This window comes from Bufo gargarizans, chromosome 3 (assembly GCF_014858855.1).
Source record: "Bufo gargarizans isolate SCDJY-AF-19 chromosome 3, ASM1485885v1, whole genome shotgun sequence".
Classification (NCBI taxonomy): Eukaryota; Metazoa; Chordata; class Amphibia; order Anura; family Bufonidae; genus Bufo; species Bufo gargarizans.
The window spans coordinates 120,443,530-120,497,196 of NC_058082.1; the positions used below are offsets into that span (position 1 = coordinate 120,443,530).

The window sequence follows — 53,667 nt, forward strand, 5'->3', positions numbered from 1 at the left end:
GGGTTATATAATGGAAAGTACAGCTTGTCCTGCATAAATCAAGCTCTCATATGTCTCTGTGTAATAATGGCTCTGGCTCTGGGACGGCAGAGTAAAAAAAAAAAAAAAAAAAAATGGAAAATTGCTGCGGCAGGAAGAGGTTAAACAAAGTTGCTGACGCTGCTCATGCCGCAGGAGGACTGAATGGCAGGTTCACACCCGCTGTCCGCATGCGTCTCTAATCATGGAGATATGGAGGTTATATATAGCACACAGCACTGCCGCGTGTGACGGGCACCAGCAGCTGCCGCTTGCAGCCATTACACATTCCCACATGTCTCCTGGCAGCAGGTGCCGCCCCGGAAGTACAACCCCTCCTCGCCCGCGATATCCCGGAAGCAGTTCGCTCTGGGCGTTCTTTCTTCCGCCATCTTGGAACTGAACTCCTCACACAGTAAGTGTTTCTTTTGCATCCAGTTCCATCCTAAACGTTCTCGTGAGTAAATCCTCGTCCAGAAACTGTCCAGGGTAAGGGGAGGGTGCCGTGTGACTGATACGGGGTGTATGGCGGCGGAGGGGGCTCGGCCTGACCTTAAGAACTGTCGAGGAAGGCGCCGGTACCGGGGAAGTAACATGGAGAGCGAGGGGGCAGACGTGCTGCTCCGCGGAGAGACGTCTCCGTGAGGATTCGCTGTGTCCTCGTCCTATTGGGGCTCTCCGTGCTGGGCCCGACCTGGTCTCACGTGTCCTGTAAGCCATGGCTGCCTGACGTGACCCAGGCCTCTGGTGTGGACTGTCTGAGGGTCCCTCTAAACTGGCCCTCAACCAAGAGGAAAGCGGCCCTAAGAACCAGAACTCGTGGGTCAGCACCCCTGGCCGAAACTTCAACTGTTAGGGTGCGCCCCTGCAGGGCTCCTCTCACAGCTCCCATAGAAGTGAGTAGCACATGTTAGTAGTTGCACAACAGCTGGACTGCTGCAGGTTGTAAGCCCCTGCCCTAGCTGTGTAAGGCGGTGTCTGGAGAGGGGCGCTCTGGTTCCCGGCGCTGCTCGTCTCTAGGAGCAACAGGTGGGGCAATTTCTACTTTGTAAGTGGGTTGTTAGGGGCCCGCTGAGCTGTGGGATCCGCCAGGATCTAATGGGTCTAAGAGATCTCCTCACAAGATCTGCAAAGGCCAGCTTGGGGCAGTGTGCTACAGTCGCCTATCGCAGGCAGGGTCAGTGCCCTATATCACTCTGGTTCTGATAAACTGAACGTAGAAGGCAATTGTTAAAGTAGTTCTCTAAACTGCAGTGGTCTTTATGTTCCCTGTGAGGTCTCATTCACATTTGCCTTGAGGCTGCGTCACAATGAAGGCCAAAATGGCATAGAGTGCAGGGCGATCTGGTCCTGAAAATCCCGGGCCAGGTGACTGTAATGCTTCATGATCCCCGTTATGTTCTTTGGGGGTCTGTCATGCGATGGGTCAGACCCCATTTTTTTTTTTTCCAATTCTGCTCCTTGAATGGAGATTAAGAAAAGCATTGATGCGAACTTGGCCGAAGTATTTCAGAAGCTGATCGGTGAGGGTTTCAGAACTAGACCCAATGTGGTCTGGACAGCTGACCCTTTGACTGTCCTACCCAGAAGTATCTCCTTGACATGGGAGTTTAGTCTAGTGCAGGGATTGACAACCTCCAGCTGTTCCAAAACTACAACTCCTTTCACTTTTATAAGAACAGCCAATTACGTGTGCATGCTGGGTGTTGTAGTTTCACTACAACTGGAGTGCCGAAGGTTGCGGATCCCTGGTCTAATGTGTTGATGGTTGGATCGTGCATTTGAATCATTTGGTCTAGTTCCAGCCAGTGCTTGTTAGAAGAGAAGTCTTCAAGACACTGGATAGTTATTGTGGTGGAATATTTAGGCCTGTGGTCAGCTACAGGGAAAGGATACTTTCACACTAGCTTTTTGGGTGGATCCATCATGGATCTGCAAAAAAAAGGATCCGTTACAATAATACAACCACGTGCACCCGTCATGAACGGATCTGTTTGTATTAGGCTATTTTCACACTAGCATTATTCTTTTCCAGCATAGAGTTCAGTCGCGGGGGCTCTATACTGGAAAATAACTGATCAGGCATATCCCCGTGCATTCTGAATGGAGAGTAATCCGTTCAGGATGTCTTCAGTTCGGTCTCTTTGCCTTTTCATGACAGAGATAATACCGCAGCATGCTAAGGTTTTCTCTCCGTCCAAACATCCGGAATGCGGGATCCATCGTTTTCCCCCATTGACATGCATTAATGCTGGATCCGGCATTGCTGTCTGCACATGCTCGGACCGCAAAAATGCCGGATCACACCGGAGAGACGGATCCGGCATTTCAATGACAAATGCCATCAGTTTGCATGCGTTTTGACTGATCTGGCGCCGATGCCTGCCGGAATCCTCTGCCGCAAGTGTGAAAGTACCCTTATCTGTAACATAGCCAAGACGGATCCGTCATGAACTCCATTGAAAGTCTATGGGGACAGAACCGTTTTCTATTGTGCCAGAGAAAATGGATCTGTCCCCATTGACTTACAATTTGTGCCGGGACGGATCCGTTTGGTTCAGTTTTGTCAGACGGACACCAAAATGCTGCAGGCAGCTTTTTGGTGTCCGCCTCCAGAGCGGAATGGTGACTGATCGGAGGCAAACCGATGCATTCTGAGCAGATCCTTTTCTATTCAGAATGCATTAGGGCAAAACTGATCTGCTTTGGACCGCTTGTGAGAGCCCTAAGTTCAAGAATTTTGCCTGTGGAATCAGTGGCAGAACGCAGAGCCTTGGGTTTCTGCCATGGATCTGCATGCGGATTAGCCCCATTCAGTGGGGTTTCACAGGTTACTGCTCCTCGGGTGTACGTTCACGGCCATATAGGATATCCAGCAGAGAAACAGCCTGCCTGAGGTCGGATCACCATTGACCATAATAGGGTCTGGTGGTTTTCCGACATAAATGCTGGGTTGTGGCCGGGCAGATACCACTGCGTGCAGCTGTTTTTTGTCCAGCTGGAACAGGCCACCGGCACGCCATGTGAACCAGCCTTTTATAGTGAGGTTACACCTTCAGGATTTTTTTATGTAGTCTTTGAAGCCAAACCAGAAAAGGAATTTGAAAAAAAATGACTTGGCTTCAAACACTGCATCAAAATCCTGAAGCTGTAAACCCAGCCCCCGGTGTCCTCATTATCTCCAGTGGATGTTAAGAAATGAATTCTAGAGGAGCACCACAACATAATAACCAACGCTAGACTGAAGGGTTTCCATCTTGTTGATTTCAGAAATGCCTGGTGAAGCCACAGAAACCGTCCCTGTTGCGGAGCAAGAACTCCACCAGCCTCAAGCTGAGACGGGTAAGTGTATGACCACTAAACCTGCTGCTCATCCATCAGGCGCTCCCACAGCGTTCTTGCGTATTAGTCAGTGTGTCATGTTCATTTAATTTGAGATGGAGCGCTCATGGTGGATGAGTAGAGGCCTCAGGTGTGACTTGCTCCTGTACTCCTACTAATACTGCTTGCGTTTCACTCGCACTAGTCTGGTTATGCTGCACATCGGCCCTGGGCACATTTGATGTGTATCATATATTTTTCTCTACACGTCTTCTCAAGTATTTTGAGACGAGGCTAAAATTCACCTTGCTTTTATATAGTCTTGTAGTTTGTTACCTGATTTGAAATGGAAAAGATTGAGGTCTAGCCATGCTTCTTAGTTCTGCGTGCTTGGATCCGATTGCAGTACATTTCATACAGGAGTGAAAGATTCTGCTTTACAGCTCAAGGGGCTTTAGGACTTGATGTCACTACTTAAAAGGGCTCTGCCATGTCCTCGGGTAAGTCATCAATATCGGATTGGTGGTGCTCCTACTCGTGTCGAGCACTGAGAGTCAGACACCTGCCATTCTGATATTGGTGACCTATCCCCAGCATAGTCATCAATTTATTAAACCACTACACAACCCCTTTGAACTTGCGTTGTGGTTTTTATCTCTAACTGCATGTGGCTGTGTGGTCACTAGATGTAGAATCCTTGTTTGTTCACCCGCTGCTGATATTGCAGTACCTTCTCCCTCATCCACTGGCGAGGCTGCTGTGCCCCCAGAACTGGCTGTAGTAGCGGAGGAGAAAAAGCCCGTCTCTCAGAACCCCGAGGTGACTGGTGAGGCTTCTCGGACGGCACAAGCTGAAGCCGCTCCAAAGCCGTCAGGTAGGTATCTCTCGATGAGTATCGCGTGTTTGCTCAAATGTCCACTTACGTAACGTTTCCTGTAAATGGTAACAAAGAAGACAGGCCTCTATCACATACATAGAAATCTGGTCTCTTCACATAAGGCCTGATTCACACTGCCGTATTACAAACCTTTAACATGCAGTGGGAGCTGGATGTCTGCGTAGGACACAAACCTAGTGCCAGAGGCCTACTCAGTAGTAGACCCTCGGTCTGTGTATGAATTGCACTATTTACTTCTGTGGGTCTGAGTGCAATCTTTGTGCAGTTTGTTGCACACTTGGACCAGATATTATGGCTGTCTGAATCGGGCCTAAGGGTCCTTTTAGACAAGCCAGTGCTCTGTCAGATTATCTGAGATGAGTATTAGTGTAAATGCTCATTCCCAATAATTGGTCTATGTAAAAGGTGCCGACAATCACTTGTTCATCGGGTGATAGTGTCGCTCTGCCGTCACTGAAAATGACTGTTCATGTGCAGCAGGGGCTGCGAAACAAGGTCTGCTGCGCAGGAACAATGATTTCTATGAAAACGAGCAATTGGTGACATGTCCCCCATACAGCAGAGGTGATTACCGCATGGAAACGCAGCCTTCACTGCCACTGACCAGTAACCTGCCAAATCATATGTCCCTGGATCCCACCAGCGGTACTAATCTATAAAATGGCATGCAGACCAATTTTATGCATCTGGCCTCAAAACATTCATCTCGGGAGACCATAGTTGTGGCGTTAACCTCAATAAATTTTACTTTTAATGAGTTTACCCCATCCAGTGTAGTCCACTCCACCCTTCTCTACATTGTGGGAATGTGCTGACTGAGTACATCAATTCAAGCATTTCCTTCAGCATACGGTCTGCTGCCCTCTTGTAGTTTTTGGCATAACACTGTGTTCGCCGTTTTCCCTTTCAGGCCTGGGTGCTATGAATTTCCATGGGGTGCTGATGGTTTTTGCAGTGCTTTGTTGTATTGCAGTGAATGTTTTAGTTGATAGTGGGCATTTGCTATTTTGCGACATATCTATTAAATTAAAACCTTTTTAAATCCCAAAGAAAGTTTGATAGGTTTGTGTATTTTTAGCTGTGATCGCAGAAATCCCAGTTGCAACCTTCAGTGTCTGTAATCTTCCTTGGTTGTCCTGGGATTGATTGTTCCCGTACAGGACTGTTCTAGGATAGTCAGGCATCCTCTCTGCCACCAAGTTAGACTGCGTTCACATCTCCATTTAACTTAGGCCGTGTGCAAGAGGCTTTATCCACGGTATTGGTCCGACCCAAACCCGGTATTTATTCTGGAAATCATCCGGACCTCATTGCAGTCGGAGATTCTGTGAATTAGAGGATCCAGACGGATGCTCTGTGCTAGACAGCCTGCCGGATCTCCTAAGATATGAATGCAGCTTTAGTTGCTTCTTAATGTTCATGGGTTTTCCCATGTCAGGCTTTCACGGCAGCGATCGGAATTGCCCTTGTCAGCAGCTGCCAGGGCTGTGTATTTCTGTAACTCTCATAGAAGTGAATGGGAGCTATAAATGCAACCATGAAAGGCTGAGATGGGAACGGTGCGGTGGCATCTTTCTGCATCATGGTGAGGTACTGTAGGTACGCTTTTAGAGCTGTAAGGCTACTTGCACACATTGCGGATCATGTGCAGTTTTTCCTTGCAAATTCTTGTGTGTAAAAACTGCAGTGTAATCCAGCACAATCAGTGTGTGAGACTTTGCAAAGCTCATGTACAGTCTGCTTTTTTTATTTTTATTTGGTGCAGGTTTTAAATTGGCATGCCAATTTGTTGTGCGCTTCTTTTGTGTGGATCCCACCCTCTTTCTTGCAAGGCAAGAAGTACATTACCGAAAAGCTTGGAAATCTGTGGTTTCTCTGTTTGTAAACCTGCCGCCATGTGCAGGTAGCCTAAGGATAGTTTTGCATTATCTTTTGTCAATCTGTTCAGTCGCAGATGGCGTCTCCCCTCCCTCTGGGACTCCTACACCCACCAAAACTCCAGGTATGACGGTAGTGCTGCTGATCTGTTCACTAACCGTGTGCCGTGTACAGCCAGGAACTAACATTGCAAAATACCTGTTCTAGTGGAGCTGGACAGCACTGAATGTTGTAATGTGTATGTCGTCATAGGGCGCGCCTCCTGTTCCTGCAATTTCAGGCTTTACTTGTTCTCTAGGACTGGATACTAATAATCTGTATATATAAATAGTGCCACCATATTGGGCTCCATTCACACGTTCGTAGTGTATTGCGGATACGCAATACACCCGGCCGGCACCCATAGAAATGCCTATTCTTGTTCGCAATAGGACATGTTCTATTTTTTTATTTTTTATTTTTTGGAGCCGAGGCCCGAGAGATCGTGGGCGCGCTCAGGAGATGCGGAGAGCACATAGTGTGCTCTCCACATCCATTCCGTTCCCATAGAGAATGAATGGGTCCGCACCCGTTTTGCAATTTGCTAAACGGATGCGGACCCATTATTATGGACGTGTGAATGGAGCCTAAAGCAACACTTGACAGTTCAGAGGGTTTATGTACAAAACAAGAGATCACAAAGTTACCAGCCAATGCTGCTCGCAAGAGCTTACAATCTATGAGGAAGTGGGGGCGACACAAAAGGCAGTTGCTTGTTATGAGGTATCCCAGCCATCTTTGTGCTAGTGCTTTGGGTGTGGAGATTACTGTCAGGATGATCAGGTTCAGGCTGGTTTGTCCTTGACTAGATCTCTCAACATAAAATGATTCCCCAGCTTTTGGCCTTCATGCACACTGCTGTCTGTATTTCAACCCACAAGCAATGTATCCATACAATACAGATCCCTTCTGTGTACGTCACTTATTTTTCTCTCCCCAATCAATAAAAAGTTATTCTCGTTTACAATATGGACCAGAACAAGGGAAGTCACGCAGATACATGTAAATAGATATGTGCATGGCCCCATAGAAATGAATCTAGTTTAGCACCATACAATTTCATTGTCTATCAGCAGCACATAATCGCCCAACAAGCAAACCTTTGTCGGGAGGTCCGCAGCACAATCTGCCCATGTTACTGGCCCTTACACCATTGATATTCATGAGCTTTTCCTGTTTGTTTCCAAAAACAGTGCTGGCTCCTGTACGGCCCCCTGCTGATACTAAGGCTCCAGGTATATTTGCTCGTCTAAGCCTGAGTGACTTTGTAACTGTTTGCGGTGTTGCTAACATTTTTTAGTAGATTTGTAAGGCTACTTTCACACTTGCGGCAGTCACCCAGCAAGCAGTTCCGTCGCTGGATCCGGCAATCTGCATGCAAACGGACAGCGTTTGTAGACGGATGCGGATCAGTCTACAAATGCATTGCAAGAACGGATCGGTCTCTTTGTCATGGACAAACTGATCCCCCTTCTATATATTTTTTTCACATCTTTTCCGGTCTGCACATGCACATTCTGGTATTTTTAATGCCGGATCCGGAACTAATACATTTCAATATAAATTAATGCCGGATCCGGCAACTGATCCGGAATTTTGGACGGAGAGCTGTATTTCCTCAGTCCAAAACGCTGTTCAGTGACTGAACTGAAGACATCCTGAACGGATTTCTCTTTATTTAGAATGCATGGGAATAAAACTGATCAGTCCTTTTCCCGTATAGAGCCCCTAGGACGGAACTCTATGCCGGAAAAGAAAAACGCTAGTGTGAAAGTACCCTAAGAGATTTATGAAATAAGTAGATCTGGATATTCTGTTTTCCTGAAACTTTTCCCACCAAACTATATATATCAATCGGTTCTTGAACATGGTGCCTGCAGATTGCACTGGATTAACTTTCTCTATGTGATAAATGCTATTTGCTGAGGTGAGACAACCCCTTTAATTAGTTGTACATGCGCTCTTTTCCCCAGTCAGGGGCTCAGTCCTGACAAAACCACAGATTCGGCTGCAGCAGTCACATGCTGTACAGCTGCATGTAGCAGGAGGGTCGGGCCATTTTTATTTTGGACCGTTGGCAGGTCTGAGGGTTTTCTTTAGTGCTGGTTGCTATGGATGACGCTGCCAGCGTCTTATACCACAGACCGCGCCACTTCTGGTGTGTCCCTAAATCTCCAGATATTATGCTTGCATGTTGTTTGAAGTCACTTCCATGTCGCAGTTCTTGGAGAGAGAAGACGTGCATTCCAGTAATCAGTCGGCATGTGTGTTTGATTTAGCCTTAAAAACCAAGCCTCAGACCCCTGCAGGTCCTGCTGCTGACTCCAGAGCTCACAGTACTGAGTAACCAAATATTTAGTGACTGATTCTTGAGAAATTGCTCCTGTAAAAACATATTTATTTGTTTTAGCACGAAAGAAAAAATCTAAGTCTGGTGCCTCTAAAGCTCCTGTTGCTGAATCTAAAGCACCAGGTATCTTGGCTGCATGACTGCATGTCCCTCGTACAGGGGTCTAAATAAGTAATGATCCCAAATCTAAGGAATGGTGCGCTGTATTGTAGGCCGTGCTGCATGTGAAGTTGGCATGTCTCTGTAATGGAAGAATGGCTTTATGTTGTATCCGCAGGTTCCCTGTGGCATTTTAGTGGGTGGGTAGACTATTTGGAGCCTCATTGACCTACTTGTTGGGTGCATTAAGACTTCCGGTTGCAGGACTGCTTCAGTAGCCTCCTCCTAATGTCAGTGTCGTCATATCTTTGTCTCGCAGTAAGGCTCCATTCACACGTCCGTAATAATGGGTCCGCATCCGTTCTGCAAATTGCGGAACGGGTGCAGACCCATTCATTCTCTAGGTGGAAGGAATGGATGCGGAGAGCACACTATGTGCTCTCTGCATCCGCATTTCCCGAGCGTGCCGCTGATCTTATGGTCCGGGGCTTGGGGAAAAAAATAGAACATGTCCTATTCTTGTCCAAAATTGCAGACAAGAATAAGCATTTCCGTGGGGGTGCTGGCTGGGTGTATTGCGGATCCGCAATGCACTACGGAAGTATGAATGGACCCTTACAGTTACGTTTTTGCGTAGTCCTCGGCCTTTATTCTGACTTTTGTGCTGTTTGCCGTCCCAAGCTAATCGTGTGAGGGGAAAGGTGGTTCTTGGATTTCTTCCTCTGCTCTTCGTTCTGACGTTGTCCTTAGCATGCACCCAGGGTTATTTTGTGTACGTTTATGGGGTTGTTCAGATGAATGGCAGTCTGAATCTTACTTTGAACATACTTGTTTCTTTAGCCCCAAAATTACAGACCCCTCCTGCTGTGGTCCCTGCAGACTCCACTGTGAAAACCAAAGCCCCAGGTACATATGGGTGTACGTGTTTATGTTGAGATGGCAGCCTGAGCCCCCAGGAATTGTCTTGTCTGGACACCGCACGCCTATTTGTCAGTAGTTTTTCTTCGTATCTTCTGCACTCTAAATATGTTGGTTTCTTTAGCTCCTAAATTAGAGACTCCCCCTACCGCACTCCCTGCTGACACCATTGCTGAATCGAAAGCACCAGGTACATATGGGTGTACATGTTTATTTAGCCATGGCAGTCTGAGCCTCCAGGAATTGTCTTGTGTGTCTGGACAACGGAACACCTATTTGTCAGTAGTTTAGCTTCATGTATTCTGCACTCTAAACTTGTTTGTTTAACTCCTAAAGTAGAGACCCCTCCTACTGTGGTCCCTGCGGAGTCCATTGCTGTATCGAAAGCCCCAGGTACTCAACAGTGTGGATCTCTTCCATAGATGTCACATTTGTTAACAGACTAAGCCTACGTTCGCACCTCCATTTTGGAGATGGGAGGAAGGCACTGCAGGCAGCGTTTTTTGTCTGGCTTAAAAACCCAGCATTTATGTTGGAAATCGTCCGGATCACTGCTGGACCTTATTGCAGTCAGTAGGGATACGGCGGTGAAGTAGAGGATATGGCAGGTTTCGCTGTGCCAGAACAGCCTGCTGGATCTCTTAACGGAGATGTGAACTTAGTTACACAGCGGTTCCTTATGCACACGGCCATTGTTTTGGGCCGCATCCAAACCGCAGTTTTGGCGGCTCGGATGCGGACCCATTCACTTCAATGGGGCCGCAAAAGATGCGAACAGCACTCCATGTGCTGTCTACATCCGCTGCTCTGTTCCGTGGTCCGCAAAAAAGACATGTCGTATTCTTGTCCGCGCTTTGCGGACAAGAATAGGCAGTTATATTAAAGGCTGTCCGTGCCGTTCCGCAAAATGGCAGAACGCCCACGGACGCCATCTGCGGTTTGCAGACCGCAAAACACACACCAGTTGTGTGCATGAGGCCTAATACTGATATATATTGCTTTAGCTCCAGAAAACACGTCTGCCTCAGAAAGACCTGCAGTGTCTATTGTGGATGTCAAAACCCCAGGTATAGTGTGGGGAGAATAACCGGACAAGATTTTTTTTTTTTTTACATTGTCAGAATAATGTCGCACATATGACTTGTGCACGAGAGCAACACAATTCAAGGTGGTCATACATGTTAGTATCCCAACATATTACTTTTTTCTAGGCACTATAACGGGGCTTCTCCGTTTTTGTAAGAGATCTCCGCTATATATATACTGTGTATGTGAGGCCTCGTGGCGGCTAGACTCCACACACGAGCTCAGGGGAAAATGACCACTCGGGGAATGCTAGTGAGCAATGTCATATATAATGGAGCCACCAGTGTGTAATGTACTGGGCCAAAATCTTCATCACTAGCATTAGTAATTTTGCCAATTCTTATATGCAGTATTATTTTAGATACTTTTACACGGTTGGTAATCGTAACTTTCTTGTTTAGCTACAAAATCAGAGCTGCCTGCCCCTGTGGCTCCTGTAGAGCCCTCTGCTGATACTAAGGCTCCAGGTATTATTGCTTGTCTACACGGTTTGCAGTGCTGACTAACATTATCCCCAGTGTATTGTAATAAAAGGTGTTTTCCAGTAGCCGGGCAACCCCAATCCACAGAGACTCCCACCAATCCTGAGAATGGAGGTCCTATTCCTCTGTTTTGGTGGGGTGGCAGGTATTCTTAAAGAGGTTGTCACCAGTGAGTAGTGTACTGGGTCCGTACAAATGTCTGAGATTACTGGAGACCCAAAACGTTGCCTGCTGGAATTACATATCTTGTTTCCCAAAGTCAATCTACTTGTTATATTCAGTATTATACTTTTACAGTCTATAATCATGAATCTTTCTTGTTTAGTTCCAAAATCAGAGCTGCCCGCCCCTGTGGCTCCTGTAGAGCCCCCTGCTGACACTAAGGCTCCAGGTATTGATTGTCTACACGGTTTGCAGTGCTGAGGACTAACCTTATTCCCAATGTATTGTAATAAAGCCTGGTATCTGTTACCCAATCCTAATTAAATTGGACCCCTCCGCTTTCTGGGACATTTCGTGGGGAGTAAAAGAATTTGCTAAAGCAGAAATAAGTTGGAGCGTCTTTACTTGGAGGACCCATCACCTCTCTTGACTTGAGTGTTCTCTAGCAGTAATTCTGAGGCATCTGTTCTTATCTTCTACTATTCCCATTAGAAGTTTGATTGCATTGTTGGCATTAAAGGTCCATTTGGGTGTTTCCAGCCAAATCTTATTTTCACTGAATGAGGACATTTATTTTTGCTTTAGCTCCAGAAAACAAATCTGCCTCTGTACGTCCTGCAGAGCCTGCTGCGGATGCCGAAGCTCCAGGTACTGTGTGGGCCAAGTAAAAGGGACATGCATGACTTAACATTGGATCTGACACGTTTTCTCTGCGACTTGTGCATGAAAGTCGCATAACTCACGGTAGCCATGCACAATGATGGAACTTAACAATTTTGACCGTTCTAGCCAACGATGTATATAGTGGTGTCCTGACTGTCCTGCTGATGGCATAATTTGGGGGAAGGTGGATTGAGCATCTTAAATTTTAACGTGCTCGAACCTCTTCACAGGAGATGAGCCTCGGCCACTGGTGTCTGGCAGGGAGGTGTTCTCTAGTCTCCATGCTGACCGGTCAGGAGGAATGCCTCTGAGCCAGCAAGCTTTCTGCTGCAGCTGGCCAAGGTGTATGGTCATGTCAGTGTAATCCTATGGACACGGACTGCTAGTCACAGCTTGCGTGTAGCACCAGCCTTACAGTGACCCCCCCCCCCCTCGCTTCCCAGTAGTCACAGCAGCTTTTTTTTAAAAAATTATTTTTTTTGCTTCAAAGACTCAGCCTACCCATGACCTTCTCTGTGCCTGTGGCGGGTGACCGAGAATCCGGTATTTGTATTAAGCCTACTAGAACCGCCTTTATTGTGTATTAAACTGGTCACAGATCCCATTTTACAGAGGATAGGTCACCAGGGAGTAATATACTAGGTCTGTACAAATGTCTGGGCTTACAGATTTTTGCCGACTGGAGCCCCAAATCTTCGCTGCTGGAATTACTAATTTTGCATGTCGGTCAATCTACTTGTTGTTTTTGATATTATAGTTTTACACTTGAAAATCATGAACTTTTCCTGTTTAGCTACAAAAACAGAGCTGCCCGCCCCTGTGGCTCCTGTAGAGCCCCCTGCTGACCCTAAGGCTCCAGGTATTATTGCTTGTCTACACGGTTTGCAGTGCTGACTAACATCATCCCCAGTGTATTGTAATAAGCTGTTTTCCAGTAGCCGGGCAAACCCAATTCAGAGACCCCCCACACCAATCCTCAGAATGGAGGCCCCGCTCTTCCATTTTGGTGGTGTGGCAGGTCTTCTTAAAATGTCTGAGATTACAAATTGCTGGAGACCCAAAACCTTCCCTGTTGGAATTGAAAATCTAGCTTCCCAAAGCCAATCTACTTGTTATATGCAGTATTTATTTTTAGAGTTTTACAATCTATAATCATGAATTTTTCCTATTCAGTTCCAAAAACAGAGCTGCCCGCCCCTGTGGCTCCTGTAGAGCCCCCTGCTGATACTAAGGCTCCAGGTATTGCTTGTCTACATGGTTTGCAGTGCTGACTAACATTATCCCCTTTGTTTAGTAATAATCCGTTTTCTGGTAGCCGGGCAAACCCAATCCACAGAGACCCCCACCAGTCCTGAGAACAGAGGCCCCATTCCCCTGTTTTGGTGGGGTGGCAGGTAGTCTTAAAATGTCTGAGATTACAAATAGCTGGAGACCCAAAACCTTCCCTGCTAGAATTACAAATCTTACTTCCCAAAGTAAATCTAGTTATATCTATGCAGTATTTTTTAAATAGAATTACAGTCTATATTCATGAATCTTTCTTGTTTAGTTCCCAAATCAGAGCTGCCCGCCCCTGTGGCTCCAGTAGAGCCCCCTGCTGATACTAAGGCTCCAGGTATTATTGCTTGTCTACCTTATCCCCAGTGTATTGTAATAAGTGGTTTTCCTCCTCTGCCAGAACCTTTAGCAGAGATGTGAACCCACCCTAGGCCTACGTCATCTTTAGGATTAGTAAATTGTTAGACTGACGGAGATTGGAGCCTTTCCTGCCGTCATTACTAATTTTGCTTGTCTATCTATTTGTATGCAGTGTTTTATAGTTTTACCATCTATAGTCATGAATCTTTCCTGTTTAGTTCCAAAAACAGAGCTGCCCGCCCCTGTGGCTCCAGTAGAGCCCCCTGCTGATACTAAGGCTCCAGGTATTCATTTTTTGGACTAGTTTGCAGTGCTGACTAACAGTCGAGCCTAGCTTGTATGTGTCTGAGCAAGTCGGGAGATTCGGGTGTCCATAACCTGGGATTGATCGGCCTTTGTTTCACTGTGAGGACTTACATTTTTGCTTCTGCGCTAGAAAACGCATCTGCCCCTGAAAGTTCTGCAATGACTGCTTGCCCCTGAATGTCCTGCAGTGACTGCTCTGGATGCCGGACACCCCTGTATTGTGTGCAGTGTGGGGAAAATCACTATGACCTTTTACACCCCACATTTATTTGTATATGTAAAATGCATATATTATAGTTTCACTCGATAATCATGAATATTTCCTGTTTAGTTCCAAAAACAGAGCTGCCCGCCCCTGTGGCTCCTGTAGAGCCCCCTGCTGATACTAAGGCTCCAGGTATTATTGCTTGTCTACACGGTTTGCAGTGCTGACTAACATTATCCCCAGTGTATTGTAATAAAAGGTGTTTTCCAGTAGCCGGGCAACCCCAATCCACAGAGACTCCCACCAATCCTGAGAATGGAGGTCCCATTCCTCTGTTTTCTGGGGTGACTGGTCTTCTGAAAGACTGTCACCAGTGAGTAGTGTACTGGGCCCGTACAAATGTCTGAGATTACTGGAATTACATATCTTGTTTTCCAAAGTCTATCTACTTGTTATGTTCAAAATTTATAATTTTACACTCTATAATCATGAACTTTTCCTGTTCGGTTCCAAAAACAGAGCTGCCCGCCCCTGTGGCTCCTGCAGAGCCCCCTGCTGTTACTAAGACTCCAGGTATTCATTTTTTGGAACAGTTTGCAGTGCTGACTAACCATAGTGTAGAAATCATGCATGTCCAGTCGAGCCTAGCTTGTATGTGTCTGAGCAAGTCAGGAGATTCGGGAGTCCATAACCTGGGATTGATCGGCCCTTGTTGCATTGTGAGGATTTTTGCTCTAGCGCCAGTAAAACTATCTTCCCCTGAAAGTCCTGCGATGACTGCTCCGGATGCTGGAGCCTGGACGCCTTCCTTCCTAGAGTTACTAGTTTTGCTTGCTAGAGTTAACTCTTGTTTTTATTTAGTTAGTTTACACTTGATGATCATGATTTTTTTTTTTTCCTGTTTAGTTCCAAAAACGGAGCTGCCCGCCCCTGTGGCTCCAGTAGAGCCCCCTGCGGCTCCAGTAGAGCCCCCTGCTGACACTAAGGCTCCAGGTATTATTGCTTGTAGACGTGTAGACATTATCCCCAGTGTATAGTAATAAGCTGTTTCCCTGTAGCTGGGCAAACCCAATCGACAGACTCCCACCAATCCTGAGAATGGAGGTCCTATTCCTCCGTTTTGTGGGGTGACTGGTCTTCTGAAAGAGGATGTCACCAGTGAGTAGTGTACTGGGTCCGTACAAATGTCTGAGATTACAGATTACTGGAGGCCAAAAACATTCCCTACTGGAATTACATATCTTGTTTCTCAAAGTCAATCTACTTATGTTCAGAATTATAGTTTTACACTCGATAATCATGAACTTTTCCTGTTTAGTTCCAAAAACAGAGCTGCCCGCCCCTGTGGCTCCAGTAGAGCCCCCTGCTGATACTAAGGCTCCAGGTATTATTGCTTGTCTACACATCTACATTGTCCCCAGTGTATTGTAATAAAGCTGGACAACCCAATACTAGTTAAAGGGGTTTTATGGGAGTTCAATATTGATACCACATTGGACAGGTCATAAATATTGGATTAGTGGGGTTCCAACCATCGCATGACTGAGCACAGTGCCGGACGTTGTATAGTGGCTGTGCTTGGTATTGCAGCTCAGGACTCGCTACAGAAAGACAATGTGACCTATAGACATGTCACATGCCTAGGAAAAGGAATTCCTCTGAGCCCCACTGATTAGGTATTGATGACCATATGCAATTTTTAACTCCCAGAAAACCTCTTTAAAAGGACATTTCATGGGGAATCCAGTAATTTATTACAGCAGATGATGCTGAGGCATCTTCTCTTACAATTCTTCATTATGTTGTTCCTCTTGGACTTGTTTGAATACATTACCAACTAGGCATTGGCCATATGGCCAGAGGATGGCCATGCAGTGTTCAATTAACTCTGCAATATGATTGTGCATGGTCATTGGCTGTGCAGTAAGGGTGCTGCCACACAGCGCTGATGAGATCCAGTTACTGCAACTAGAAACCTGCATTCGCAACCCAGTTAAAGAACTTGGCCAGCTACAATTACATCATGTACAGGATTTCTGCTGTGCAGAACGCCGGTGGTTAATTAGGCCACTAAATGAGGTAAGTTCTGTAACTGCGCTGGGTAGCAGCACCCTTACTGCGCAGCCAATGACAATTAAATGAGTTAATTGAATACTGCTGCTGCTTCTTCCATGGTTGTCATCCCATGGCCACGCTGTGTGCCCATAAACAATAGGGTGCATATCTGCAGACTGTTGGCTGTATACACCGGGGTGGAGGCAGCAGCCACCCATCAAATGCCTGAAGGTCAGATCTGATCTCTTGTGTCCTGAGCATATGAGCGCTGCTTCACTGAATGAGGACATTTATTTTTGCTTTAGCTCCAGAAAAAAAATCTGCTTCTGAAAGTCCTGCTGTGGATGCCAAAACCCCAGGTATAGTGTGGGTGGAATAACATGCACATGCATGGCATGTTTTACACCGTATGTCGTAATAGATTTGACCCATGACTTGTGCATGAAAGTCTCACAATGTAATGTGGCACCATCCTTCTAGTGACACCCGCCTCACTTCCCAGCAGTCACCACTGCATTTATTTTATTGGTTTAGCTTCAAAGAATCAGACTGTCACCCCTCCAGTGCCTGTGGCTGGTGACCAAGAATCAGGTATTGGTATTGTGCCTACATTAGGTAATTGTGTATGGTAGCATGTCTGCAGAAATTAGGAGCTGAGATCTGGACGTAGCTGACCTATGAAGTGTCCCTCAGGTTAAACTGCTTAAGGCTACTTTCACACTTGCGTTCGTCGGTCCGCTCGTGAGCTCCGTTTGAAGGAGCTCACGAGCGGACCCGAACGCCTCCGTCCAGCCCTGATGCAGTCTGAATGGAGTGGATCCGCTCAGACTGCATGAGTCTGGCGGCGTTCAGCCTCCGCATGGACAGCTGAACGCTGCTTGCAGCGTTCCGCTGTCCGCCTGGCCGTGCAGAGGCGAGCGGATCTGTTCAGACTTACAATGTAAGTCAATGGGAACGGATCCGCTTGAAGATGACACCATATGGCTCAATCTTCAAGCGGATCCGTCCCCCATTGACTTTACATTGAAAGTCTGAACGGATCCGCTCAGGCATCTTGCGCACTTAGAAATTTTTCTAAGTTATTAATGCAGACGGATCCGTACTGAACGGAGCCTCCGTCTGCATTAATATGAACGGGTCCGTTCAGAACGGATCCGATCAAGCGCAAGTGTGAAAGTAGGGGTGCACCGAAATTTCGGCGGCCGAAAATGCACCTAATCTGTTTCTGCCGATATTTGTACATATTGGCCGGAAATAGCGGGGAGGGGCTGGGGGCCGGTGCGTTCACTGTTCTCCGGCCCCCAGCTCCAGTAGTTATAAAATGTGTGCAATTAATAAGCATTCTATTCATGAGGCCCCCTCTGTAGTAGAACATTCAATACAGCCACATCCTACTCACAGGGCTGTCATCTTAATGCTGGCCGGCCGGGCAGACGAGCGGCAGCGTCACGACTGACGTCACATGCCTGCGCCGCCTCCTTCATTCAGAAAGTAGGCCGGGCACATGATGTCAGTTGTGACGCTGCCGCTCGTCTGCCGGCCGGCCAGCATTAAGATAACAGCCCTGTGAGTAGGATGTGGCTATATTGAATGTTCTACTACAGAGGGGGCCTCATGAATAGAATCCTTATTAATTGTACAACATTTTATAACTACTGGAGCTGGGGGCCGGAGAACAGTGAACGCACCGGCCCCCAGCTCCTCCTCCCAGTCCCTCCCCGCTATTTTCTATTAATTGTACAATAGGGGTGTCTGTGGATGGCACTGTTATGGGGTGGGTGGGGGTCTGTGGATGGCACTGTTATGAGGTGGGGGGGTCTGTGGATGGCACTGTTATGGGGTGGGGGGTCTTTTAAAAGTATTTGGGCAAAAAGGCAGTTTCGGTCAAGGTGAATTTTCGGTTTCGGACCAGAATTTTCATTTCGGTGCACCCCTATGTGAAAGTAGCCTTAATCTAACATATGCCCAGCCGTTCCATTAATTCTGTATGTGATGCTTTAGGTAGCAGAGTACAGTGCTTGGCTATCTCTTGGCACGACCCCTTTTACTCTGGACCCTTCAATGTTTTTATCATCTTTTGCATGGACTGATGGTCAGTTGACCATTCGTAGGAGTGTTGTTTCCGAACGTTGCCTTCTGTAATAGGTCCTCCGGTCATTATCGGCTGACCGCGTTTTTGTTGCAGCTGCAAAAGCTATAGTTTATTAGCAGCATATGGGAGCATGTTATCTCCGTCTGACAGCGATGGAAATGAACAGCCGCACTAGCTGTACGTAGTAGGCGATCGGTCAGGCAGCCGCTCGTTCGGGCCATTATCTACCTTTTTTTTTCCATTGCTCCATTGACTTGGCTGAAGGATAGAGAGCCTTGTCAGCCCCGTTGAAGTGATGCAGCTGTGGACCTACATACTGCCGCTCCATTCAGAAGGGGAACTCGGGGTCCCAGCAGTCAGTTCCCAATATGTTACCTATCCTGGGGATAGGTGAACATTTTCATAGGATAACCCCACAAAATAAACAAACAAGCACCAGTCAAGATGCTGTATTGTCAGTCTGTGTGATCATTACCTGACGGACATCTAAAGCATCTATATGTTTTATAGGTTACTGTCAATAATCATGAACTTTTTTTTTGCTTGGTTCCAAAAACAGTGGCTCCAGCAAAGCCCCCTGCTGATACTAAGGCTCCAGGTATTATTGCTTGTCTACATTATCCCCGGTGTGTTGTAATGATCTGTTACCTCCTAATTAAAGAGGACCTGTCCTCTGTCTCTCATGACATTTCATGGGGAATACAAAAGTTTACTAGAATGAAACTTGACGAAGCCTCTTTACTTAGACTGGACATACATCAGTTGTATTCAGCCATTTGTCTTCAGCACCACAACAGAGGGAAACGGAGCCGCGTTGACATGGTCGTTCCTCTGTTCTGGGATATGTAGAAAGAAGTTAACTGGGTATTACCTTTACCAATCCTGTGTGTCCCTGGAGACTTTAAGACCCCAAATTAATGTAGGACAAATCTGAAGAGAAGTGCCGATAGTACCAGAGATGCAGCACACCCCCTCTCCATGCCAGAAAGCGTGCATGTTTGGCCAATCCAAGCTTAAATGTTTATAGGGCAGTCAGGAGACTTTAGTCGTATTAGGCTCCATTCAGAGGTCCGTAGTGCATTGTGGATCCGCAATACATCTGGCCGGCACCCCAATAGAAATGCCTATTCTTGTCCGCAATTGCAGACAAGAATTGGACCTGCTCTGTTTGTTTTTTTTTTTCCGGAGCTGCGGACCGAAAGATCAGGGGTGCGCTCCAGAAATGCGGATGCGGACAGCACAATGTGTGCTGTCCGCATCTCTCCTGGCCCTATAGAGAATAAATGGGCCTGCACCCATTTGGCAAAATTACAGAACGGATGCGGACCCATTCTTCGGACGTGTGAATGGAGCCTGAATCATGTTTAGCTCTGCGGTTGCTAGAAGGTTCCATAACTGTGGATTGATCAGTCTTGTGTACACTGAGTAAAGACATTATTTTTCCTTTAGCTACCAAAAAAAAAATAATCTGCCCCTGTACGCCCTGCAATTATTGGAGGTTGGAGCCCCAAAACCTTCCCTGCTGGCATTACTAATTTTCCTCGTTAGATGCTTATTATATGCTGTGTTTTTTTTTTTTTGTTTTAATAGTTTTACACTGTTGATAATCGTGAACTTTTCCCGTTTAGTTCCAAAAACAGAGCTGCCCACCCCAGCGGCTCCTGTAGAGCCCCCTGCTGATACTAAGGCTCCAGGTATTATTGCTTGTCTACACGGTTTGCAGTGCTGACTAACGCTTAGGGCTCATTCGCAAAACATGGATAGTGACCCATGTGCAATTGCAAACAAGAATAGGACATGCTCTATCTTATGGCCCGGCCGTGGAACGGAACTACACATGCAGACATGTTCTGTCCTCATCTTTTGCAGCCCTATTAAAAAGAATGGGTTTGCATCTGAAGGCTAATTTCAGATGAGCGTGTTCAGTGGATGAAAACTGCTCCATGTGGGAGCGTTATTTCCCCTAGTGAACTCTTCATGTGACAAAACTGTACAGCATTCTAATGATTTAGAATGCACACGTTCAGGTTTTATGTGCAACAATCCGCACTGAAATCTGCAGATGTTCGCAGGGAAATCTGCGCTTCCAATCCGCATCAATTGGTTTGGATTTTCCGCATGGGGATTTTACTGTGCACATTGAAGTGAATGAATAAAATCCTGGAAAAATACCGGAAAAATAAAATTGATATGCTGCAGATTTTAAAATCCGCATCGTGTTCATGAGAATTTCAAATTCTCATAGAATACAATGTACATGACCTACGGTGCGGATTTTCTGCACTCAAATAATCACCTCAGATATATGGTCAGCGTCAGTCAGCATTGCCTATTAACACATGCATGCTCTAGCAAACGCTAAGGTGTACGGTCACTTTCAGTGTAATCCTGCAGCTGCTTGTCACAGATTGTGTTACACCAGCCTTAGGTTTTGTTCACACATGACTGAAAATGCTGTGTTTTTTGTATTGCATGTCTATTTTACCTCCATTGCGGAGGTTAAAATATACTATAAATGTATTCTGTGGTTTTCTTATGCATCGTAGGGATGAGATTTCTTAAAATCTCATTCACTTTGCTGGTACTGTACAACACTGCTGTTCTCCCGCACAAGAATCCTCCACCCGCAGATCACGTTTGTTACACGTGAACATAGCTTTGTGGTGACTCCCATCTCACATCCCAGCAGTCACAGCATTTATTTTTATTGGTTTAGCTTCAAAGACTCAGCCTCCTCAGACTGCCCCCCCTTCTGTGGCCGGTGACAAAGAATCAGGTATTGGTGTTGTGCCTACTAGAACCGCCAGCGTTGGGTGCATGTATATGGAGTATCCTACATGCAAGAATTGGTCTTCAGATTAAGGCCCCATGCACACGGCCGTGTGCGGGCCGTGGAACCGCGGCCTGGATCCCTCCTGAGAGCAGGAGCGCACGGCGTCACTGGTTGCTATGACGCCATGCGCTCCCTGCTGCCGGCACAGTACAGTAATACACTGGTATGATCTATACCAGTGTATTACTGTATTGCGGCGGCAGCAGGGAGCGCACGGCGTCATAGCAACCCATGACGCCGTGCGCTCCTGCTCTCAGGAGGGATCCAGGCCGCGGTTCCACGGCCCGCACACGGCCGTGTGCATGGGGCCTAAACTGCATCAAAGTGGATTCATAATTTTGGCAAAGGATGAGTCCTCAATAAAAACGAATGCATTCTCATTATATCCAATCTAATGATTGAGGTCCAGAATCTAACAGCTTGTGGCCACAATTATCCTGGAGAACACGATATATCAAGTACTATAATATCACTTTAAAGAGTATTATTGTCACTGTGGGGGGAAACCCCCCCACCATACAATGTGAAAGGTATAGGGGTAGCAACTAGACCAGACTGCCAAGAAAAGGGAGCTGGTCACCTCCTATAGCATCCCCAAATCTGGTCCTGTTCTCCTAACTGTATGAGCCGACCCTTAAAGGGAGTGTGTCGTCTGCATAACATGTTTTAAATTGATGATATAGCTCTGTGGGAGGCAGATCCATAACACTGATGGTACCCATGTTTAGTTTTTCAGAGCCTCCAAAGTACCTAAAATGAAGTTTTAAAAATATGCAAATTACCTATCGCAAGTGCCCAGGGGCGGAGAGTGCTGAAAGTGCCCAGTGCCCCCTGCCTTACTTGCTTCTGACTCCTCCCCTCTGTATCGTCCGGCCGGCCCTGTATCCTTGCAGCGTCATGTTCATCTCCATTCTCCTAGTGCCTGTTCGCTTCACCACCGGGTCCGGGCATGCGCAGTACATTGCCCACTGTGGGCAGAGGCATTCTGATATGCTGAGCGCATGCGCCAGTTACGTACACAGGCAGTAAAGCGCACAGGCTCTGGATTATGAATGGAGATGAAAATGACGCTGCAAGGATACAGGGCTGGCTAGACGATACAGAGGGGAGGAGTCAGGAGCAAGTAAGGCGGGGAGCACTGGGCACTTGCGATAGGTAATTTGCATATTTTTATACTTTATTTTAGGTACTTTGGAGGCTCAGAAAAACTAAACAGTAACCTTTAAGGTAGGAGAGGCCCATACATTGGAACCTCAGAACCCTGAATATCCCTGAGGTTAGGAGACGGGGACAAGAGACAACCAGGTTCATCCAAAACATGGATGAACCAGAGTCTCCACAGGCCTAGCTGCAGGGAAAAGTGGATGACTAAATACAGCAACAGAGTAGTCAGGTAAGTACACCAGAAATACTTACCTGCCGCAGCCACCACGACTGGAACCAGTGCATAGTACAGGTGCCCACAGACAAAATAGGACACCGTACAAACAGCGCACACCGGAATCCAGCACACCTGATACTGCCTGGGCCCCTATACAGAAAGGTGCACGGCAGCCCCAGGCAGCACTGCATCCAGACTTGTAGTTCACCTCTCCGGGAAACCAGCCCCCTTCTGGAGGTATCAACATACCGGGTGACGAATGACCAACAGCAGCCCAGACATGTAACAATCAACAAAACGCTACACACACCCAGAACATAAACCTATACAACAAGTGAGGGTAAAGGTACATAGGGAGGACAATTTATGTTCCATAAGGGACTGGGCAGAAATACCCAGGCAAGGCGCAAAGCTCCAACACAAAGTAAGGGCTCATGCACACGACAGTATTTTGCGTTCAGTATACTGGACGTTTTTTTAGTTCAGTATGCGGAACATATATACTGAACCATTCATTTCAATGGTTCAGCAAAAAATACTGAAGTGTCTCCGTGTGAATTGTTTCAGTATTTCAGTGCTGTCAAAAGATAAAACATGTCCTCTTCTTGTCCGCAGATCACAGTGCTTGGCTCCATTCAAGTCAATAGGTCCGCAAAAAAAAAGGAACACATACGGAAATGCATCTGTGTGTCTTCCGTATCTGTTCCATTTTTGCTTAACAATCTATTGAAAATGTTATGCCCAGCCCAATTTTTTCTATGTAATTACTGTATACTGTATATGGCATACGGAAAAACGGAAACACAACAGAAACAAAAAAACGGAACACCGTTAAAAAACGGACCGAAAAACACTGAAAAAGCAATACTGTCGTGTGCATGAGCCCTTAGGCTGTAGTAAAACGGCACCCAGCCAGCAAGCCACAGGTATATATCAAGCCCATGGCCACACCCAGAAAACACCTTAATCCCCACTAGCAAGAAGATTAACCCCTTGTTCACCAAACAGCAGGGAGGCAAACCTTAAAGGGGAAGTGCACATGCAAACTGCCAACACGTTGCCACCGGCAACCAGTCTGCATGGCAACTGTCAGTCAAACAACAATATGACCGTGACAATTAGGCACTAGGGAGTAGTGTACTGGGTCTGTATGTGGCATAAGATTGGAGCCCCAAAACCTTCCCTTCTGACTTTACTGATTTTGCTTCCCAGAGGGAATCTATTGTTATATGCAGAGTTTTTATAGTTTTAACCAGTCTAATCGTGAATCTTTTTTGTTTAGTTCCAAAAACAGAGCTGCCCGCCCCTGTGGCTCCAGTCGAGCCCCCTGCTGATACTAAGGCCCCAGGTATTATTGCTACACGGTTTGCAGTGCTGACTAACATTATCACCATTGTACAGTATTGGGCAAACGCAATCCAGAGACCCCCACCAATCCTGAGAATGGAGGCCCCATTCTTTCATTTTGGTGGTGTAGCAGGTCTTTTCCCAGAGCATACATATATATTAGTAATCGAGTATTCTACTGATTTTTATATTTCTTGATTCGAGTAATCTAATAAAAAAACCTTCTTAAAATAATGTATTACTTTATAAACATTTCCCTCTTTCCCAGTGCCATCAGCCCCTCCATCCAGATTGCCATGATGTCCCCCTTTCCCAGTGCCTCTATGCCATCCACCCTGTCATCCCAGCCAGCATGCACTGGGGACCTGACGTCACACACAGCGTCAGCCAGCGTGCTGACGATGTGTGAACGCAAGGTCCTGCAGCGCGGTGCCGACGGGAGGCCATGGAGCGGTGAGTGAGAAGCTTAATTTCGCTCACGCTCCGTGGTCATGTGATTTAAACGAATCCTCGATGCAGAAAAACTGCATCGAGGATTTTTTTTTTGCCTCTATTACATAGATTAAATCGATGAATCGTTTCAGCCTATATATAGAGAGATATATAGTTTTACAGTCTATAATCATGAATATTTCCTGTTTAGTTCCAAAAACAGAGCTGCCCGCCCCTGTGGCTCCTGTAGAGCCCCCTGCTGATACTAAGGCTCCAGGTATTATTGCTTGTCTACACGGTTTGCAGTGCTGACTAACATTATCCCCAGTGTATTGTAATAAAAGGTGTTTTCCAGTAGCCGGGCAACCCCAATCCACAGAGACCCCCACCAATCCTGAGAATGGAGGTCCTATTCCTCTGTTTTGGTGCGGTGGCAGGTATTCTTAGAGGTTGTCACCAGTGAGTAGTGTACTGGGTCCGTACAAATGTTTGAGATTCTGCCTGCTGGAATTACAGATCTTGTTTCCCAAAGTCAATCTACTTGTTATATTCAGTATTATACTTTTACACAGTCTATAATCATTAATTTTTCCTATTTAGTTCCAAAAACAGAGCTGCCCGCCCCTGTGGCTCCAGTAGAGCCCCCTGCTGAGACTAAGGCTCCAGGTATTATTGCTACACGGTTTGCAGTGCTGACTACCATTATCCCCAGTGTGATGTAATAAGTGGTTTTCCAGTAGCCGGGCAAACCCAATCCAGACTCCCACCAATCCTGAGAATGCAGGCCCCATTCCTCCGTTTTGGTGGGCTGGCAGGTCTTAAAGAGGATGTGAGTAGTGTACTGGGTCCGTACAAATATCTGAGATTTACAGGATTGCTGGAGACCCAAAACCTTCCCGACTAGAATTACTAATCTTATTCTCCAAAGTCAATCTACTTGTTAGATGCATTTTTAAAAAAAATAGTTTTACAGTCTATAATCATGAATTTTTCCCATTTAGTTCCAAAAACAGAGCTGCCCACCCCAGCGGCTCCTGTAGAGCCCCCTGCTGATACTAAGGCTCCAGGTATTATTGCTTGTCTACACGGTTTGCAGTGCTGACTAACATTATCCCCAGTGTATTGTAATAAAAGGTGTTTTCCAGTAGCCGGGCAACCCCAATCCACAGAGACTCCCACCAATCCTGAGAATGGAGGTCCCATTCCTCTATTTTGTGGGGTGACTGGTCTTCTGAAAGACTGTCACCAGTGAGTAGTGTACTGGGTCCGTACAAATGTCTGAGATTACTGGAGGCCCAAAACCTTCCCTACTGGAATTACATATCTTGTTTCCCAAAGTCAATCTACTTATGTTCAGAATTATAGTTTTACACTCGATAATCATGAACTTTTCCTGTTTAGTTCCAAAAACAGAGCTGCCCGCCCCTGTGGCTCCTGTAGAGCCCCCTGCTGACACTAAGGCTCCAGGTATTATTGCTTGTCTACACGGTTTGCAGTGCTGACTAACATTATCCCCAGTGTATTATATTAAAGCCTGGCATCTATTAGCTGGACAAACCCAATGTCTGCTCTCCTGACATTTCATGGGGCATGCAAGTATTTACTACAGACATAACAATGCTGGGACACCTTGACTTGAAATTCTGCATTGTGTTAACCAGGTATTGCCATTATTTTAACTATAGGGTCTGCTACTATGGACTGTCAGCTCGATGCATGTAACTGAATGCATGGGGGACAGATCTGATTTGTTCTGACAGTAGCACGTCCCCTTTATACTAGAAGGCATGCATGTCCAGCCAAGCTTGAATGTTTAGGTGGAAATCGGGGGAATGGTCGTATTAAGACATGGAAGTAGAAAGTTTTCATAGCCTGGGCTTTATTGGTCTTTCACTGACAATATTTCTCACCTTCGCTCCAGAAAACAAGACTGCTTCTGGAAGTCCTGCAGTGCCTGTTGTGAATGCCAAAACCTCAGGTATTGTGTGCCGAGCACTGTGGGAAAATAATGTGCGCCGTTCAGTCCGATGACGTCTTAGTATCTTGCCTTGATGTTTGCACCTAGAGTTGTACATGAGTCATGAAGCTCACTGTGCGCCTATGGACACTGACTCTTCTGCAATAGCTGCCTATCACAGCTACATGCTTCATTGTCCCTCCAGCCTTAGTGTCACTTCCTCACCCCTCTCAGCACGTGAACAGAATATTAGTAAGGGGTAAAATTAGCCATAGATCATTTTGAACTTCAATATACTTGTTGTAGCATAACTGCTGCGAAAGATGTCTATTATGCTCAGCTGATCTACACACATTACATGAATAGGTCCCAGCCAGTTTGTGGCATGTACAACTGCAAATCTGCAGCAGAAATCCAAACATTTTTTTTCTTTCTCCTGGGTGGATATTGACCTGCCATTTTTTTAAATTTTGAAATTTGCAGGATTTTAGGCATTGATACCAGCTAGGGCTGAAACGATAACTCAAATTAATGGATTAACCTGACGCAAAAAATTTGCATCAAGGATATTTTGTATTAATGATTCGTTTGTGCCATGTGACCATGGAGTGTGAGGGAAGAGCTTGCTATTACTCGCGCTCCGTGGTCACCCGCAGCACGTGAAGAGGAGATGGAAGATCTCGGCAGTGTCGTCACTGCCTCTACAGGTAAGTATTTTAGTTCACTGGCATTGTGGCTGGGCACTGATAGCTAGAAGGGGCATTGGGGGGGGGGGGGGTGAGCTGGCAGAATTGGAGGGGGAGCAACTGATGACATGGTGGCATTGGAAGGGGAACTGGGGGGAGCTGGTGGCATTGCTGGAGGAACTAAGTGCATTGAAGGGGAAGCTGAGTTTTTATAGAAAACATTCTTTTAATTAGCTTTTTCTTATTAGAGTACTCGATTAATTGTTGGATTAATCGGTAGAATACTTGATAACTAAAATAATCGATAGCTGCAGCCCGAATACCAGCCTTTGCAATGTAAAGGGGCTGATCAGGGCAAGAGCACAGCCAAATCCAGAAGTACCATATGCGGATTTTGATGCTGATCTGGTGCAGAAAAACTGATAAATCTGTATAGAATTTGTTTTGAAACCCCCAGGTAGCCTAAATGTTTAGCCATGCAACTTAATTATTTAGTACTCTGTGTGTTCAGTACACTGTCTCCATGGTTACAGACTACAAGCACGTTCTGTGTAGTCTGATCCTGCAGTCAGATACTTCCATTCACCTGTCCATTACTACTTGCTAATATTTATTTAGTTGGCATTGGGGCAACACAAAAAATGAAAATACTTTTAGGGGTGGTCTCAAGATTTTAAATTCTCCCCCATCAACCAGTGCTCATCACTGAGCGAATAAATTAGTGCATTCTTAATGGAGCAGTTGGTACCATGAGCTTTGGCAGTACCACATGTAAATACATGCATTTTTTGTTGTTGTGAAGTAGTCTGCAGGTCCCATATTGGACTGCAGATAAGGCCTAATCTGTAGAAGTTCAATATGTAGGTGAGCATTATGAGTAATTATTACTTGCATAGCTGTATGTTTGCATTTCTAATTTGCTGCCATTAAACTGCTGGCTCTTTATGAACAACCTGTACTCTAGGTGTAGATTGTGTAATACATTTGTAATGTTGATCTTGTGTCTTGCCATATTTGCACGTGTATATAATGTTTCCTTTCCCTTTTCTCCCCACTTGTGGATATGATCTGTTCACTCTTTAGCTTGCTTTTCTCATTCGCTAGTTTTAAAAGCTGATGCTGTAGTTGATAGAGCTATAAGCCAGCCTGATGTGGGACGTTCCCCCACAGTGCTTGCTCCTGACTTGAGCTATGTAGTACCTGATGAGATTTATGCTGCAGATGTAGTGGATGCTCCACTTGTTAGTATGAGTGGAGGGAGTTCACTTCAGGTTTTGAGATCCCATGGCTTGGCATCCCCAAATGACTGGACACCAAAGGGAACAGTAGATGCCATACCTGAAAAATTATTGCTGAGTACTTGTGAAATTCCTACTGATGCTTTTCCTGAGGATATAGATACAGAGGTAGTCTCCGAGGAGGCGCCGGCCCCTGCCGCCGTCTCCGGGGAGGCGCCGGCCCCTGCCGCCGTCTCCGGGGAGGCGCCGGCCCCTGCCGCCGTCTCCGGGGAGGCGCCGGCCCCTGCCGCCGTCTCCGGGGAGGCGCCGGCCCCTGCCGCCGTCTCCGGGGAGGCGCCGGCCCCTGCCGCCGTCTCCGGGGAGGCGCCGGCCCCTGCCGCCGTCTCCGGGGAGGCGCCGGCCCCTGCCGCCGTCTCCGGGGAGGCGCCGGCCCCTGCCGCCGTCTCCGGGGAGGCGCCGGCCCCTGCCGCCGTCTCCGGGGAGGCGCCGGCCCCTGCCGCCGTCTCCGGGGAGGCGCCGGCCCCTGCCGCCGTCTCCGGGGAGGCGCCGGCCCCTGCCGCCGTCTCCGGGGAGGCGCCGGCCCCTGCCGCCGTCTCCGGGGAGGCGCCGGCCCCTGCCGCCGTCTCCGGGGAGGCGCCGGCCCCTGCCGCCGTCTCCGGGGAGGCGCCGGCCCTAGCAGAGACCTTGGTTTCTCACCCATCAGATGATTCCTCTGCAATGCTGCATGATGTGTCCCAAGCTGTTTCCTTTGAAAGTGCTGCCCAGTTATGTTCACTTAAGGTTCTTCCAACAAAAGATGATGCTGCAGTTTCTGAAAACACCCCTCTGTTGGGTGATGTGACTTCTGTAATTATTGCAGTAGTCTCTGAGGATGCACCTACTGGGGAGACCGAGGCCCTGGCTTCCATGCCTGAGAACTTACTTCTTTGTTCACAGTCGGTGCACAGTACTGAGAGATCGGTCACGGAAATGGCTTTTGGTGATCCATTAGATATAATAAAGCCTCATATTGAATCTGGTCATAAAACTTTGGGATCTTCTGAGGAAGAAAAAATGGATATAAATTTTGCATCTAAAGTGACATTGCCTCAAAGGCAGAAGGATTCAGATGAATCCTTTTCTGCTTCCTCTGTGCAAAAGCACTTTGAGCATGGAGTTGATGCCAAGCCAAGTCTGTATGTTCCTCTCATGGATGACCCTGAAAGTGGTAAATCTCTTGCTAGTACTTCCAGTGAGCCGAAGCGTGTTGGTGCTCTGCTCTCTATGCCTGCTAGTGTTGAGTTTCAATCTGCCCACCCTGACCCGCTTACAATGATTTGTGCCACGTCCCTACTTATGTCTGCTTCTGCTACCCCAGATAACAGCAACAACTTGCTTTCTACAGACCCTTCATTCTCTGCTGCTCCTAATCTCTGTTCTTCTCCTGTTCTTCTAGCAAATAAAGTTGAGAAAGTTTCTCTGGTTTCTGCTCCAGAGCTAGATATTCCAAGTCCTGCAAAAGAGCTAACTCCTCCTCCTGCTTTGCCTTCCGTGGCATCTGTGCCTTCTATACCTATTGCTTCTGTTTCTCTGCCTCTCGTCTCCAAAACTTCTGCCATACCCACTGCACCTGCCCCTGTTGCTGTTGAAGAGGAAGAAATGCCACCTCTGATCCCTCCAGAGGTTCCTGATAAGGAAGCAGTGTTTCTTCAACCGGTCACAGTGGACCTTGTTCCCCCGAAACCACCTGTAGCCGCTCCAGTGAAGGAGCCCATTCTGAAGAACGACAAGGGTATCTTCGTGTTTAACGTCACTTTGTAGTGCATGTCGTTCACCATAGAGTTTGACCTTAACACAACTAACCTTAAGTTGAAAACACTGATAAGATGGTGTGATTGTGTGTAGAAATGTGGTTAGTTTTCTTTCCTTTTAGTACGCCACATGCTTTGTGGTGGTCAAATTTAGATGTAGTAGATTACATATAGACAATGCGATTCTCATGGCAACAGAGGGCAGATTTTTATGTTTGCGTCAGCAGAATTGTGACCTTCAACTTGTGCTCTCCAAAAGCCTTATCTTTCCTGGAAGGAAAACAACTTGGTTTGTAAGATTGAGATGCTAACATAGACGTCTAACTCTATTAAATTGGAGATCTTGAGTGCTTGTGAGTCTGTTCCATCGATGTAAGGTGTTATTCGTTCTAAATTCACAGTATTGGTCAATAGTTTATTCTCATCTGCACAGACTTCCTTCCCACCTCCCACCATCCTATTGGTTGTGAGAGGTTGCAGCTTTTATGGAAATAGCCAAGCTTGTTGTGTGTTTCTTTAACCCTCATTCACTTCTATGCTAGTTAGAGAAACAGAGTGTAGCACAGCGAGCGAAGCTGGTTTCCATAAACCTGACCACTTGAATGCTGCAGCCAGTGTGATGGTTAAAGGGGTCTAGGATGTAAACCCTATACAGTAAGAAACATTTAAGTAAAAATAGTCTTGTGCTGATTTAATACAGTAAAAAATTTGTTTGCAATGGTGTAGATGGCCTTTAAGCTGTATTTATGAAAGGTTTGAGTTACTAAGTAGTCCAAGGCTAGCCATATTGTGGAAGCAGCAGTGTTTCCCCTCTGCTGTCCAAATTTGATAAGAGGTGACTGTCGATGGAAAGAGACATTACAGGGCAACATTGCCTCTGAACCCTACAAAATTGTATTAAGTCAAGTGTTTTGGTCGTGTAGTGCAGTGTTCCCCAGCTACAGTCCTCAGGGCCCACCTGCTGGTCATCTTTTCACGATTTTCTTAAGGTGGATTTGGACGGGGAGACGAGCAGTAGATTGTGAGTGTTCTTAACCATGCCGTTCAAATGTGCCCTGTATTGGTTCGTATAAAGACTGCATGTAGTTCACACTGTTGATACTAAATGTTGACTTACCTGACCTTTCCCTTGATATACAGGTATTTTTTTGTACAGGACAGACACCTGGCTTCCATAGTCGATTCCTGGTATTGCAATAAACCTAAATGTGTTTTTTTTGTTTATAGGGTCAGGGACAGATTCCGACAGTGATGATTCTCCTCCAGAGCTGGAACAGGACACACAGACATCTACACAGCAGGCCCAGGTAAGCATAGTGCGCTGTACATTTATTTTGCTATCTGCCTGATATCTCTGTGAATGCTTTTTGTGCACAATGTTTTCTTTATGCTAACACCATGTCTGATTCAGTTGGCAGCAGCGGCAGAAATAGACGAGGAACCTGTCAGCAAAGCAAAACAGAGCAGGAGCGAAAAGAAAGCACGAAAGGTATTGCATCCTTTATCGTCAGAAGCGATTACTGCTTTAGGTGCAGTTCCACCTTTATGAAATCTTGGAGCTTTTTCCACACGCTTTTTTTTTTTTTTTTTTTAATAGGCATTTTATTTGAATTTATTTTGTTCAAGGCTTTTTAAGGTCATGTACAAACTGGCTGCAGTGTTTTATTAATAAATAAATCCTGTGTGTGAAGCCAGCTTTGAAGTTTTGCCTTTAGAGAACCACTTCACTTGCCATGATCCTATTGGGGGGGGTTTAGGGTGCTACAAAAAGTAACTGGTGCACCCCTTTATTACATAGGTAATGGAGTCAGTAATTTCTTTCATTTATTACTTTCAAAGGACTTGTAAAAGTGGCTTCAGTTATTGGTTTCCATTTATGGCAATACATAAGACTATGATTTTCGCAAATACAATTAATCATGGCTGCTGTACACAATGATGACACAAGTGGGTAGATTTCCTGTAAAGATTGCTTGGAGTAGAACATCTTATTGGTTGTAACTTTAAAAATATAGAATATGAATGTTTAAAGGCTTTCATATTTTATACAAATTTGGTGTATGTACATCATCTTTTTGTTTTTTAAACCAGGCTATGTCAAAGTTGGGGCTTCGCCAGGTCACCGGAGTTACAAGAGTCACAATCCGAAAATCTAAGAACATTTTGTTTGTTATAACCAAGCCAGACGTATACAAGAGCCCAGCATCCGACACCTACATAGTCTTTGGAGAAGCAAAGGTGTGTTTCTGCAGCCTGTGAGGCTCAAGACTTTTTTTTTTTTTGTAGTCTAATTTCACACTTTCTGTAGGGAACTGCAGAAAGGCTCATCTGGTAGAGAACAGCCTGCCTGAGTTTTCTAGTTTGGCACTGCTGAATTCTGCTGCTTTCCAGCCAGACCCCATTGATTATAATGGATTCAGCAGAGTTCTGACTGCTACCCAGCAAATATGCCAAGAATCAGCTGGACAAAAACCACTGCACGCAGCTGTTTTTGTCTGGCCCGAACACCCGGCTGCAGGTGTGAAAGAAGCTTTACTTTAAACCAGCAACACGTACTAAAGATATTTTGTACATTATAGATTGAAGATCTCTCACAACAAGCCCAGCTGGCGGCTGCCGAAAAATTCAAGGTACAGGGAGAAGGAGTCTCAAACATACAGGAAAACACACAAACTCCCACAGTACAGGAGGAGAGCGAAGAGGAAGAGGTAAGAGCATTGATGTTTCTTAGTAAGCATTGCATGCATAGTAACGGAAAGCAATCTCATCCTCTAAAAGACAAACTATGGGGTAAAATGCTCAAATTGAAATGTTCATCTCCTCAGGTTGATGAGACTGGCGTAGAAGTGAAGGACATTGAACTTGTAATGTCACAAGCAAACGTGTCCAGGGCGAAGGCTGTACGTGCTCTAAAGAACAACAGCAACGACATTGTAAATGCCATCATGGTAAGTCTCTGCACACAGCTATGGACGTGTTTTCAGTAGGTATTCTGTTTGCTTGGCTGTTACTTCATAGTGGTTACACCTCTTACTGGAGCAGATGACTAGTAAAACACAATTAAAACTATATAAATTTGGTATCACAGTAATCGCACTTACCTGAATAGGGTCGCCATGTCATTTTTAGATAGCAGTAAAATGAAACCCAAAAAACCTTGGCGGGATTGCTTCCTCCCCCCCACAAAAACAAACTCTCATATGGCCATTAGAAGGGAGGGTGGAAAAACTAGTGCATTTCCTTGCACAGAAAAGTCTTGACAGCCCACAGATCCACAATCGTATCTAAAGCTGCTTTAATAGCTGTTGGCTCAGCCGGCGGCTACCTCTCCTAACTTGCATACATGCTCAATTTGGCTAAGCCTGTATGTATCCTCAATGAGGTGAAAGCCGCTACTAGGCGCTTCTGGTGGCATCCTATTTCCTGGGAGAATAAAAGGATTGGATGAAAAAAAATCATTTTGCCCTATTCTCTCCCTTGGCATCAATCAAGAGCTCCCCATACACATTAGATTCATCTGAACCCACTATTTTCAGTGGGTTTGGCTGACCATACACTAATGTATATAAAGGCTGTTATTGCTGGCTTGGCTTGCTTTTGAGCAGGGCTGGTCTAGTTGTGCACAGATAACTAGGACTTGCTAAAGTTGATTTACTATTGGCTTTTTGGTTGTAATGCCAATAGTAGGTGGCTGTTCGATGTGTACCAGCTCAGATATAACAGCTGATGCCATTTGCCTAGTTAAGAGTCCATATCATTTTCATCTACTCGAGTTCATTTTTATTTTTTCCTTCTCTCCCTGTAGGAGTTGACGATGTGAGCGTCGCTCAGACTGAACACATTTGGTCTTGCTCGTGGGTCGGTGCAGCTGAAATTGAGATTTATACTATTTCTATTGATTTAATAAAGTTGTGGCTTATTGTTGGTGACTTACTACTTGAAGTGTTTTTCTCCTCTTCCCATTCCCCCACCCCCTTCTATTCAATTCTTACACATGTACAAAGTCTTTATCAGACAACTTGACAACGCAACATGAAAGTAGAAAATGGATTCTGCTTGCCAACTTTTAAGGAACACTACATGGGCAAACATCCAGAGTTAGAAGAAATGTTGCACGTGAAAAAATTGAAGTCCAGCACCAGAAGTATCAGAAAATAAGATAAAATCCAAGCGTTAATTCAATAAGATGAATATGGTGCATCTGCTCATCGGGAAGCGCAAAATCTACTTGTGTGTTTTTGGAAGAGTTCCTTATTCATAGCACAGTGAAAACAATGCTGCTGGGCTGGAGGAGTGAGACCCTGTCTTGACTGGGCTGTACTCTGACACTTGTGAGCAAGTTAGGAGGGTCTCTATGAGATTTGTGGATTGACATGCTTTCCTTGTAGCTCCCTTTACTATGAATCATCCTGTCACCATCAACACCGCAGACATCTCACACAGAATTTTATTGACGTCACATGGCCTAGACACAGCTCAGCCACATTGATAAGTGAATGGGGCTGAGCTGCCAAGCACAGCTGCTATGAAACAGGGCACAGCAGTTAAATACAAAGCGGGTATAGCTGAGTGCAGCGCGGGAAAGGCAAAGGGGGGCCGTGCACAGTGCAGTCAGTATAGCAGAGGTAGGGGGCTGCCATGAGAAGCAGAAATCAATGATCTGGCAGAATGTTATACAGTCCTGATCAAAAGTTTAAGACCACTTGAAAAATGGCAACAAAAAAAATCATATTTAACAAGGTTCCAAGTAGAGCTTCAACATGCAACAAGAAGAAATGGGAGTGAGACAAAACATTTTTTGAGCATTTAATTTAATAAAAACTCTGAATAAACTGCTTGATGCAAGAGTTTCCATGAGGTGAGTGGGAACATTCTCCCAAGTGGTGAAGACTGCCTCATGAAGGCCTTCTACTGTCTGGAACTGTTCATTTTTGTAAACTTCCCTTGCCATCCATCCCCCAAAGGTTCTCAATTGGATTTAGATCAGGGGAACATGCAGGATGGGCCAAAAGAGTGATGATATTCTCCTGGAAGAAGTCCCTTGTCCTGCGGGCATTGTGTACTGTAGCGTCCTGTTGAAAAACCCAGTCGTTACCACACAGAGGAGGGTCCTCAGTCATGAGGAATGCTCTCTGCAACATCTGGACATAGCCAGCGGCAGTTTAAAGCCCCTGCACTTCCTGAAGCTCCATTGTTCCACTGAAGGAAAAAGCACCCCAGATCATTATGGCCCCCCTCCACTGTGGCCCGTAGAAAACCTCTCAGGTGGAATCTACTTGTCATGCCAGTAACGTTAGAAACCATCGGGACTATCAAGGTTACATTTTATTTATTTTTTCATCAGAGAATAAAACTCACCTTTTTGAATGTCCCATGTTTGGTGCTCTCTTGCAAAGTCCAAACTAGCAGTTTTGTGGGGTTCAAGGAGACGAGGTCTTTAAAGATGTTTTTGTTTTTGAAGCCCTTCAGTCTCAGATGCCGTCTGATGGTTATGGGGCTGCAGTCGGCACCAGTAAGGGCTTTAATTTGGGTTGAAGATCGTCCAGTGTCTTGACGGACAGCCAATTAGATCCTCCAACTCACTGCTGATGAAATTTATTTGGGTCTTCCACTTTACTTTTTTTGTTCCATAACCCTCAGGATCATTTAAGAAATTCCAGATGACTGTCTTACTGTGTCCCACCTCAGCAGTGATGGCGCACTGAGAGAGACCCTGTTTATGCAGTTCAACAACCTGACCACGTTCAAAAAGAGTTTTTTTCCTTTGCCATCACAATGTGTGACTACCTGACAGAAAATGACAATGAATCCACATCTTTGCACAGATTTGGCCTTTTAAAGGCATGTGGTCCTAAAATTTGGATCAGCTAAAAAAAAACAGCCCGTTTCAGTTTAAAGAGGACCTTTCACCGATTATGACATTGTGAACTAAGTATACAGACATGGAGAGCGGCGCCCGGGGATCTCATGGCACTTACTATTATCCCTGGGCGCTTCTCCGTTCTCCCGCTATGCTCTCCGGGCACAAAGTTATAGTAGGTGGAGTCTGCCCTTGTTCTGCTGTAGCGCTGGCCAATCGCATTGCAGAGCTCACAGCCTGGGAGAAAATAACCTCCCAGGCTGTGAGCTCTGCGCTGCGATTGGCCAGCGCTACAGCAGAACAAGGGCAGACTCCGCCTACCATAACTTAGTGACTGAAATGTCCGCCTACTATAACTTTGTGACTGGAAATACCGGAGGGTATAGCGGGAGAACGGAGCGGCGCCCAGGGATAATAGTGCAGTGAGATCCCCAGGCGCCACTCTCTATGTCTGTATACTTAGTTCACAATGTCATAATCAGTGAAAGGTCCTCTTTAATCATTATTATTTATTCTCTTATTTCCACCTCATCACCACGACGGCTACAAGGAGATTGACCCCTGACCTCTGTAGGGGCAGGAACAGAGAGAGGGTTTAAATCCCCCCCCCCCTCCCACCACCAGCACCAGTGTTTCCTGTCCCTACAGAGGACAGGGGCAGAGAGAGTCTCCCTGCGGGGAGATGAAGAGAATGTAACGTCCTGACACCTACCGGGTGTTCCCCCTGCCCTCCTGCGGTCCTCGTACTAACGCTGGGCAGGGGCGAAGGAGGGAGGACTCGCTCCATTACAATATGTGAGCCTGCTCCCGGGTCGCGTTCTCCCGCCGAGCCTGTTTTGCTATCGCCGGGTGCGCGCCTAAGCGCTTCAGGAAAGCGGCAGACGTCACTTCCGGTGGACGAGGGAAGTGACGTCATTCAGAGGCGTCTCACATTCAAATTTTCGGCGCCAGCGGTGCCGAATGTCTCAGTGTACCGGCGTACATCGGAGCAGCGTGCAGTCATGTCGACCGAACCCCGCTCCCCTGGAGACCCTTCTGTGCCGCCTGCAGTAAGTTCCCCTGTGGGGAAGCGCTTTGTTCCACCCTGTTACTTGTTCCTAGACACTGTACCAGGTTGCTTGTTCCTCCTCCTCCACTTCTCTGGCTTGGGGCCTCTGTCTGTTAGTTCCATGTATACCTTGATGGCTAATGGGGGTTATTCTTCCCAGGTCGCTAAGGAGGCCCAGAAAAAAATCAGAAAACAGTCAAAGTGTGTGTCCTGCCTTAAACGGCTTCCGGACGACTATCGCAAAAAGCTTTGCAAAGACTGCATCTCTAGCGTTATCGCTGAAGAACAGCCTTCCTTCTTTAACGAATTAAGGTCCATGATCCATGAGGAAGTAAGAACCTCCTTATCCCAGATGCCTTCACCCAGGGATGCACCTCCACCAAAAAGACGTAGGGGTCCATCTCCTTCCTTATCAGACCCGGAGATGATAGAGGAAGATGCCTCATCATCTAGAGCCTGGGAGGACGAGGGGGCCTCCTCTGATATTGATACTTCGGAATCAGATAGAAGATTCTGCTTTTCATTGGACGAGATGCCAGATCTTCTAAAGGCGGTCCGGGCCACTATGGGGGTCGAAGAAACCCCTAGAGCCCACTCGGTCCAGGATGAGATGTTTGGGAGACTCAGGGTTAAAAAGACCCGGGTGTTCCCAATAAACGAGAACATACGAGATATGGTGCTTGACGAGTGGTCCAACCCGGAAAAGAGGTTGGGGGTGTCCAGGTCCTTTAAGAACCGGCTATTGTTTGACTCAAGCGAAGCAAAAATTTTCAGTGAAACACCAAAGGTCGACATTCAAGTCGCAAAGGTCAATAAGAAGACTGCCTTGCCGTTCGAAGACACTTCTCAGCTGCGTGATCCCATGGATAGGAAGGCAGATAGCCTCCTAAAAAAATCGTGGGAAGCGGCGATGTTCACTTTAAAAACGAACATCGCAGCTACCTCAGTGGCAAGATCCATGAGGCTGTGGCTAGAGGAACTGGAATCTCACATCAGAGATAATACTTCCAGGGATGAGATCCTAAGGTCCCTCCCCCTATTGAAATCCGCCACAGCATTTATGGCAGATACCTCAGCCGAGTCTGTCAGATTTGCGGCAAAGGATGCGGGGCTCTCTAATGCGGCCCGCCGGGCCTTGTGGATGAAGAGCTGGTCAGGCGACAACACATCAAAGATGAAACTATGCTCCATCCCGTTCTCGGGGGAATATGTCTTTGGGCCCGTCCTAGACCGTATCCTGGAGAAAGCGGCGGACAAAAAAAAGGGGTTCCCAGAGGAGAGACCCTTTAAAAGGAGATATCCTTTTCGGGCCCCCACCAGCCAGAATAGACCCTTTAAAGATAAAGGGAAGTCAGGACGCTGGAGTTACCCAAAAGGGGGCAGGGGTAGGAACAACCCCTCCTCCTCCCAGAATAAGCCCTCGGACAAGCAGTGACGCCAGAGTTGGGGGGAGATTGAAGAATTTTCTGACTCCTTGGGAGTCCACTACCCGGAACCCTTGGGTTCGGGACATAATAAAATCCGGGTACCACATCGAACTTTCTTCATCTCCCCCAAACCGCTTTATTGTCACCAACCCAAGTTCCCCCAAAGTGCGCAAAAAGATTCTGCTAGGGGTCCAAAGTCTTCTGGCGACGAACGTGATAGTACAAGTCCCGTCAACACAGCAAAGGCAAGGGTTCTATTCGAACCTGTTTTTGGTAGAGAAAAAAGAGGGCTCATTCCGCACAATTATAAACTTGAAAGCCCTGAACAAGTTTGTCATTTATCGGAAGTTCAGGATGGAATCCCTGAAGTCCCTGATTCCGTTAATAGGGAGGAACGCCCTGATGTGCTCAGTAGACCTTCAGGACGCCTACTATCACGTCCCAATTCATCCAGAGTCACAAAGGTTCTTGAGGTTTGCCATCCAGGACCACAAGGGAGTAACTCATCACTTCCAGTTTACGGCCCTCCCCTTTGGGATATCATCTGCACCCAGAGTGTTTACGAAGCTGGTAGTCGAGATGGTGGCCTTCCTGAGACACAAAGGTCTGGTGATTATACCGTACCTGGACGATTTCCTACTAATTGGGAATTCGGAGAACAAACTCAGAACAGACCTACAAACCTTCCTGTCTCTCACTCAAGATCTGGGTTGGTTGGTGAACATAAAAAAATCGAACCTGGTGCCCTCCAGCACTATCCAGTTCTTGGGCGTCATCCTGGATTCCCGAACGCAGCATACCTTCCTTCCACCAGACAAGGTCAAAAACCTTCAATTACAGGTTCGACGTTTCCAGAACAGGAGGTCATGTCCCATAAGGGAAGCTATGAGCCTCCTGGGGCTTCTCTCGTCTTGTATCATGTCCGTCCCATGGAGTCAGGCCCACTTCCGATCTCTCCAAGCATGGATCCTCAGAACTTGGAACAAACAACAGTCCTCCTTGGATCACAAAGTTCTGATTCCCCTAGCGGTGAAGACCTCCCTGAATTGGTGGAAAAACACAAGCAATCTGTCCTTGGGAGTTGCCTGGGAGAAGGTTCCCTACATTCAAGTACTTACGGACGCAAGCGGAAAAGGATGGGGAGCGAAAGTAGGAGATCATTTGTTCCAAGGTTCCTGGATTCCAACAACCCGCTCTCAGTCCTCCAATTTCAGAGAGCTGGAAGCAGTCTGGAAAGCCCTGAAGGCTGCAGAGACCCTTCTGGTGGGTCAGCACGTAAAGATCCTTTCGGACAACACGACGACTGTGGCTTATCTCTCTCACCAGGGAGGCACGAGATCGGAGAAACTGATGTCTATTGCAAGGAAGATCTTCAACTGGGCAGAATCCCATGTGAGTTCTATCTCCGCAATTCACCTAAAAGGAATACTGAACGTAGAAGCAGACTATCTCAGTCGCCAGTCAATAGATCATACCGAGTGGTCCCTGAATCAAGAAGTATTTCAGGTTTTGGCAGAAAGATGGGGCACTCCACAAGTGGATCTGTTCGCCTCCAAAAAGAACGCAAAGGTACCAACGTTCTGTTCGCTAAACCCACGGGACAATCCCTGGGCGCTGGATGCGCTGACGATTCATTGGGACTGGGATCTCAGTTATGCATTCCCACCTTTGCCTCTACTTCCCAGGATAATCCAGAAACTCTACCTAGAAGATACGACACTAATTCTAATAGCCCCCTATTGGCCGAAAAGGAGCTGGTTCTCTTCTTTAAAAAATCTATCAGTAGAGGATCCATGGCCTCTTCCTTCCAGGAGGGACCTGCTTCACCAGGGGCCAATCCTACACCCAGATCCGAGCTTCCTCAAATTGTCAGCATGGATCCTGAGGTCCAGAGGTTGAGGTCCCAGGGGCTCTCAGACCGAGTGATAGCCACCCTAAAAGCGAGTAGAAAGAAGGTTACCTTCTCAATTTACTTAAAGATCTGGAAGAGATTCTGTACCTGGATGGGCAACCCTGCCCCAAACTTAGAGCCGCCCAATTTTCTGAAAATCTTGGACTTCCTCCAGCAGGGGCTTGAATTAGGTCTTAGACCCTCTACCCTGAGGGTACAGGTCTCGGCACTTGCCTGCTTCTTTGATCGAGATCTAGCCAGTCATCGCTGGATTAAAAGATTCATGAGAGCTGCCTCCCGACTACGTCCCTCTCTAAAATCTAGGATCCCCAACTGGGACCTCAATACGGTACTCACTGGCTTGACTCTTGCTCCGTTTGAGCCCCTATCTAGTTGTTCCACCAAACATCTATCGCTTAAGACTGCATTCTTGGTGGCCATCACGTCCGCAAGAAGGCTAGGCGAGATCCAAGCACTATCGATACAGGAACCCTATCTCCGTATCACCGATGACAGAATCATTCTTAAGTTAGATCCAGGATTTTTGCCTAAAGTGGTATCGGATTTCCACCGTAACCAGGAGATAGTCTTACCCTCCTTTTGCAGTAATCCCTCTAATACTAGGGAATCTAGCTTCCACTCTCTAGATGTAAGACGCTCTGTCTTACGGTATCTTGAGGTATCAAAAGGTTTCCGTAAATCCAGCAACCTATTTGTGTTATTCTCAGGTAAGAATAAGGGTCTAAAAGCCTCCAGGTCCTCCTTAGCACGGTGGATAAAGGATTCTATTTCCATCTCCTATGAGTCCCAAGGTCTGTCGTGCCCCCCAAATTTGAGAGCTCACTCTACCCGGGCTATGTCCTCCTCCCAGGCCGAGCGGGCCGGAGCTTCTCTTGAGGATATCTGTAAAGCTGCTACTTGGTCTAACATCCACACCTTTACTAAACACTATAGGTTAGACCTATCTACTTCAGACTTGTCTTTTGGACGTAAGGTCCTTCAGGCGGTCATCCCCCCCTAAGCTATAATTTTTTATATCTCCTTGTAGCCGTCGTGGTGATGAGGTGGAAAGCCGGAATTAGACTTACCGGTAATTCAGTTTCCACGAGATCACCACGACGGCACATATATTCCCTACCCTTCCTTAGTCTTACCTGGGAGGTTATGAAGTAATACCCTCTCGGTTCATTAATTTTCTGTTCTCACCACTTATTTCTGTCTCTGTAATTTTGGACACACTGGTGCTGGTGGTGGGAGGGGGGATTTAAACCCTCTCTCTGTTCCTGCCCCTACAGAGGTCAGGGGTCAATCTCCTTGTAGCCGTCGTGGTGATCTCGTGGAAACTGAATTACCGGTAAGTCTAATTCCGGCTTTCTTCTTGTTGCATGTTGAAGCTCTACTTGGAACCTTGTTAAGAGCCAACAATAAATGTGATTTATTTTTGGCCATTTTTCAAGTGGTCTTAAACTTTTGATCAGGATTGTATAAGTGTTCTGCAAGACCATTAAGGAAGCCAGAGCTGCTAGGTCACAGTGACTTTGAACTAGATTTTTTATTTTTATTTTTCTTGCTAAAAATTGCATCTTCTAGTCCAAGAAAATAGGGTACCCTTTTTAAGGTAACTTTCATGATTATACAAATCTTACAACAACGCAATAGGACCCAGTTTTGAAATAATGCATGTGTAGTTCTACCTGTAGTCACTTTATTCCATGTTTTTAGAAGGAGAGAATTACCTTAATGGCTTAAAGGGGCATCTCAGTGCATGAAGAAAAGTTGTACACATGCTGTACAGCAGTTACCTCACTAATTATCTGTCACGGTTTTCAAAGGAGGCAGGGTCCCTGATGTCCTGTTTCAGCCAATCAGTAGATGAGGCAGTCATTGTTGCAGCCATTGATTGGCTAAGCAGCATTTATAGCTGTTTCCTGACATGTCAGGAGCAGGAAGGGGGATCATTTAGTGCAAGTTCCACCTTTTGGGGCCTTTCACTGATTCGCACTTACCATCTCGCAGCAGGGTTCCTGCTGCGCTGGTCCCACTTGTCAGCATCTGGTTTGATGAGGGTCACATGCTGCCGTAGCAATGAGGGTTCCCCAGTGTGTTGCGTGTGGGGGACACAACTGCTTAGGCCAGTTATTGGCTGGAACACACATGTGTTTGATGCAAGTTTTCTGCTATCTTGCTTCCTTTTTCTCTTCTAATGCAACCTGCATTTCCTGTCATGCCTTTGCAAAGGATTCAGAGCAGTGCAGTATACTTTCTCAGGGCAGTAAATAGCAGATCAGTGAAAGCTGTTTATATGGAATTTGATCTGGGATGGAATTCTGTCATCGCACCCAGAAGCAGTTATGAAAGGGAACCTGTAACACTGTACATGGTGCTGAGCAGCAATATGTTACAGAACAGGATGAACTGGGTAGATTGATCATATAGTGTAGAAAAAATTTAACTGGACTTGTATTTTCTCTTAAAGACATTTCTCTCACTCTAAGTCAGTTGGATAACTAGCAAAATAACTGCAACAGAAAATACAGCCCAGTTGCTCTTCGATCTGCTGATATAGTGATCTGTAAGAATAAAAACCTTTACAGATTCAGTATAGGGCCTCATGCACACGCCTGTATGTAATTTGTGGTCCGCAGATCCTCAAAATACAGATACCAGCCATGTGCATACTACTATTTCTCATCTGTGTTATTGGGGGATGCAGGCTTGGCCATGGGTATAGCTGCTGCCACTAGGAGGTGTACACTAAGCACAAAAGTGTGAACTTCTCCCTCCAGCTATATCCTTCCTCCAGGGACTAAACTAAAACCGTTCTAGCTTAGTGTCCAAAGGAGGCAGACATCACTGCTATGCAGATCTGCCGGAGATCTTGTTTTTTCAACCCATGAAGAGTTGGGTGTCCAAGTCTGCACCCAATAGCTAATTCTGACTTGAGGCAATAGAATCTGTAGTAAGACTAATGGTATCTTGAATCGTAATATATATATAAACCCCTAATTTAATGCTGAGATCAATCCCGCATATCTAATTCCCTCTTTCTAATCACATACTCTAACCACGGTTGCCACACTTGGGGAAAAGCTTTTCTGATTTTGGTCTCCCAACCAATCATCTCTTCCATACGGCACAAATACGTCATCTTCTCGTACCACATATCAAACGACGGAGATTCTCATCTTTCCACTTTAGCGGAATCAACAGTTTAGCTGCAGTGATCATGTGGGTAGCTAGGCTCATTTTACCTGGCCTAAAACTCCCTTCTGGTAGCCAAAGCAGTATTAGCGGGGCCGTAAGTTTGACCTTCTCAGGACAAACCGTGTTAATAATATCCTCAATTCTGGACCAAAACTCTTTCATCCTTGGACAGAACCACCAAATGTGTGAGATGCTCCCAACATCTGAAGAGCATCTCCAACACCTGTCTGAGGGGGATATATTTATTCTGTGGAGAAACTCCGGGGTCCTATACCACCTTGTTAGCGTTTTATAGGAATTCTCCTGGACTCTGATACAGGTGGAGAACCCGTGGGAGTTGGCCAGAATACGTGCTCTGCTACTATTATCCAATTTAACATTCAACTCTCTTTCCCAGCTATTTAAGAACGTGGGGTTTTGAGGGCTCTTATTACCCAATATCTGTCTATATACCACAGATAAACATTTACTTGGCAAGGTAAGGAGCAATATATAATTTTCTAACCACGTGGGATCTGGCAGAGGGAGATGCCTGGATTTCCGGAATTTGGCACAGGATTTCTCGAAGTCCCATATTTGCAGTATATCACTACTGCCTGTGATAGACGTGTAGAAATCACTAGTAGCCTTAGATCGACCTAGGTCACCTAGCCGAAGGTGAGCCACAGACGTCCTAATTTTAGTAACCTCTACAGGACATTTTGCTAGTATCTGTGGCAGTACATGGAGAGGCATCAGGGGTGACAATCTATCCTTCCCCATATTGAGCTCCTCTGAATTTTGGCAGCTACGTATTGTACTTCTGAGTATGTCATATGGCAAATCTCGTTTATTTGGCAATGGAGCCTTACCCCAAAGCAAGAATTCCCTATGTCTCCCCAATAGGGATTTTTCCATGTCAGCATGGATAGGGAGTGGGTCAGGGTGCGTCAAGGATAGCCATCTCTCCAGGTGTATAGCCTGTAGGTATGAGGTAACATCTGGTAAGGTGAATAGGGAAGTCTCGCTTTTTTTCCATCCCAAAGGAACTGACCAAAGATAGAGTTTAGCTTAGTTTGAAACGTACCAGGGACTGCTGTCGGGAGAGATCTAAACAGATATAGTAGCTGGGGAAGGATAAATGTGACTAAAGCATTCTTCCTACCTAGCCAAGAGAGCATTTTCTTTTAGAAACCTGCTAAGGTAGATTGTATTTTAGCTAGTAAGGGGACCTGGTTAAAAGGGGTTATCCCACTTTGCGTTTTTATACTTACCTGCTGCCACCGTGCGTTCACTTCCTGGATTCTGGCTGGGGGCGGGCTTCATCTTGATTGAAGTCTTCTCCTGGCCGGGCCGCGCGCTGGACTGAGCGTGCACGCCGCCGCGCATGCACAATGGTGACTTATTTCTGGACAGTATAATACAGAACCGGCGTGCGCGTTCGCAGCTCTGTACTATTCTGGCTGGGAAGAAGTCACCGTCGCGCGTGCAGGTCAGCGAGCGGACCGGCCCGGCCGGGAGAAAAGAAGGAGTCTTCTGGGCAAGCGTGAGCATCGGGATTTTGGAGAAGAGCGGTGGTCGTAACCAGGGGAGACCGAGTCACAACAATAAGGTAAGTGGGGATGAATTTTATCCTAATCGGTGGGAATTTGTTAATAAAGTATATTTACAAAAATGATCACTGTCAAATCATTAACAGATTTAACAGTGATCATTATGATGGGATAACCCCTTTAAGTTGGTATAACAGGTGGGTTTGTTGCTGTTTGTCCCCCTGCTGGCCCCTACTCTTTTGCAGCAGCCTCCCTGCTCTATTCGACATGCACCGATTCCAGCGTCCACCACTAATTCTGGGGCCACCCCCCCACCCAATCTGCAATATTTTAGGCCCCAGCTTTGTTTGTGGTGGTCTATTTTGGCCATTTTTCCAGCCGGTGGCTGCTGTTTAAATCTAGGCCCTGGCTCAGTTTGCAGCCTTACGGCCAGTGGCAGCACTAGACCGTTTTCACGTTTTTTTACTCCAATATCTTTGTGGTCCCCAAAAAGGGGATGGTCCAGCACATGCTGGACCTCAAAGCTCTCAACTGCTTCCTGAGGGTGTGGCGCTTCAGGATGGAGTTCTTTGATCATGAACCTGACCAAATCATGCCTTCATCCTTCTCAGCAGCTAATGTTTCTGGGCATGCTGTTTGACACTTGTCAGGCCAAGGTGTTTTTACCTCCACATAAGCTGTCCACACTTTGCCTTCAGGTCCTCCCCTTACTTTGGCCCCGCCTACTGCCCATTCAAGAATGCATGAGAGTTCTGGGTCTCATGGTCTCTGCCTTCAAGGCGGTCCCCTTTGCACAGTTCCACACCAGGATTCTTCAAAGGGCCAGTTGGGACAGGTCTCCAGCCTCACTGTATCATTAGCTCCTGATTATTTCAGCTCCAATCCATGTTGGCTTGTGTTTACAACAGATGCCCGCGTACATGGCTGGGGAGGGCTATTGGGAAGTCTCTCTGTGCCAGGCACTTGGTCTCCCAAGGAATGCTTCAAACAACATCCTGGAATTGATGGCTGTTTAACTATCTCTGGCTCATTGGACAGACAATCTGCTGGGGCATCTGGTTCACATTCAGTCTGACAACCTCAATTTACCAGGGCGGCATCTGTAGTCCTTCAGCAAGAAAGTTTAGACTATCACATCCAAAGTCACAGGTGCACATCCATAAAGCTAACATGCAGACATACAAATAAAAATAAAAAATACATATGGCAGCACATTGTTATACATGCAAACAAAAGAACTAGGGATTATTTGGGATTACAGTGGTACTATACATGAAAAATAGCTGGTTTGTACACAGTCATTAACATTGTAGGCTTAGGTTAGGCCCAGGAGAGGCAGTTCTGTTAGTGTTCGGTACCAATCTGCAGAAGCCATCTTGACGTTGGTAGATGGGCCTGACACATTTAATCAAAAATGTGTGTGAAGAGCGTCCATATTTATACTCTGCTAAGAGGCCCTGGGCAGATGGGCGGGGAGTGCTTAATCTAAGGCCTCTTTCCAGGACATCCTTCATGACAACACCACATGGAGCTCTAAGGGACAGGAAGCACATAGAGGTTAAAATGCCCCTCCATCACCAGTGTTCTTCCTGTCCCTCATAGGTCAGCAGCAACAGAGAAGGTTCCCTGTTGGGGAATGAAGATAGAACTATACAGGAGAGATCCCTGGGAACATTTAGGGGATTTTCTCCTCTCCTTTCCATTGTGTTTGGGCTGTGCTAGCACCCCTTGTATTTTGGTGTCCCCTAGCCTTACCAGTTCCCTTTTCAGCCGATGGGTCTGGTTCAGGTACCATTTTCCCTGTTGTAAGGTCTCTGAGTATTCTCCTACTCTCTACTCCTACCAGCTTAGGCTGGAAAGCGCCATGTTGAAGAGTCACGTGGACGGCCGCCTCCTTCCAGCCCAGTGGGGTTTCAGCGTCTGACGTCACTTCCATGTGTCATCGCATCATCAGGACGTCTGCGTCAGTTCCGCCCTCAGAAGGGTGCAGTCATGTTTTTTTTCAACAAACAATCCTCAGAAATGAGGAGGAGCAGCATCAGATGGGTGGCAGCAGGAAGGTAGGACTATTTAAGTCCGCTCTGTACAAGACAGTTGCTCTATCATGGAAGGTCCTGCTTCTGGTCGCTCTGCTCCCATCCCAGAATCTCCTGCTCACGGTCATGTGAGTGTTTTTTTTGTATATGACCCGGTATCCTGCATAATTAGGTGCATATGGATTGTTGCTATCTGGTATTTTTCCCTTTGTTTATATCTTTTTTAGCATGATAACGAGGCAGTACATAAGACGCCTTCAGAACCTAAAAAGAAAGGGAAGAAATGTGTAACGTGTAGCAAGAAGTTGCCAGACTCCTATACCAAGCAGCTTTGCAGTACTTGCATAGATAAACTAATGAGGTAGGAACAGCCGTCTTTCTTGTCAGAAATTAAGAAGTTGATTAGAGACGAAGTACAGTCTTCAGTAGCGAAGATTATTCCTCCTCCATCCATCTCTCACGGTCAGCAAAAAAGATCAAGAGCAGATATGGATTCTGACTCGGATCAGAAAACTTCATATCAGCTAAGGTCCGAGGTGGAATTAGATGAGGAAGACGTCCCCTCCTGCTCTGTGGAAGAAGACCTGGACTCTCTTATTTCTGCGGTTCACCAAACCATGGAAGTAGAAGAGGTTTCACAATCCCGCTCAATACAGGATGAAATGTTTGGCAGTTTGAAGGCTAAAAGGAAACGTTTCTTTCCAGTAAATGTGAATCTTAGGTCTCTCATTATGGAAGAGTGGGAAGATGCAGAAAAAAGACTCCACATCTCCCGAGAATTTAAGAGTCATCTGGAGTTTAATCCAGAGGACACTAAGCTATTGGTCGAGACCCCCAAAATTTACATTCCTATTGCTAAAGTAATAAAGAAGACTACTTTACTGTTCGAGGACTCTTCACAGCTCAAGAAGGCCATGGACTGAAAGATGGACAGCCTCCTAAAAAGATCTTGGGAAACATCTTCAGCCCTTATCAATACTAATATTACAGCCATGTCAGTGGCCAGATCTTTATTTTAATGGTTATCCCAATTAGAGTAGCATCTAAAAATGAAGACCTCTAAAGAGGAAATTTTGGAGTCCATCCCGCTTCTAAAAATGGCTACAGCTTTTGATGCGGCTGCCTCTGCAGAATCAATCAGATTTGCAGCAATAAGAAGTGCTCTGTCTAACTCCACTAGACAGGCTTTATGGCTAAAAACCTGGTCTGGTGATATTCCTTCTAAAAACAAATTGTGTACCATTACCTCTGGATCTTATGTATTTGGATCTGTCCTGGACACCATCTTGGAAAAACCTACGGATAAAAAGAAGGGGTTGCCAGAAGAGAGATCCAAGAAGACACAGTCCTTTCAGAATCCAAGGTCTCGTTATTTGTCACAGACATATAGAGGAAAAGGCAAGACAAGGGGGTGGAGTTTCCCCGAAGGAGGAAGAGGCAGAGACTTTCTTCTTAATCCCAGTTCATCCCAGAATAAACAATGATGGTCTTCCTGTGGGAGGAAAAAAAAATTCTCCCATAGTGGGAAAAGATCACAGACAATGATTGGATCCTAAGGATAATACAGAAAGTTTACAAGATGCAATTTTCAGCCACTCCTTCAAAAATATTCACCTTGACTAGTTTCAGCTAGTCAGAACAAAATTTAGCTATCAGGAGAGATCTCAACAAGCTGCCATTACTCCAGGCCATCAGGCCAGTACCTCCAGAAGAATGTTTTACAGGTCACTATTCAAGCATATTCCTGGTAACGAAACCCAATGGCACATTTCGGTCTATTCTAAATCTGAAATTCCTGAATCAGTGGATGGAATACAGAAAATTCAGGATGGAATCCGTAAAATGGACAATTTAACTCATCTGTCCAGGGGCAGTGATGTGTACGCTGGACTTGAAGGATGCGTATTATCATGTGCCAATATGTCCAGAGGATCAAAAATTCCTAAGATTTGCAATTCAAAGAGGATCCTCAATTCTACACTACCAGTTTCAGTGTCTTCCATTTGGCCTGGCTTCTGCACCAAGAATATTCAGAAAAATAATAGCAGAAGTAGTTCTCTCCTGGTTACGGAGAGAAAATGGAATTCTGATCATACCATATCTAGATGACTGCCTCTTAACAGCTCCATCTTCACCTCAAATTCACTCTGGAAACCTTTTCTCGATTAGGTTGGATAATCAATATAGAGAAGTCGGATTTACTACCAGAAACAACAACAGATTCCAACATCCAGAGATATTTTCTACTAGAGGAGAAACCAGCTTCAATTCGCCAGGAGATCTCCATCCTGCAAAAGAAAAAAAGTCTACTAAGAAAAGCTATGAGAATACTGGTTGTAATGACATCATACCAACTGTTCCGTGGCGTCAATTTTATTCAAGGCTTCTTCAAAAGACAATTCTGACAAGGTGGAACAGAGATCCGAAAACTTTGGACCTGAAGATTCGTCTACCATACAGTGATTCACAGTCTAGCATGGTGGACAGCCTCAATAAATTTGTCAAAGGGAGTCCCATGGTCTTTGCAGCCACAAATCTTGATATCAACAGATGCCAGCAAGACAGGTTGGGGCACACAAGCTCACAATACTTACTTCCAGGGTCAGGACCTATCTCTCCGGTCCTCAACCCACAGGGAGTTGAAGGCAGTCCTAGAGACCTTCCTGAAAGCAGAATACATCTTGAAAGGTCAGCACCTTTGAGTATTGTCAGACAATATGACAACTGTCTCACTACTAAGAGACAGGTTCAAAATTTCCGCCTCTTCAGTTCCTGGCAGACAAGATCTTCAGTTGGGCAGAAAGTTTGGTTATTTCAATTTCAGCCTTCCATTTAAAAGGAAAATGTTCCATCAGTCCAGGGGAATGGTGTCTCAAGAAGGACATCTTCCATCTTCCGTGCAAGAAGTGGGAAACTCCCCAGATGGACTTGTTTGCCACAAGAAAAAATGCACAACTGCGTCTTTTCTCTAAATCCACGGGACAATCCAGTAGCAGTGGATGTGCTCTCCCAGAACTAGGATATGGAGCTGGCCTTTGCATTTCCACCTTTTCTGGTCTTAACCACTTGAACCCCCCTAGCTGAAACACCCTTAATGACCAGGCCACTTTTTACACTTCTGCACTACACCACTTTCACCATTTATTGCTCGGTCATGCAACTTACCACCCAAATGAATTTTACCTCCTTTTCTTCTCACTAATAGAGCTTTCATTTGGTGGTATTTCATTGCTGCTGACATTTTTACATTTTTTGTTATTAATCGAAATTTAACGTTTTTTTTGCAAAAAAATGACATTTTTCACTTTCAGTTGTAAAATTTTGCAAAAAAAACGACATCCATATATAAATTTTTCGCTAAATTTATTGTTCTACATGTCTTTGATAAAAAAAAAATGTTTGGGTAAAAAAAGAAAAAATGGTTTGGGTAAAAGTTATAGCGTTTACAAACTATGGTACAAAAATGTGAATTTCCGCGTTTTGAAGCAGCTCTGACTTTCTGAGCACTTGTCATGTTTCCTGAGGTTCTACAATGCCCAGACAGTACAAACACCCCACAAATGACCCCATTTCGGAAAGTAGACACCCTAAGGTATTCGCTGATGGGCATAGTGAGTTCATAGAACTTTTTATTTTTTGTCACAAGTTAGCGGAAAATTATGATTTATTATTTTTTTTTCTTACAAAGTCTCATATTCCACTAACTTGTGACAAAAAATAAAAAACTTCCATGAACTCACTATGCCCATCACAAAATACCTTGGGGTGTCTTCTTTCCAAAATGGGGTCACTTGTGGGGTAGTTATACTGCCCTGGCATTTTAGGGGCCCAGATGCGTGAGAAGAAGTTTGAAATCAAAATCTGTAAAAAATGACCGGTGAAATCCTAAAGGTGCTCTTTGGAATGTGTGCCCCTTTGCCCATCTAGGCTGCAAAAAAGTGTCATACATCTGGTATCGCCGTACTCAGGAGAAGTTGGGGAATGTGTTTTGGGGTGTCATTTTACATATACCCATGCTGGGTGAGAGAAATATCTTGGCAAAAGACAACATTTCCCATTTTTTTATACAAAGTTGGCATTTGACCAAGATATTTATCTCACCCAGCATGGGTATATGTACAATGACACCCCAAAACACATTCCCCAACTTCTCCTGAGTACGGCGATACCACATGTGTGACACTTTTTTGCAGCCAAGGTGGGCAAAGGGGCACACATTCCAAAGAGCACCTTTCTGATTTCACAGGCCATTTTTTTACACATTTTGATTGCAAACTACTTCTCACGCATATGGGCCCCTAAAATGCCAGGGAAGTATAACTACCCCACAAGTGACCCCATTTTGGAAAGAAGACACCCCAAGGTATTCCGTGAGGGGCATGGCGAGTTCCTAGAATTTTTTTTTTTGTCACAAGTTAGTGGAATATGAGACTTTTTAAGAAAAAATAAATAAAATAAAAAATCATCATTTTACGCTAACTTGTGACAAAAAATAAAAAATTCTAGGAACTCGCAATGCCCCTCACGGAATACCTTGGGGTGTCTTCTTTCCAAAATGAGGTCACTTGTGGGGTAGTTATACTGCCCTGGCATTCTAGGGGCCCTAATGTGTGGTAAGTAGTTTGAAATCAAAATGTGTAAAAAATGACCTGTGAAATCCTAAAGGTGCTCTTTGGAATGTGTGCCCCTTTGCCCACCTAGGCGGCAAAAAAGTGTCACACATGTGGTATCGCCGTACTCAGGAGAAGTTGGGGAATGTGTTTTGGGGTGTCATTTTACATATACCCATGCTGGGTGAGAGAAATATCTTGGCAAAAGACAACTTTTCCCATTTTTTTATACAAAGTTGGCACTTGACCAAGATATTTCTCTCACCCAGCATGGGTATATGTAAAATGACACCCCAAAACACATTCCCCAGCTTCTCCTGAGTACGGCGATACCACATGTGTGACACTTTTTTGCAGCCTAGATGCGCAGAGCGGCCCAAATTCCTTTTAGGAGGGCATTTTTAGACATTTGGATCCCAGACTTCTTCTCACGCTTTAGGGCCCCTAAAAAGCCAGGGCAGTATAAATGCCCCACATGTGACCCCATTTTGGAAAGAAGACACCCCAAGGTATTCAATGAGGGGCATGGCGAGTTCATAGAACTTCTTTTTTTTTTGGCACAAGTTAGGCTACTTTCACACTAGCGTTCGATCGGATCCGTTCTGAACGGATCCGATCATAATAATGCAGACGGAGGCTCCGTTCAGAACGGATCCGTCTGCATTATTTTAGCATATAACAGCTAAGTGTGAAAATAGCCTCGTACGGATCCGTCCAGACTTTCAATGTAAAGTCAATGGGGGACGGATCCGCCTGAAGATTGAGCCATATTGTGGCATCTTCAAACGGATCCGTCCCCATTGACTTACATTGTAAGTCTGGACGGATCCGCACGCCTCCGCACGGCCAGGCGGACACCCGAACGCTGCAAGCAGCGTTCAGCTGTCCGCCTGTCCGTGCGGAGGCGAGCGGAGCGGAGGCTGAACGCCGCCAGACTGATGCAGTCTGAGCGGATCCGCTCCATTCAGACTGCATCAGGGCTGGACGGCTGCGTTCGGGTCCGCTCGTGAGCCCCTTCAAACGGAGCTCACGAGCGGACCGACGAACGCTAGTGTGAAAGTAGCCTTAGCGGAAATTGATTGTATTTTGTTTTTTCTCACAAAGTCTCCCTTTCCGCTAACTTGGGACAAAAATTTAAATCTTTCATGGACTCAATATATCTGGAATATAAATGTCTAAAAAATTTTACGCATTTGGATTCCGTGAGGGGTATGGTGAGTTCATGTAAGATTTTATTTTTTGACACAAGTTAGTGGAATATGAGACTTTGTAAGAAAAAAATAAAATAAAAATTTCCGCTAACTTGGGCCACAAAAATGTCTGAATGGAGCCTTACAGGGGGGTGATCAGGGAGTCTATATAGGTGATCACCCCATATAGACTCCTTGATCACCCCCCTGTCATTGATCACCCCCCTGTAAGGCTCCATTCAGACGTCCGTATGTGTTTTGCGGATCCGATAAAATCATACGGACGTCTGAATGGAGCCTTACAGGGGGGTGATCAATGACAGGGGGGTGATCAGGGAGTCTATATGGGGTGATCACCCCCTTGTCATTGATCACCCCCCTGTAAGGCTCCATTCAGACGTCCGTATGTGTTTTGCGGATCCGATCCGTGTATCTGTAAAAATCATACAGACGTCTGAATGGAGCCTTACAGGGGGGTGATCAATGATAGGGGGGTGATCAATGACAGGGGGGTGATCAGGGAGTCTATATGGGTGATCACCCCACTGAAATTGATTACCCCCCTGTAAGGCTCCATTCAGACGTCCGTATGTGTTTTGCGGATCCGATCCATGTATCCATGGATCCGTAAAAATCATACGGACGTTTGAATGGAGCCTTACAGGGGGTGATCAATGACAGGGGGGTGATCAGGGAGTCTATATGGGTGATCACCCCCCTGAAATTGATCACCCCCCTGTAAGGCTCCATTCAGACGTCTGTATGTGTTTTGCGGATCCGATCCGTGGATCCTTAAAAATCATACGGACGTCTGAATGGAGCCTTACAGGGGGGTGATCAATGACAGGAGGGTGATCAGGGAGTCTATATGGGGTGATCATGGGTTAATAAGTGACGGGGGGGGTGTAGTGTAGTGGTGTTTGGTGGTACTTTACTGAGCTACCTGTGTCCTCTGGTGGTCGATCCAAGCAAAAGGGACCACCAGAGGACCAGGT

At 46.0% G+C, this 53,667-nt stretch overlaps 1 protein-coding gene across 13 annotated transcripts; it reads left to right on the top strand.

The window, feature by feature from the left end:
* The first annotated feature begins 355 nt into the window (after nucleotides 1-355).
* Nucleotides 356-33,807, top strand: NACA (nascent polypeptide associated complex subunit alpha). 13 transcript variants are annotated; one of them, XM_044284742.1, is made up of 39 exons: nucleotides 359-433; nucleotides 3,289-3,360; nucleotides 4,067-4,213; nucleotides 6,186-6,239; nucleotides 7,348-7,389; nucleotides 8,565-8,627; nucleotides 9,444-9,509; nucleotides 9,646-9,711; nucleotides 9,858-9,914; nucleotides 10,526-10,588; nucleotides 11,009-11,074; nucleotides 11,415-11,480; nucleotides 11,837-11,899; nucleotides 12,708-12,773; nucleotides 13,088-13,153; nucleotides 13,464-13,529; nucleotides 13,750-13,836; nucleotides 14,190-14,255; nucleotides 14,571-14,636; nucleotides 14,970-15,056; nucleotides 15,382-15,447; nucleotides 16,424-16,477; nucleotides 16,653-16,709; nucleotides 18,770-18,808; nucleotides 19,839-19,904; nucleotides 20,927-20,986; nucleotides 23,707-23,772; nucleotides 24,415-24,480; nucleotides 24,804-24,869; nucleotides 25,205-25,270; nucleotides 25,605-25,670; nucleotides 26,125-26,181; nucleotides 29,520-29,855; nucleotides 31,102-31,181; nucleotides 31,286-31,363; nucleotides 31,966-32,112; nucleotides 32,454-32,582; nucleotides 32,700-32,822; nucleotides 33,680-33,807. In XM_044284742.1, the coding sequence occupies exons 2-39, from the start codon at nucleotides 3,291-3,293 to the stop codon at nucleotides 33,692-33,694; spliced, it is 2,964 nt and encodes a 987-aa protein (XP_044140677.1). In that variant the 5' UTR covers nucleotides 359-433; nucleotides 3,289-3,290; the 3' UTR covers nucleotides 33,695-33,807. The 13 variants fall into 13 exon arrangements, with proteins under 13 accessions (XP_044140690.1, XP_044140677.1, XP_044140678.1 ...); XM_044284743.1 differs by lacking the exon at nucleotides 26,125-26,181; XM_044284744.1 differs by lacking the exon at nucleotides 25,605-25,670.
* Nucleotides 33,808-53,667: the final 19,860 nt, after the last annotated feature.

Bases quoted from the DNA above. Each gene is read 5' to 3' on its own strand.
- NACA (XM_044284742.1), top strand. From the start codon at position 3,291: ATGCCTGGTGAAGCCACAGAAACCGTCCCTGTTGCGGAGCAAGAACTC. The intron at 6,240-7,347 runs GTATGACGGTAG...TTCCAAAAACAG, and splicing joins TACACCCACCAAAACTCCAG to TGCTGGCTCCTGTACGGCCC. The intron at 9,712-9,857 runs GTACATATGGGT...TAACTCCTAAAG, and splicing joins TGCTGAATCGAAAGCACCAG to TAGAGACCCCTCCTACTGTG.